The following is a 72,089-nucleotide window of genomic DNA, read 5'->3' on the forward strand; positions in this document are numbered from 1 at the left end:
CATACTTAAAATGGTACCATACAGTTTATTTCATATCCTACAGCTACATCCTCTGTCACAAGGGGATTTAAAAAAACAAAACAAAAAAAACTTGTCTACTTTGCCATGTTTTATAAATTACTTAGTTAACAATCAGGAATTTGTATGTATGTATGTGTATAATGCATATCTATCTATCTATCTATCGATCTATCTATCGATCTATCTATCTATCTATCTATCTATCTATCTATAACTTAAACATACATCAATACATAATCAGTATTTTATTTTATTATGTGGGAACTTTCTTTTTAATTAAACATATGTCTTCACATGTAAATTCACCTATTACCAAAGTGAAGTGTCCAAATATAGCTGTAGTTTCTCTTGTTCATGACTTCTATTGATTACATTTTCAAAGCTTTCCTTCACGGAGATAATTAAATGTACTTGATAGCCCCTTTTTCTGAGTACAACACATTCAATTTATTTAAATATGAAGTAAACAAAATTTGTGTGCTTTTTTTTTAAAGAAATAAGTTATTGCAGGAACCAGTTATGTCTGCAGCCAAGAAGGAACATGATCTCCTAGTAATTAAGAAAGCACCAAAAGAGCACTGCGCATTTGATTCAATAGTTTCACCTACTAACATAACATTTTTCAATACGTAGTCATAAAGATACAATAAATTTAAGAAAGATTACTAGTTCCACTACACAGAAGATAATAGGGATCAGATGGCTAATTACTGCATAGTAAGAAGTCTTCCTATCTTTATCTTGGCTTCAGCTTCTAAAAAATGTGTGGTGGCTTGTTCAATAAGAATTACTATAATTTCTTCATATTATTAAATGGGACATTATTGGCCTGGGCACCGAAATTCTAAAACTATTATTTGTATAGTCAGTTTACTGAATTTTAAATTATATCTCTTATATCCATACAAAGGTTGTACAAATCATCATATACCCAATATTAGTCAAGAATGTGTAAATGTAGTAAAACATTATTTTACTACATTAATTACACAGTATAAATTGTAAAGCCTGTGGATTTTATTCTGCATGATTCACAGAACTTTCCCTGCACGATTAAATTTGTAGTATTTCTTGAAATTCATCTCAGTGAATTTTCCTTGCTTGCATAAATATCTTATATATGTATTTATAAAACTTTACAAAATGTTCATTATTATTATTATTGTTATTATTATTATTATTATATTTTATTTATAAAGCACCAACAATTTAGGCAGCACTTCATACAATACATATATTCAAGCAGTATGACAAGATGAGAATTGACTAAGACAAACTGATACATTAGGTGGAGAGGGCATATATAAGTAGTAGATTAACAATTTGTATGGCATGAAGCAAAAGCTCTTTGTAACACATTCAAGGGTAAGAATATAAAACACACCAAATTGCCTTGATTTATTGACTTGATAAATGGTTAAAAAGATGGTATCTGATAATCAAACATAAAAGTAAAAAACTGAGTATGTTTAAGTACAAGGGTGTGAACACTTTTTTTCTCTCATGTCAGTCCAATTGTTGTAGTTTTGCTATAGTTTTTTATGGTTAACCCCTTAAGGACTGAGGATGTAGGGGATACATAAAAAAAATACTGATCTTTGAGGACCAGGGACGCATCATCTATGCAATGCATTTAGACCTGTGTGTTTTTTTCAAACTTTTGTTTCTAGTACTCTTAGACTTACCTTTTTGTTGCTCCATCTTCTGTCTGGTTTTTTGGCTTCTCTATCCTCTTCTTTATCAGCTGTATCAGTTCTGCCTACATCAAAACATCTCTCTTCAAGCAGAGTATGTTCTGGGAGTGGAGAATCAGCTGGCGGATTGGTTTTCCAAATATTGGAGGGATGCCAGCGATTGGAGACTAAACATACAAGTATTCCAACAACTACACAGACAAAGAGGTCCACTGACTCTCTTTGCATCTCAGATGAATTACCAGATTCCGTAATTCTTCAGTTGGCTTCCAGATCGGGAAGCACTGGCAACAGATGCGTTTCTCTAAGTGTGGCCGAGGTCAGGAGCTTATGCATTTCTTCCCTTCAGCACGATTCCCAGAGTCAGTCAACACCTCCTCACTTTGCAGGTGACCTTGATCTTGGTGACTCCGAATTTTATTTTAAACCTTTAACTTCTGCAGTTTTACCTCTGGTTCAAAGGGGCAGCAGTATGCTTGAGACATCAAGTAACTGCCTAGAGATAAGATGACATTTTTTCCTTTTGAACATCACTACAGATAATAACGCTAACAGCAAAATTTATACATCCTCAGCCTTATACTAAAAAATCTAAAAATAAAGAAATAAATTAAACTACCTTCTATATAAACTGGTTGTGGCACACAGGTCTGTGTCTCCCCAGATGCAGAATTGGCCATATAACACACCACACTGGAATTGTTAAATCTATTGCTTTATACTCTCTCACTAGCCATAGCTACAAGCAAACATCAGGAAAAACATGATTCTGCAAAAGGGTAGAGCTTCTGGGCAAGCCCTCTCCCTTGATTGTAGGAATGGTGAAGAGGCTCTGCCCTTTAGTGGAAGTTCACCAGGAGCCAATGTCCAGTTGTCCATGAAGAAATTAATGAAGAAAACAGACTTTTTGGAGCAGCTGATAAAGAAAAAAGAAAGAAACAAAAGGAAGAAGACAGAAGAACAATAAGCGAAGCTGCATGGGGAGGAGGCAAGGACATAGAAGCGGGTGGCGGAGTAGTTACGGAGATATTCAGAGAGAGCGTGAATAAAAGTGTTTCGGTCTACTTGCATACGTCTAATAGACAGACAGAGGTAGAGGAACAGACTATATTTTTCTCTTGTTTCTTATTACATTACACAATATGTTTCTTACAAGACAATATTATTGTTTTCCAACTGCAAAATACTTGTCAGAAGCCATAGTCTGATTTACATTCAGCATATGGACACAACACTAAAAACAGCATTAATAGCCGTAAGGGATTCTTACATGCCATGTTGTGTTTTTTCTTTGTGTTTATTTTTCTTATTTTTTATTTTTATCCTTTTGCATTTGTCAGTTCTATTAACAATATAATATAGCTGTATAGCTGACAGATTGCACACTTCAGGCAAGTTTCCGATTTTTTTGCTGTATATACCCAGATGGTATATTTCAAATGACTCTTTGAGATCCATTTTGTTACAATCCTTGCATGACACTGTTGGTTTTGGTAAATTTTGAACACAATAAATATTATGAATAGCAATATGTTTTCTGATGTTAAAGTGTCAGGTTCATAACAAGTTCAAATTTTTAAACAGTATTTCATATTTTGTTTTCCCTTATCATCATGCAATATAAATATAAGGTTTAAAGCATAAACAAACATGAACCAAATTTCTTCTCTACAATTTTTTTCCCAGTGTTTTAGGATCTCATTGAAGGATACCATTCATAGTACATTATGAAAGTGGACACTTCAAATGTTTAACTCACCTACAGATACAGAAAGCATCCATAATCATGAATAATGGCATATTCTGAAACATAAAAACATAGAATTTCACAATAGATAAAAACCATTCTATCCATCCAGTCTGCTCATTTTTTGTGATGTAAAAATTAGTTTTTGGTCTTGTTTTAGATTCAGGCTATCTCTATACCTACCTGGGGCGTAACTAGAAACCTCAGGGCCCCGGTGCAAGAATCTGTTAAGGGCCCCCCCCACCACCAACCCAATCTACCCCCTCTCCCTCCCTTCTCACTATCTACCCTCTTCCTACCCCCCTTATCACTATCTACCCTCTCCCTACCCCCCTTATCACTATCTACCCTCTCCCTACCCCCCTTCTCACTATCTACCCTCTCCTATCCCCCTTCTCACTATATACCCTCTCCCTACCCCCCTTCTCACTATCTACCCTCTCCCTACCCCCTTCTCACTATCTACCCTCTCCCTACTCCCCTTTGTAGGTCACTTACCATGCAGTCCTGTGGTGTCTTGCTGCTCTTCTGCGGTGCGTACGGCTTCGCTGGTGAACGTATGATGTCATATGCCGGAGCTCAGCGTGAAGCACCGGCACCCGAGACAGACGCCATCACTGCAGTCAGGGCAGCGCTGAGGCAGGCGACGGCAGGGAGCAGAGGAGACAGAAGGGTGCCGAGCGGTTGCTGAAAATGACCGCTCGGCACCCCTTGGGCCCCCCTGACTGGCAGAACTCCAGGGCCCGGTCGCAGTCTCGACCAATGCGACCCCAGTAGTTCCACCACTGATACCTACCCCATGCATGTTTACATTCCCTCACTATGTTATCCTCTATAATTTTTTTGGGTGGGAGACTGTTCCATTTATCTACCTCAGCAAAGTTAAGCGCTTTCATTTTCACACGACTGTATCTTGATGTTAGTTTATGTGAAAACGAATTAGGAGCAGGCAACGGCCCCAGTTCAGTGCTTGCCCCGGTTAACAGAGTATCTATAGCTACCCCTCTATCGGTTGTGTCTGTCCTATTCCTTAATTTACCATTCATTGAATGGTAAATCACTGGGTCTCTATCAGAGATTAAACTCATATTTGGAACTGAGAGAATGTGGATTTATGAGTGTATCTACATAACGATGCAATAATATTGCAGTCTATAATTTCAAATAAAAAAAGATTGCAATGCAATCTGAGTGAATCATAGGAAAAGGTAATTATTATGTTAATATGTTTTATGGTTTATGTAGATGTGTGCCGTTCACCATGTGGAATAAGTCATTGTGAAGTAGTACCATTGACAGCTCAGCAAGCATTTGCACATATAGTGCCCTCCACAAATATTAGCACGTTTAGTAAATATGAACAAAAATCAATATCAAACAATTGTAGGGGACTGGGATGGCCATGATAGGACCTTGATTTTATGGTCAATAAACCATTTTTGTGTTGATTTTAAAGTATGTTTCGAATCATTGCCTTGCTGAAAGATCCAACCACGGCCCATTTTAAGCTTTCTGGCAGAGGCAGTCTTTTGATATTTGATAGAGTCCATGATGCTATGTATTCTAAGAAAATGTCCAGGCCCTCTGGCAGAAAACAGTCCCAAAACATTAAAGAGTGGGCATAAGGTACTTTTCCATATGGTTACCTCTCCAAAACCACCTTTTTGCTCCATTTTGGTTTCGTCTGAATGTAGAACCCAAACTGAAGACAGTAGAGTTTGTTTTCGGATGAGAGTAGAGGCTTTTTTTTAAACTCATCTACAAAACTTGTGGTGACATTGGATTGTTGTGTTGGAGGCTTTCTGACCTCAAGACAAAACCCTCTCCCTACCCCCCTTCTCACTATCTACCCTCTCCTATCCCCCTTCTCACTATCTACCCTCCCCCTACCCCCCTTCTCACTATCTACCCTCTCCCTACCCTCTCCCTACCCCCTTCTCACTTTCTACCCTCTCCCTACTCCCCTTTGTAGGTCACTTACAGTGCAGTCCTGTGGTGTCTTGCTGCTCTTCTGCGGTGCGTACGGCTTCGCTGCTGAACGTATGATGTCATATGCCGGAGCTCAACGTGAAGCGCCGGCACCCGAGACAGACGCCATCACTGCAGTCAGGGCAGCGCTGAGGCAGGCGACGGCAGGGAGCAGAGGAGACAGAAGGGTGCCGAGCGGTTGCTGAAAATGACCGCTCGGCACCCCTTGGGCCCCCCTGACTGAACTCCAGGGCCCGGTCGCAGTCTCGACCAATGCGACCCCAGTAGTATTCTAAAGAGGATACAATACTATGCTTTAATATTTTGTACAACCTGGAAATATTACTTTGGGGGCAAAAATGTGGAGTTTTATTAGCACAAATATCCATAAACAAGCTTAGGTCATTGTTCTTAAGTCTCTTAGCCACTGACACACCTTATGAGCACTAAAGCACAAGCAAGCTGTTTGATGGCAAACATGACACAGACATTCTGTTTGGGTTTACTGACTAGCTGTTTGAGGTCAAAGATGGCACAGACAGACAAGCCTGTTTGGGATCAAAGATGGAACTGGCATGCTGTTTCTGGCAAATATGGCACAGACACACTGTTTGGGGGCAACGACAAGCTGTTTATAGGGGCACTGAAGCTTTTTATTACTCAATATTACAGACATACAGTAACACAAACAGACAAACACAGTCACATACACACATAGTCACAACACAATGAGCTTCTTACCTGGCACTGGCTGCACCTTACATTGAGCTCCAGGTGAAGGCGGGGGTCAGCCGATCAGGAGAGTCTACTTAACTCTCAGCCAACCATGAGAATTAAGAAGTCTTTTCTGATTGGCTAGGACCTCTCTTATACCAAAGTATGGCCGCAGAAGCCTTTTTTTGGAAAAAAATGGAAGAAGACTGTCTCCCTGAGCGGGCCAGCCCAAGGACAGCTGGGCTCCTTACAACTGTAATGGTTGTACCCCCTAATAGGGGCCCTGTATCTAGTTATCAGTCTTTGAAAGCCTCCTACAGAGCCCATAGTTATCAGGCTGTTTATGTTTCTTATTATGCTTTCTTTTTCTTTTTTTATAAATATGGAGTTCTACTTGGGAGGTGTTACTATGTTCTTAAGCCATTTGTGCTATTCAAATGTGAATTCAACTTTCAAAGAAAGAAATAATTTTTTTTAAAGAATTACCTGATTAATCTTTCCCTGCAGGATACATAAAATGAAATTAAAGACAATAGTAGAGTATAAAATAGTTATAAAGCAGAAATGTTGTGGGATACAGGACAGTTAATGGTGTATTGAAAAAAAATGGATTGAGATTACCATTCCAGGGAGGTTGATTGAAATTTCAGAAGATAATTGAAAACTGAATTAACTATGGAAATTCAAGGATATTAAAATAACGGTCAAGAATAGAGCGATCAAACACAGAGCACCTAATGTAATATGCATTGAAAAATGAGGTCTACTAAACAGATTATTCTCTTCTCTCAATTAATCTGTCAGAGAAAATATGGTAAGCATGCTCAGCTTCATAATATCTTTCATAGCACTTACTTACATTTTCAAGGCAGTTTTGTTACACAATGCATGTCACATGATTTTAACGGATATATTATTTCTAGGACCTTTCATCTTGTATGTATAAATACATACATACAGTACATAACCGCTTTAGTGTTTTCTGCAAAAAATGTAATGCTAATAATAAATCTCAAAGAATTTATTGTAACTAACTTCTATATTTCCGAAAATACTTTGCCACTGATTTATCACTGTTTTTCAGGGGCATAATGAGAAACCACAAGGTGAAGGCTTTTACTATGGAAAACAACTAAGACTATATATTGAAATGGATGCTGTTTCCAAGTTAATAAAGTTGTATTGGCATTTATACGCAGACCAAAAGGCTTTGTTACCCTGCTTGGCATTAGTCCCTCCCTAGGGAGCCTTGTGACAGATGAATGCTGGATCTTAGTTAAGATGCTTATGACTTCCTCAAATTAGCCTTTAGGCCTCCCTAGTTAAGTAGAACAACTTCCCTTGTTGTAGAACAACAACCTTATACTCTCACACATGCTAACACCATGCACTAGCACACTCTCTCATGCATACATACATACATATATATATATATGTATATATATATATATATATATATATATATATATATATATTTATACTGACTCAAAGACTTGGCCTGGTGTGTGTTTGGGTGTCGGTGTGGCAGAGCCTGTCCTGGTGTGTGTGTGTTTGGGTGGTGGTGTTGCAGAGCTTGTCTTGGTGTGTGTGTTTGGGTGTCGGCATGGCAGAACCTGTCCTGGTTTGTGTATTTGGTCATGTTTCCTGGCACTTTTCTTACTGTAGGAATACATTGAACTATTTCATTTTCACTAATCCAGAGATAAAATGCCCTCCTGAATTTGTAGTCACTTCAGAGGACAAAACTTTGTAGGCCCAGAAATCAGTGAGTAGAAATGTAAAGGTATTGTGTAATTTATTCTATTTCAATCTGCATATCGTATTAAAAGGATTAGGGGCAGCAAATTGTGGCTTCAGGCATTCCGTGTATGATGACTTTTTTTTAGTGTACTGATGTACTCCCAATCATATCACATTACATCAATATGCGGATCAGGAAAAGATGGACATGGATTGTAGGCATATTCGGTGGCGCAATGGGCCACTTGACTTGCCCCCCCAGGCCTTAGGTTGCCAGTCCTCCCCTGCTTGGTACAATATAAAATATATGCAATATTTTAAAAACACCATTTGAATAAAATAACTTAATGTAGTAAATAACTGCTTTCATGTGAATGAGGAGTGTCATGTTATTATTTACGGTCTGTTATGGGTGCTATTATTGTTTACTGTAGATTACTACAAACTCTCCAGTGCGTAGTTTGATAAAGTACCATGTAGTTTTAATCAAGGGGTCAAGAAACAAGCTACATTAATTATGTGTGACACAGTTTAACATTCATTTTCTTATTGGTCCATTTAATCATATAAGGTTCTTAACTACTTTCAATATGCAAGTGACTAATGCACACAAAACATTAAACCATTAACCTAAACCATTACAGGAACAGTGATGTGTATTTTTCTATATTTCATAATTTGATAAATACATTTATTCCCAAATAAGTACCTTTTTTGAGGTACCATTAAATACCACATAACCCCTTTACATTTCTTCCTATTTGTCATTGTTAGCACCCTAGCCAGTTGTGTATGTGTCCTTCTAGTAAGAGTCTGTGCATCTCTGATTTAAATATTTTATGCCCTACCTGAAACTTTCTTGTGTGCTTCAGCTGCAGATGCAGTTCCACATAGAGCCATGTGAGGGTCAAGAGTAACAGGGTATTTAGGCAGAAATTACAGTCTTACTGGAGTCTCTCTGAGCCTCTTTTTATAGGTTTGTTATGAATATAGCACACATCTTTAAAAACTGCTTTATTACATACAGCTGAATGGAAACACACCTATACTATAGACGTGCCCATATACATATACAAGGAATTTGATTTCTATATATATGTATACATACACCGTATGACCAAAAGACACCTGACCATCATACTTATATAAGCTTGTTGGGCATCTCACTCCAAAACCATGTGCATTAATATAACAATCTCAACTCTTCAAGGAAAACTTTTCACAAAATATTTTGACGTGTTTCTGTGGGAATTTGTGCCCATTCAGTCAAAAGGGCATTTGTGAAGTCAGGCACTATCAGGCCAAGATCAATCAAGATGCAATCAATGAGGTTAAGCTCAGTATGCAGGTCACTGTAATTCCTCCACATCAGACTTGCCAAACCATGTCTTGCACCTTGCTTTGTGCATAGGGACACAGTCATGCTGGAGTATACATTTGGAAGCATAGTCTCTTGGCATTTGCCAAACCCGCTCTGTGAGCACGTGTGGTCTACTGCTTAGCGGCTGAGCTGTTGTTACTCCTAGACATTTCCATTGTATAAAATTAGCATTTTAGTTTAAGATAGTTAGTTGTATAGATAAAAAAAGAACAGACCAATTGGCTGACAAGTAAGGGCTAACTATAAAACACCACCCAAAGTCTTATCTAAGTAGCATAGAATACACCTTAGAGTAACTACTCTTTTCAACAACTTGGTCAGTCACATTTAACATTCTACCAATGTGTAATCTTTACCCTATGGTTTCATATTCTTACAAAGTATACAAATCATACCCTCAGTCTCTACAACTCATATACATAATCCTTTAATTCAAAATGCAGCACGGCCACAGTTTCAACAAAAGACCCTATGCAGTATGTACATTGCCCTATGCTAAATATTTTCCTAAATAACTAAATGTAAAGCCTATAGTTTTGCATTCTGTGGATCTGTACCCTTTAATCCTGTGAGGTTGTATGTTGGTTTAAGCCTGGATTGGCCATGTGACAAACTAGGCAAATAATACAACAAACTAAAATTCAAAAGGTTCAAATAAACCAGTTAAAAAAAGAATCAATTAAATAATTAATTTAAATAAATGCATTAAATAAAATACAAAAGCAAACCTAAGCCATCCATGCTAAGATGATGTCTTGATTTTTCATGTAACAAAACAGCTAAACTGATAGTTTCTAAGCCCCGGTGAAATGACTGGCTAAAAATTACCTTAGATATGAATCAATTAATTATGCCTAGCTATGGCTTTAATAAGCAGACAAATGGGTCATGTAGTTGATTGCATTAGAGGATTACACTTGAGAATAGATTCTGGCCATTGCCCCAGAATACACTAATATAACAGGTGTTGTTACTGCCTGCTAATTAGCAAATTAAATAATGAGAGAAGACAATTTTACTGATGACATATACATTTTTTATTTGTGGCACAATCATTACTAAAACTGAAAGTATGAGATGTATTTAGACTGTGTTTGCAAGTGATTTTAGGAAGAAGAAGAAGTGATTACATATACATGGTATGCACATTTTTTGGACACATTAAAATAATAACATTTATTGGCAAAAGCTTCTTACTTTTATATATTTTCTTCTATTAGCTGCAACCACTTGTTTGACACAAGTTGCCATTGAATTCACAAGATTTTGGCACACATTCTTTCTTTTTCTTCATCAAAGAACCTTAACAAATTAAACATTAACTTACCTTTCACAAACAGTTTATTTTTCAAGTTTAGTTATTATTAAGGCTAGACTTACTAGACTTTTTTGTGCATGGTTCAAGGTGTAGTGTTTCATCTACATTAGGGAATTTCTGTAATTGTGGAAGAAGTCTCTCAGCCTTTTAATGTATTGATCAAAGTGCATCATTTTCTTAATTGGTACAAGACTTTTAGGCTCATAGGGAAAAGAAACCCAAAACAGTTTTTGGTTGGATGTTTTGCAGTCTGCAGAAGATACCCAAATCTTAAAGGCTAAACTAGACTTGTCTTATATATATATATTTCATCATTCATTTATAGACATCATTTTTCTGCATCAGGGTTGCGTGAGTAGCAAAGCAGCTATATCGCGGAGATCTATTGAAAGTTATCATTTTGATGCCCAAGATCAGCATAGTTTCTCCTGTAGAGGAATCAATAATAACTCCATCCATCTGTGAGATCCCAATTGAGGTTTTTGTTTGTTTGTTTTTTAGGATTATTTGGCTATTTCTCAATTGTTTGTGCTGTTTTTCTTTTTTATACTCACTTTCCATTGAGCTTTGGTAAAAGCTGGCCTGATTTATCATGGGCTTGACTGGTCCTTGATCTGTCTATCCTAGCAATATCGCTAAAAATTCCAGAAGTTACAAGAATGTTTAACCAGAAACGTAATGTAAATTACATTTCCAGGAGAACAAAACGAAGGCATACATATTATTGTCATTTAGCAATATAATTTGTCACTGAACATTGTATGGTTGGTTGAAGGGGAAGTAGTAACACCTCCTGTTCCACTGTACATGTGGTGGGTAATTGTGAGATCCCTTTTGTTAATAGGAGGAATTCCAAGGATCAGCCTGCTGACACTTTTTGTTTTCAAAATGCAACTGTAATAATGGTCGCAGGCAGCTAGATTAAGATATTTTAACCATTTACGGATCCCTGTAGAAGGTGGCAATTGTAATATACAACCCTAATAATGCCACAATTTACAGCTTGTAGTTGGCATTCTAAGCCAAGTTTGCCACCAACATAGGGCATACAAAACTAGAGTTAAAAGGATGACGCAAGGCATTTCATCATTGTAACAAGTGTTAACAGAGGCTTAATTATAATACTATTAAATAGTATCACATTAACAAATAATGGATTCTTATTGATGCTTTAACAAAAGATTCCCCATCATACATTTTGCAAAGTATATTTCATAATACTTGACTAATTTGAATACTTCATATAAATATTTTTCCAGTTTACAAGTGGTTAAAGCATTATGGAAAATTGCTTTATTGATTTACAGTTTCTTATTTAGAGGTGATGAGACTAAATCCATATTGTGAATAACAGTGTCACTAAACCTAAGCATATCAGCCTGTTCACATCGCTTTCATTAATGGACACTTTATCAATGCATATTTTCTTAAGTTCATATTTTAGAATTTTTGATAGCGTAATCATTGTATTAAAAATTGAGCAGCTTACATAGATTTATTGACCATGTGACATTTGTGTGAAGGCCACTGTCAGATTCATTAGTAAAGCAGTGGCCCATACAAATGTAGACAGCTTTATAAAATAGATTAAGATCTGAGCCTTTTAAACAATATTTTAAACAATATATAACATTAATGTATTATGCAATATATTATGTAAAAGTAGATATACGGTAATATAGCTTTAATTCAGACTAGAGACATATACTAGTAAAATACAAAGCTAAATAATACATTTGGTAGGTTCCCCAAATAATTTCAGATATACTGAATAGACAATGCATAGATAATAATAATAATGCAGAAATTGTTGTTATTTTTGCCTTGTTTTTATTTGAAAGGAAAAGGGGAGAACTGAAATTATCAGAACCAACATACCTGTTTTATGTATATGGTTATATTGTAATCATCTATGGCCAAGTGTGCCCTGGACCAGTATGAGCAGGAGGAGAACATGACCTTACAGGTCAAAAAACTAAAGAAAGGTGAAGGGTTGGTCCAAACACAAATTATCCCTGTGTGAGGTAGTACCTTACACAGATAGAAGCATACCTCATATCACGGTCATTTTGGATTTGGAGCTACAACCTAACATCTCCACCCTTTTTCCATAACAGTTTTGTTTGTTGTGCTTGTCTGTTTGGCTTGTGTGTTCAGCATATGGTGTCTGTCTTCAGGAATGACAATGTTAAGTATGTCTGAGGTGGGGGCAACCTAGCTCGGAGGCGGTTTCTAGGTCAACTATGAAGTGCAAGTATCCACAAATGTTAAAAAAGTTTAATTTAGAGTGTGTCCATCCTACTATTTTGGGATTCTGGTTGTGGCAAGAAAGATTTAGCAAAATGCTACCAAAATAGACAAGGGTCCTTTTCTTTGTAGTCAGTTTAGCTATGTATTAAGTATTAATAATTAATTGTCACCTAAAGGGTTAAAACATTATTTTGATTAAAATAATGTTTTAAGGCAATAAATGAATTGTCGGGTTTCTTTACGTGCGCATGCAACTTTACATTTTTCGAGTTTCAGATCAGGTTAGGCAAGGGCATGCAAGGCTAGGCAAGGGAACTTGTAGGTCCTCACCTGAAACATGGAAAAGTACATCTTCTCTATACAAAATAAAATTAAATAGAAATGGGAGGTCCATTGATCCAATGCAAACACATTTTTTGCAGTTTACTACAAAAAAATATACAAAAGTAGCGGAGCACACAACCTACAAACCATAAAATGATTAAAAATGCAGATTCCCAGGTTGCTGTTAGAATAATAATGACCAATAAGTACACAAAACAAAGCAACATACCCAAAGAATACCATTGAAAAAACACCTAGCTAAGGCATAAATATTGGGGATTCCATCACACAATATTGCCATATATTGCTTAGCCTGCCACTATGTCAAAGTAGTTGGTTTTGTGTACCTATTGGTCATTATTATTCTAGCAGCAACCTGTGCACTCCTCTAATTTTGTCTATTTTTGTGCTTTGCATATTGTGACCAAACCTTAGTGTTCAGCAGCCCCTCTTGTCATACAGGTTCGTCATTAATGGTGTCCAGAGAAGGCTTTAAATTGAATCTATTTTGGGTTTAAATGCAAAGCAGTCCCACTGATCAGCTTTTTAGAATTACTAATTTGTTTTGTGTACTTGGAGTTTAAAGACTCGAGGTGTGTAATAAAATGTATATAGGGCCAAATACAAACTTCAAATAATTGGAACACATATAAATGTATGTGCGTCAAAAATAGGCAGAGTCACTTAGATGCAAACAAAGGTGAAACATTTAATACAAACAAAAATAGACGAATATAAAAAGTAGGTAACAAAAATACGAAACAAGTCTTACAAAACCTTGGAGAGGAATTTAGTTCATGACATCTGTCCTATGCATTCCTGAGGATGGAGGGAGGGAGGGAGTGTTGGGACGTGAAGAGTCCGTGGATGGCAAGTACATCTTCTCTCGACCTCTCTTCCCATGCCTCCCCATGTCTTACAAAAGCCTAGCTTATATGTGCCTTGGATAGTGATGTCAGTCTATTGGTCTTCACCTAATTGGGTAAACATGCTCACTAAGATCTTTACACGTCGAAATCCTATTTTAGGTAGTCACTGTACGTATATTGTAATGCCCTTTTAGAGTTACAACTATACCATGCATTAGCAAGTTACTATCCTATCTATAGAACGCCTGTTCAGCAAATCCTTCATTCCATATCTTAAGGTCAAGGAAACCTTGAAGCCTATCATTGAAACATATTAATATATCTTAATAATCATTTATTTATGAACAATGATTACATATCTTTGACTATTGCCTATACCAATAATTATATATGGTCCATTTCATATTACTAGGGTTAAAAGAGATGTTAAATGTGTTAGAATCTTTTACAATTCCCCCTGATGATAGGATAATATCCTTATCATATCTTTTCAAATATACACATTTACTCACCATTCGTATCACATTCGTATCACATTTATACTACAATCACATCACACTTTAACTGGGACCATATGATAATCATTAGCATGAGACACCCTTTTCTCTACATTTGTTATGGAATGAGAGGATTGTGCTCTTTTTATCATTTCCCTTAATATTCCATCTCCCTTATCTACTTCATACTTAACTTGTTGATATATCTTACCTATTCTACACATAAGAAAACTTTGATAAACAATACATAATAAAACAAGTATAGCTATAATAACAATTGGATTTAACAATATATTACCAGCTGCGGATTTTACCGAAGATTGTGACCACATATTTACTGATTTTTTAAAATTTGACCACCAATTAACTCCAGACTTATCATTCCATTGATGTTGAATTTGTTCTAATTCACCTTGTTTATGTTGGAAAACAATTTCTGCATCTTTCAATTGTTGCTTTAACATGGCCAATAATCCCTTATCTTTCTTTATTTCCTCTGTCCATGTTTTCCAAGGAAAATGGTCTATCTGTGTCAGATTAAATTGCTGAGGTAGTGTTTTTAAACGCTCTGTGCCTATAGTGGAGACATTAAACTTTTTCCCATCTATCTCCAACTTTTTCAAATCACCTTCTATGCAATTTAATCCTCTGTGAAGAGTTTCATTATGCATACAATTTGAAAAGAATGCTCTGACCAATGACTCCTCCTTCATTACTTGAAAACAAACTTTCCCTATCTTTACTTGAGTCATTAATTCATGCACAGATGTAACACTTTCAATCCTGGCTTCACATAATGAATGATTGTGAAAACAAGAATGATAGACAACCTTTTCTTGTCCTGGAAGACATATTACTTTGGAAACAAAATGAAGACAAGCTGAAACATCTAATTGTTCCAGATTTTCCCCATCAAATACAAAATCTGTATACCTTAAATTATAATGAATCAATTGTGTGTCACTGACTGGAATTCCTAAAACTGTTACTGGTACCACTACTTGTTCAACTCCTGCCACTGGGATTAAAGATGTCCCTATACAAAAATCCTGATCACAACCCATCCATTTATTAATCCACAAATCAATATGACCCAGACCAAAACTATATTTGTCAGGTAAGCTTTTCAACAAACCCAAAGGTATAATACCACTCTGTAAAGCCTGTGCAATCATCTTTAGATTAGTGGAATATTCTATCTGTATTTCCAGGCATGCCCTTGACACTTGATTCTCCTCTTGACTCTCTATTAAGTCTAAAGTGGCATCCTGTAAGTGAGATACAGACGACCCAATCACAGTAGCAGAACTTAGAACCATTTTTTCCAATAACTGATTTAACCCTTTTTGTACTTTTGCTCCCTGACTTCCAACATAACTCACGGATCCCAAATCGGATTTAAGAGTATTTATATCCATAGTATTAAGTAAGCTTCCTACCGAACCAACACCCCCCAAGATTCCCTCAATAATACCTCGTCTACTTCTTGCCATTCTCAATGGATTTTGTCCAAACCATTGAGCAAGACCTTTTTCCATGTTAGTAAGGTGTGACAAACATTGAGGAAACCAAGTGGATATTTTCCAATCAGTCATGTTAAAAGTCCAAACTAGGGTTACAAACGATCCATTCCTCAACAATGGCTTAGATTGAAAGTAATTAACCTGAAAAGGATTGGATGGTTTGAGTCTAGTACCAGTACACAAATTGTCTTCAGGGGACCAAACACTGACATTTGCTCTGTCACAGTGTTTGTAATCTCCTTTCAGTAATACACAACATTCATATATCCCAGAGTCTTTACGAGTTGGACTATCTAATCTAAGCATAAAATGTATACCATTCCAATGTACATCCCCCATTTGACCCTTATGAAGTATACGAGTTGGATTATTTGTAAAACTTCCTAAAGATGTTTTCCCTTTTGACCAAACGAGTGATGCTTCCTGGGGTAATAGTAACCTTGTCCCACATTGTAGTTCTATAGGTTTCAATTCCTCTTGGCTTTTCACACTATGGGGATTAACTCTAACTTCAGGTGCTATAGAATTAGTTACCGTAAATACAAAAGATACTTTGACCATAGCTATCTCTCTTTCCACCTGAAAGTTCCAAACCCTAGTCCAATCATCATCCCCTGCTGATATAGAAAGCAGTGAAGGATCCAAGATTTTACCATAAGACTGAGTTTTATGCCAAATCTCTGTCTTTGATCTCCCCATTTTCCCTGATGTTAACATTTCATTGGTAACATCACCTGTCCATTGTGCATGTTCTTCTCCCTTAATTGTTATAAACCACCACATGGACTCAGTAGGATGACATTCCCAAACACCTGTCTGATTATTATGGGTATAATTCCCCTGTGACTGTGTGAATTTGGCTTTTGGTCCTACTGTTGCATGAACCGTGATCTCTGAGGTATGCTCAAAAAATATAGTCAAACAAGGTTGATCTCTGGAGCCATAACCGAATCTAATTTGTCCAACAATGTCTCTTGATGTATCAATGTCTGATGTCAGGAGTCGATCCACTCGAACTTCTCTTATCTTATGCAATAACAATATCTTCTGTGGTAAATCCTTTGTCTGATCATCAATTTCAATTGGCTTTTGGTACTGTTCAAACAACACAGCTATCAAAAAACTATGCTATCTTGATGTCACGATTCTTGTATTGCTGTTTCTCTGGAGGTTCTCATTTCATTAGTTAACTGCTTTGTTTCTCCATTTTCTTGCAGAACTGTGTTCCTGCAAGAACAGAATTTAGTTAGAAACATATAATTTACACTGGTCAACATGTACCCACAGCTTCTGCTGCCTACGGGTATTTTTCACAGTCTTTTCTGTTTTTGAACAAGGATCTTGATCCATTGTGTCGATTATTTCAAACGGTCCTTCTCAATTGCTTTCCCAAGGTCCCGCCTTCCTAAAAGTCTTAATCATTACTGATGCTCCTCTCACAAATTTAGAAGAGTGAGGCGGTACCATACGCTGCATTCTAGATGCTGCATGGGGAAGAATTGTTTTTAAATTCTCTTGAAGTACCTGTAACCACTTAGTTCTTGCAATGGCATCTTTCTGTGGAGTAGACAAAAATTGTTCATAAGGAAAGATCAATGGCATTTTCCTTCCTGTCATTAATTCAAAAGGTGTATACTGGGTAGTTGAGGAGCTCGTTCCCCTAATACTCGTCAATACTAGAGGTACTGCATCAACCCAACTATTTCCTTTATCAAGTAACATTTTTGCAATTCTAGACTTAATCGTTCTGTTCATTCTTTCTACAATACCTGCGGACTGAGGATGGTATGGGACATGGAATTGTTGACGTACCCCCAGGATTGCGCAAACAGCCTGCATGACTTTGCCAGTAAAATGGCTCCTTCTGTCAGAAGCAATCATCCTTGGGATTCCCCAAGTACAACATGATTCCTTAATGCTTTTGCCGTAGACAAAGCATCATCATTCCTGACAGGCTACAATTCTACCCACTTATAAAATACATTTACCACAACCAATGCATACCTGAGACCTTGGTTACCTGAAGTAGGAGACCTATGTAGTCAATCTGCAGTATAGACCACGAACCATCTGCAGGTGCAATTCTTAGAAGTGGAGACTTTTGTCCTTTAGGCCTGGGGTTTACTTGAGCACAAATGAGACATGACTGAACAACATTTTGTACAGAGTCCACCTTTTTGTCCCAATAAAACTTATCTTTGAAGTTTTCCAGCAACTTTTGCTGACCCACATGACCTAATCTTTACATCTTATAGCGGGTGAATTCCGTCTGCAAGTGTTTAGGCACAACTGAAATCACTCCATTTTCACAAACAAAAGGAGGTGTTATTTTATTCTTACATTCCACAATGAACGGATCTTTCATCTGTTCATCACTAAATGAAGGTAAATTTGCTTCCTTACTCTTTACTGGTAGTACTTCCAACGGTTCTAGTTCCATCACTATCTCTTCTGTCAAAGCTGCTTCCTTTACTAGAGAATCTGCTTTCTCATTTCTCAAAGCTAAATCACTAGTCCCTCTGCTATGGCCTGGTACCTTGACAATAGCATATCGGTTAGGATTTTTAGAAGCAAGCTCAAAAATAGTCTGCAATGTATCAACATGATTTAAGATTTTGTTAGATGAATCCACAAAACCTCGTTTTTTCCACACAGGTAAGTAGTCTGTTAGTGATCATACGACATATGAACTATTGTTATAGATTACCAAAGGATCATTGCTTTCTTTCTCGTTAATTTCCAATACTGTTTTAACAGCTTCAACTTCTGCTCTCTGGGCAAAAAAATGTCCTGGTAGTCTATGCTGAATAGCTCTACCTTTCTTTGGAAACCAAATGGCATATCCGGTATAATACTGTCCTTTCAAGCAAAATCTAGAACCATCTACAAATACAGGTTCATCAGTTTCCTCTACTTCTTTTCTAAAAAGAGATGGATAATCCCCCTGAAATATCTCAACACATGTGATTTGGATTTATCAAAACTCCCAAGTACTGAACCTCTTGTTTCAGTAATTGGACCTTCCTTGGATTTAATTTCAATCCTGACTCATACAACAGATCAAACAATTCTGCTAACAAGATGAGGTGTTCCTCTCTACTCTCTGTTGCCAACAAGATATCATCAACATACTGTAGAATACAACCTTGCCTTGAGAATTTTGATAATACTTTTGCCAATGCCTGATGAAACAGACTAGGTGACATGTGCGCCCCTTGTGGTAATCTGCAAAATACATATTGCTCATTCAGAAAAGTAAAAGCAAATTTGTATTAACAACTCCTCTCTATCTGAATACTGAAAAAACCATTACTGATATCCAGTACCGAGAAAAACTTCGCTTTAGCATTCAATCAAGACATGAAGTCAGGGGTATCTGCTACAATTGGTGCCACATTTGGGGTACATTTATTAAACATACGCAGATCTAGAAGCATTCTATAAGAATTATCTGGTTTCTTAACTGCCCATAACGGATAGTTTGTCACCGAATTTGATTTGCGTATGACGCCTTGTTGAAGTAGTTCTTCAATAATTTTGGACAAAGGCTCAATTGAATCTGGAGGCAATCGGTACTGTTTCTGAGCTATGGGATCTGTTCCTTCCACTTTGACAACAACATCTTTCATCGTCCCTACCTCATTCTTAGATTGAGCCCATAACGAGGGATGTTTCTGCACAATTTCTACAAGAGTCAAGTCATTACAATCCATTTGTGGCCATACATGATTTGGGGATACCTCCTCAATTAAATTGATGACGGCCACTACACTGTAGTCACTTGGATCAATTACTACAGGCCCTTTAAGGTTATTACTTCTCCAAATCACTTGATTCCCTAAGTCAATGACCCAGCCTCGTTCTCTCATTACATCAGCCCCTAAGATATTTTCTGAGCTAGGACAATGCCAGATATCAATTTCAGTACACAAATAGCCAGGAATCTCAAACAAAACACCAGTAACCAAAGTTGCTGAAGTATTACATTTTCCACTAAAACCTACAATTGTGCAAACAGGTGAGTTAGATGTTATAGGCAAAGCTTGATTAGTCACACTTAATTAAGCTTCTGTATCAACCTTTGGTTAGTAGTATCAATTTATTCAGAATTAGTAGGATTAGTTTGTGGCTTGTGACAGTCATTCTGAGTTAATTCTAGCCGTTTGTCTGTCCATATCTCTCTCCAAGTTCTCTAATTGCTGAGCTAAAACAAAACAGTCGGGACAGCTGTTAAAGTCGTCAGTACTGTCATCAGGGTTAGATTCTGGTACAACTTTGTTAATCATGCAAATACTTTGTCTAGGTTGTAAATCCTCCACAATCAAGTCATTAAACGTTTTAAACATGCTTAGGACATTTTGCAGTTTCTTCTTAAGTTTATCAATACATAACAATTTCTTATCTATCTTCATATTTTCTAGCTCACATTGTTTGTACATACTAGCCCATAACTGTGCATTAGTAGGACAATTATCAAATTGAAAAGTTATTTTACTTTTGTTAGCATATGTTTTTATAAAATCCATGACTTACCCTTCTTAATGAACTCTCCTTGAGTGGCTGTTGTATCACGCTGTATGGCTTTCTTGCGTCTGCCGTCAATAGCGTCTCTTAGCACTTGTTTTTCCAATAAAATCTGGAAGTCTGTATCCTCAAAGGTTCTTTTCTTAATTATCTCCCGACAGTTTGCAAAAAGTGTACAGATATATCTGCCCTTCCCCCTGAGCAAGCTGGAGGGCAAAGGTCAGGAAGAAATACGCAGGGCTGGCACGCGAGATATGTAATAAAATGTATATAGGGCCAAATACAAACTTCAAATAATTGGAACACATATAAATGTATGTGCGTCAAAAATAGGCAGAGTCACTTAGATGCAAACAAAGGTGAAACATTTAATACAAACAAAAATAGACGAATATAAAAAGTAGGTAACAAAAATACGAAACAAGTCTTACAAAACCTTGGAGAGGAATTTAGTTCATGACATCTGTCCTATGCATTCCTGAGGATGGAGGGAGGGAGGGAGTGTTGGGACGTGAAGAGTCCGTGGATGGCAAGTACATCTTCGACCTCTCTTCCCATGCCTCCCCATGTCTTACAAAAGCCTAGCTTATATGTGCCTTGGATAGTGATGTCAGTCTATTGGTCTTCACCTAATTGGGTAAACATGCTCACTAAGATCTTTACACGTCGAAATCCTATTTTAGGTAGTCACTGTACGTATATTGTAATGCCCTTTTAGAGTTACAACTATACCATGCATTAGCAAGTTACTATCCTATCTATAGAACGCCTGTTCAGCAAATCCTTCATTCCATATCTTAAGGTCAAGGAAACCTTGAAGCCTATCATTGAAACATATTAATATATCTTAATAATCATTTATTTATGAACAATGATTACATATCTTTGACTATTGCCTATACCAATAATTATATATGGTCCATTTCATATTACTAGGGTTAAAAGAGATGTTAAATGTGTTAGAATCTTTTACAAGGTGAAAATCTCTGCACAGTTTTGGGGTAAAGAATTTACAAAGACAGGGCTAATTCAAGTTTTAGTTATCTTGGCAGTTAGAAAAAAGATCTTTCAAAGCTCTATGTTGGACACTGTTTCTACAAAAGTAGTTTCAGTTAAAGTAACAACAATTAGCTGCACCTCAATTGATATGTATGATACTGGGAACAGTAAAGGCTTAATATCTTTAAAGGTCTCAGAGTCAGCTCACCTTGAGATATTGTATTGTTGACTATAATGACATAATGATTTTTTTTTAGTACACCAATATTTCTGCCTGACATTTTCAAACCACTGATTTGTACACAAAAGTTAGGGTGATCAACAAGCCAAGTGTAAGAATGTGAAATGTCACACATACAAACAATGACATTCAGAAGTTTTGTTGACATATGAAGCTTATCAGCATGAAAATTAGAAAATTCGGGAGTTTGAGAGCCAGGGTTTTGTGGATTATCACTGTATGGGCCCTCAAAAGGGTAAGTGAACATATTGGACCTCATCCCCACTACCAGGAGAATTTAGATAGGTGTAGGAGATTGTTTTTTATTTTTTGTTTTTAAATAAGATTACTTCTTCCATTCCACAGGACATGGATAGAGGGAGGTAGGGGCATAGGATGGGTTCTTGCCCTCCAAAGCGTAAGGGTTTGGTATAATTTAAGGTTAAGGCACACAGAGCCTTGTACTTAATATAAAAAAGGTCTAACATGCTGAAATAATGTATAGCGTAACCATAGCTAACTAGAAATGATATTATATGTTATTTATATGGCACTCATACAGCATATGAACATGTATAGATAGTACACTTAAACATATGTAATGGTGTTTACGTACCCATTAGTAATAGAAACAGCTCTGATGCAATTCCAATATTTAAAAATGGCTGAACCTTATGTATTTGTGTTACTGCTGTGAAAGTAGTACCAATTTTAATTTGTATAATTAGAATTTTTTTTTGCTTGGAGCATGTCCCTAAGTTTCTACTCTTTGTCATTGGTTTTAAACTTCCAATGTCAATGGTGGTACATCTGGTCAGACTGTGGATCGGGTAATCAAGGTTTTAAAGATTTTATTAGGGTCACAGCTTAGTAATAAACAACAAAAAATAGATAATTATATATTTTTAGAAACAGGCCAAAAGTAAATGTGCATTTCAGGAGATGTTCCATTTTTAAGTACCTTGAAGAGATGCCAATCACCTTATATCCCACACACATATTACACTTTTTAAAATTAGACATTTTAAGCACATTATAAAAAACTGGATTTCATACCAAATGTCCTTTTCAACTTATTAAGGACTTTTCTTAGAGAAACAGTGGGTATGTGTATAAATCACTTTATCTTAATTACAAATGCCCCTTTTTCAATTTCTTTGAAACTATGTTTGAAGTTAATTCCCTAATTCACTATGCGTAAGCCACTAAACAATTCTGCAGCACAAATTATTTTCTGTCACCAAAGTCCTGGTCTGGTTTCAAAGTAATTACACTTATGTCAAAGCTCTAATTTTGCATTGTAACTACTGATGAAATTTCCCCAATACCTACACGCGGAGGACACACAGATGGTCTGATTGAGGCGGTTGGCAAATATTCACTTCTCTCTAGTTCAACAAATTACATCTCTCCAGAATCTTTAATAGTACAGCTCATCTGCCCAGTAGCTTTAATCTATAAATCATTTACAATGTTGTTTGTAGAGCCAATTGTGTTAAATTACCAAAAAAGTGTGTGCAAGTAATAGAATCCATCCCAGAGAATTTTAAATCCCAAAACAGCAAATCATTGCAGAATTTTACAGTTGAACTTTGATATTCATCATTGTAGAATTGCTGCTAGAGACATCACAACTGACATGGTCCTCGAGGTAAATTGCAGACCAAGGAGCAGCTATACCGATTCAGAAAGTGATTTAGAGTTGGCAAGGGGACAATTTTCCTACAGTAGCACATATCAACACACTGCTCTAGATACGATATATTACCAGTCATATTATCTGTAAATATATTTAACTGGCTGAGAATCTCTGATTTGTAGTTCAAATAAGGAAATAATATCCATTCTCATATCTATTGAGCTAAGATAAGCAGTCCAATTGCCAGTTAAAGAGGCGACTGTTAAGATGAAACAATCAGGTGTGTATATATGATGAGAAATACAGTGTAGAAAAACTTGAACTAAAAACCTAAACACAAAAGGAAGTGCTATGTCTGATGCAGAGATTATGGGTAACTATGATATAGCTTGAACATTTTTCTTATAAAAAAAGAAAAGTCTTTGCAGGACACTGAGGCTCTGCAACTGGTACATTAAATTAATTGATGCTAAAGAAATTAGATGAGTAATCGATCAGCATGCATAACAGGAGTTGAACTCCGACTTATTGCACTTAAGTTAATAAATGCAAATAGTAAGACATTGTTCAAAGGAATATGATGGTGGAAACATTATACCAATGCTGTTGCCATAATTTTTTTTGATCATGAGTTTGGGACTCCTACAACATTTCCCATGGGGAACAGTTTGTGGGGGATTTTTTTCTTTATTCCTTTAATCTACCACCCAAGTCAAAGAGAGCATCTGCATTGATGTTTAATCAGTGGACATGTGCACGGAGAGAAATTTTATTTGGACAGGTTTTTCATTTAATTTTTAGCCTTATTTCTTTTCAGACAAAAAAATTGTTTCCTGACCTTTAGATGCGGACTAAATTAAGAGGGTATCTTTAATTTTAAAGTGAAATTCGGTGCACTTTGCCTCTTTCTTATGTCTCCCTTCATCTTCCCCTATTTGTTCCTTCTATCTTTTGTTCCTTTCTTTCGCTTTCTTCTTTCACTCCCTCTTTCTTCCCCTGCCCTCCCATCTATAATTTGCTTACCTACATTCTTTTATTTATTTTACTCACCTTAACATTCATCTCCTTAACTTAATCACTTGGAACCTGGCCCAGGTTTTCTATAGTCAATTACTGCATGTTACAATTTATGACTCAAATAACATGTAACAACTGTTAATTGACTGTTGGATGATATCCCAGAAATTATGGGCAAGATTCCAAGTGATTAATTTAAGGGTGTGGTTGTAATGGTACCAAAGTGGACAAATACATAAATGGACAATGAATAGTTAGAGGAAGAAGTTTGTGCCTAGTCTCCTGCTTTTCCTAAATGCTGTTCTGAGCACTGGAATATGACAAGAAAAAAAAGTAAGTCCCACATACATAAATTGTGTGCCATTTAAATGGATCATCAAACAGTGGCAGTGTTTTGGAAATACCAGAATAGTTTAGTACTGGTTTTATTCTAACTACTCATCCTGAGCTGACAGGGCAATCTTGCTTATAACACACAAAAAAATAAATGAATGGCAAGGAATTATCATGTAAATCAGGGATCCTTGCCTTGGAAATGGCAATTTTTAACAACTATTATTTCTATGGACAGGGTATAATTAATAAATTGTTTGATATGCTTGGAGAAATCCATGCAACATATTAGCTTAACATTGAGGTCATAATTACAAACTTGTAAAGCGCTATTTTAGCAAAATGAGATTCTTTGGTATCATAAAGAACATAAATTAAAGATATACCCTTTAAAACTGAATGAGCGTGGATGTTGCTGTGTGAAATCCCTTCTGTGCTAAATCACTTAAGTTAAGCCATAAGCAAAAAATATTGCAACTGCACTCAATACCTGAGAGAGCAGCTGTGGCAGAGATCAGCCAGTTTTAAATTAAGTTGAAATGGGATTGTTTTCCTTCCCAGCTGCAATATACTAGCAGTGTGAGTCAGTTTCATGGAGAGCTCGATCTAACTTTTACAAAAAAAGAAAGGAAGAACATTTTGGTTGAGGACCATATATACCATATATATCCTGAATAACAGGTCATACGGCAAAACTTTTTCCTATCTGTTCTTTTTTTTCAAATATTTTAGGTAACAAAACTGCATCTTACTAGCAGTCAGATCAGGTTTTAAATTCTAAACAACACTAGTGTTCCATTTAAAAAAAGTGACAATTTGTTTTTGCATGTTATAGTATTAAATAATCATAGTTAATGATTTACTAAATATTTGCTCCACAATTGATTTTCTTACTTTACTGTAATTAATTGTTCACTATGCAAATTATTCATAAAAATAATCATATTACTGCTGACATGTAACATGTAAACTGCTTGACTCATTAATATAAACTTGCAGAAGGCAGAAGGATTTTATTTAGTGACATTTGCTCATCACGGAATTGTAAAGCAGGTTTATCCTTTGTTAGTGCAAGAGAGTCAGGGAGTTCAGCAGTATATCAGACACACAGTGTACCCAGTGAATGAAGGCAGATGCAGTGTTTTAACCATTAATGTTAGACAGTACTTTCCAACCTCATGTTTTTTTAGCGGAGTTAGGCTACCTAACATTAATGTATCCTCAATCGTAACAGTCTTGTTAGTGGGACCAATCGTAGATACATCTATTTAATACCGGAAGGGGTCTTGTCTCTATTTACCAGCTTTATTTTCCCCAATGCCGGTTATTTAGGAAAATTAATTTATTTTAGTTGGAACTAATAAACTTTTGTAATTTAAATTGTTCTTTCCTGACAAGATGAATTAATTTATTAAAAATGCCACATGTGAATTCTTCAAAGCATAGACCCAATACATTGTAAATAATTTATAGTGTTCTTAAAGAATAACAAGGTCTATAGTGTGTTTGGATCACAATTGAATCTTTAATAACTGCCCGAGCTACCCTTTGCTCTGTGCCGAAGCACTGTGCAGAGTTGCTTGGGTTCACCCCTATTAGGATGAGGTTTTATAGGCGAACAAGTCATTGACATGGACAGGTGCCATGACTTTTAATACTTAATCCTGCTGCTTTTTCACCAAAACTTCCACTGAACATACTCTATGGCCAATGGCTAAAAATGGTTAATTCCAGTGTTTTTCAGTGGATTACACATATAAATCCCACTTTCTCTCATGTGTATTGGGTTTTTGGTGTTTAAAACCGACATACTACCTGAAGGTGTTTTACTATAAATAATGACATACTTATTAATAAAAAGTTTATACACAAGAATGTCATTGAAATAAATGTTGATCTATTCTGTACATGTTGTTCTGCCACAAAAACTGTACTATTGTCAGCAAAATATAATTTTTTTTAGAATATCTACACTCTTGCTTTCTAAAAAATTAGCAACAACCTGTGCATGGTTAAATATCTCATTGAGAACACAGCAAGACATAATGTTTCAACTTTTTCTAAAGTTTCTACTGCTGACCTTTTCATTCCTTTACCATTAAGCTTCATGAATGATTGCAGCAATCAAGACTTCAATTTTCAATTAATATGCAGTCAGTGAAACTAAATAATTACGTATAACATAAAGAATAATCAGGCTGTCAAAATCCAAATTAGTCCCAGTCATAAATGCCAGTCTGCAGAAGAATAATTGAATACAAAAACAATCATAGAAGGGACATTGTGACTGGTAGTATCTAAATAGAGAAAGGCCATCTGTAAGCAGACAATTGTGAGGATTTATGAATATTACTGAATACATTTTTGGTTAGTTGAATTTTCCACTTACACGGGCAAAAAAAAAAGAAAAATATGTTTGTACATGTAGACATGTGTTGGGAAAAACATCCAGAATCCTTTGTTAGAGTAGTATAATTGTTGCGGGTTATGACACCCTTTTATCTACCAAGACTGTTATAGATAGGGTATGTCTTGTTGTTCTGTCTACTATGTGTCCGCATTTTACTTATTACTATTATTATTATTAATATTATTATCTTTTATTTATAAAGCACCAACCAATTATGCAGTGTTGTACAATTACATTGGGGCAGGTAACACATACATAACAAATATACATTAACACATACAGCTACATTAGGAGTTCAGAACCACCTTGGTTGGTGTATTCTGCTGTTTCCCTGTGCAAGTTGCTGTGACTGTATCTTCGTCTGACCCGGCTTGCTGACTTCGCTTCTGTTTTCTGATTCGGCTCCTGTTCTCTGATCGTTGGTATTGACTCGGCTTGTTTAACTACTCTTCTGGATTTGATTTGGCTTCCTGCTTTACTGGTTACCAGACCTTATTCTCGGTTCCAGCTCTCCTGGCTACTCCTGGTTCCTGTTTGCCTGGCTCACTCCGCCATCTGGGGTCCTCCTCATCTAATCGTTACAGCTATATGGTTAGGCTTGTTTTGGATGGATTTTTAGAAAGAAAGTGGTTGACATATTATCAACCCTTACCCTAGTGATTCATGGATAGGTATAAGAAGGTCTGGGTTAGGCCAGTATAATGTTTTTTTAGGGAGTTGAGTTTGCTGGAGCTCACATATTGTGAGCCAAGAGAGTGCGTTGAATTACCTCTCCCTCCCTATCAAACCCATATATATATATGCACAAGTTGGGGTTCTGAAGCTTGAGGTCAGGTTCAGTTTTGACATGAATATTCTTAAGGGAAACATTGAAATTGTATTTATTAGACTTGTGCACATGGACCAAAAAGGACAAATTTTTGGTTCCATATTTGGTCCATTAGTTTACGGACTACAAATTTCATTTCCTGCCCTTTTGGTTCGGATGAAGATTGGAGGGATTTTTTTTTAATTGGAAACGAACGTCACTGTCACTCACTCACATTCTCTTTCACACTCTCAATGTCTCCCTATCTTCTCTGGGCCTCCACATGCTCTGCTTCTTGTTTATCATTTATTTTTTTTCTTACTGTTCTCCACATCTTATTTCTCCTCCGGTGATCTGCTCCACTGCATTTCCCTGGCCTCCTAAAGCACTTCCGCATCAGGCCGGAGCCTCGGTATGCATCACTAAGTAATGGTTAACCGAATATGACTTTCAGTTTTGAAGAACTATGTGACAGTGTGCTGTTATGTTAGTAAAGCACAGCATGCTGTTATGTTAATAAAGCCCTGTGGTGTTACACAATCAGAAACTTAAGCCTGGCTTCTGTTTGTTATTTATCATTCCTTATGCGATACAAGGAGTTTAATTTTGCTTGGTTCATGAATTTTGTGTTAATTCAAGAAAGCATAATCTAACTCTACTTTTTTACTTCCTCCTAAAAGACATATGCAGAATGTATGAACACTGAGAAAGTAGGGACAGAGAGGAGGAAAAATGACTGATTAATTTGTGTCCCAAAGAGGCATTGTCCCTTCGGCATTTCAGAAATATGTAAAAAGGGCACATGACAAAAGCTCTACCCAATTATGTTTCAGGCGACACATTTTTATTATTTTATTCTTTAGCATTTTTATTTATATTTTGTGCACATGGATTTCAATTCAAAAAGCCATCTGAAATTCAGACATTTTGTTTTCTCTAAAAAACAAGAAAATTGCAAAAATTGTTCTCTCACCATTTAGCAATTCAAATCCCACAAATCTGAAAAACGGCCGCTAACTGCTCAAAGCCAAGTATACATATAGTGAGTGTATCTCTTAAATGCAGAACAGCATACACTGATTTAAAGTCCATACATCTGTGAGTCTAATAAGATCAAAGCAAACCTTGGAATTTCCAATGAGATAAAAATAACTGCCAAATTTCAGGTTCAATTCAAATTTAGGCTTGCTAACCAAAATTTGGTTTGTAAAACTAGTGTACTTATTTTAGTGGAGTAGTGATATTTTTCTGACATAATGTCCAGAACTTTATCAAACCTCTATTGTTTAACCATATTAAAGGCAAAATTAAAATTATGCTTCAAACATAAGTATGTTTAAGAAGGTAATCAATGTATTGCGGATATATATATGTTAAATTCTATTTTATATATACCGTATTTGCTCGATGCTCTGAAAAATACCCCTCTTCTTATAATCGGGGTCGTCTTATAATCAGACCTCAAATAGGTCTGACTATGAGACGACTAAGATCCAGATCCCCCGCAGCTGCACTGGTAAGTTTGGGGGGGGGGGTGTTAAATGGGGGGCATAAGGCATTTCTGGAGGCAGAGTGTTCTATGAAATGCCTTTTAACCCCCTTAATGCCACTCTGCCTCCAGAAATGCCTTTTTAACTCTCTATACGCCACTCTGCTTCCTGAAATGCCTTAAACCTCCCTATATGCCACTCTGCCCCATAATATGTCTTTTAACCCCCTTAATGCCAGAGTGGCATATAGGGGTATAAGGCAATTCTGGAGGCAGAGTGGCACATATGGGGTTAAAAGGCATATCATGGGGCACAGTGGCATATAGGGGGTATAAGGAATTTCTGGGGCAGATGTGCATAACTGGGGGGGCAGGTTGGAAAATAGAAGGAAATAAAACCAAAATATTTTTCTCAATCATAGCTTTTATAAAAAAAAAATAGTTTAGATTAATTAACATTTACTGGTAAAACTTTTTTCCTATAGGGTCGTCTTATATTCAGGCTTTTTCTTTTTTTCTTAAATTAATATTCGGATTTGGGGGTCGTCTTATAATCAGGGTCGTCTTATAATCGAGCAAATACGGTATATATTTACAGTGAAGAAGTAGAAGTAGAACAACAGGACAAGGAAACAGGAAAACAGAAGCAGTCGGTAGAGAATGTAGGAAGACATTGAGAGAGAGTGTGGAAGAGAGTCAGAGAGTGTGAGAGAGTGATCGATGGTTAGTGACAACAAATTTTGTTTCTAAATAGAAAAGGCAGGAAAGGAAATTAGTTTTCCAAATCATGTTTGGCCTTTTGCACAAGTCTACTGCAAATTGCTGTTTAAAAGAATGGATATAGTCCAGAAGGTCACAGGAAAGGAACAGATAATTGCATACAGAGAGTTCCAGCATAGCTGCTGGTAGATCTTGTCAGTAAGATTCACTTACTCTACAATACTGAGGTGGTTAATACTAACAGCCATAATGATGTTGTATTCATGATAATTTATTCCATATTTTTTATTTATTCCATATCTCCTCTCATAACCAATGGCTGATTGCTGTGTAGTCTAGTCTGCTGCACCCCCAGTATGAAAGGGTGTCAGGGTTATACTTCAGTCCATATTAAAGGCCTGCAGACAGCTCACAGGACTTGAACCTGGGACCTCAAATTTCCAGGCAAGTTCTCTGTTCTGCCTGCCACTTTTCTGGCTTTGCTGCTTATGCATTGTATTGTAGTTAAATACACGCTCTGCTATTTTGGTATCTGCACTCAGGGTACTTCCAACTGCAGCCACTAGGTGCTGACCACCTGCACCTGGTACCTGTTTAGAAGATTATTTAAATATGCTTCAAGCCCAGATTCCTTGCTCAGTTATACTTTGGCTGTTGAGGTTGTGTTGTGGCCTGTTATAAGAGATCTGACTTCTTGCCTGTGTACCTTAATTCAAATCTGTGCTGCCTGGCCCTGAATCTGGACTGTCCAACTATGCTTCTGGTTATCCTTCTCTACTGTGCTGCTGGACCTTGCTTTATGCCTACCCACACTGTGCTTGCTTTGCAACTGTGTGCCTTCCCTGCAACAGGACTTCACTATTAGACTGTGTTCATGTGTGGAAACCTGACAAAGGTTCACTTTCACTAAACTGTGCGACTTCACTAAACCCAACTTGCATTTGTGCAAATAAAATGTACAATCTCATTCAGCTAAACGTGGGGATTGAAGTCATAGTAGCAGCAGGGAAGCAATGGCAGAGGTTAGGAGTGAACTGCTCCCTTGGGATGCACCCACATGAAGCTATTATAAGACATATATCTAGCTACCTAGTTGCCTAAAATAACAAGTATCCACAATGTGACTCTTTCCTTTCTGTGCTCCTATTATGAATCTCCTAAGTAGTTCTTTTTAGTAAATGTATGTAAACAGTTGTGAATGCTGGGTATTATGTGTGAGGTCTATCAAAAAATTTGACTGACCCCTCCAGCAGTAACAAGAGGTGTAGGGTATTGTTACACAAGTAGTGCAAGCTGTAATTAAATATGGCCAAGAACATTATTGCTTGCTATTTAAAATAAGATGTTGTGAAGGTGTAGTACACTGTTGCCCAATACTGTATACTGATAAATAATTATTGGGTATAATTCTTATTTTTTGTTAATGCTGAGGGAATCTTATAAAAATAAAAAATACAATAAATTGTGAAAGTTTATGGATATTTTAAGAAGACCTTTTCTATGTAATACCAATACCTTTATTTTATAATTGAAATTGCTGCATTGCAGATACATAAAGAATGAATTTGGTGTCATTGCAGGTCAATCATCTTTTATTGATCTCAAGGCGCTCTTTTCCATTTCATGAACATTATAAGACTTCAATAAAGGATGCAGTATGTAAATTGATATATGTACAATAATTTTACTTTCTATGCTAATAAAATCACAATTATTGCCAGAAAAAAATTGTTTTAGCTCCAGACACAAGAACAGAGGGCAAAATGGTACTTAAATCATTTAATAATATAATAATTTTTATTTGTGATACCGCTATACAAATCTGGGGGCAGCCACTTAAAAAGATATAATATTCAATGGCAATGCTATCAAAATGTTATTTAGAAATATGCACATAGTTTGAGGAAATTTGTCTCTAACAGCTTTGGTGTTAAAGTCATAAATGAATATATCACTCAAATGTACTCAATAGCTTTTTTTTTCAAAAAACTACTCCTGTTGTAAGATGTGCCTGAGGTTGTTGTCTTCCAGCTGATATAGAGAACCTATTAACAAGTCACTAAATGACAGAAGCATCATACACATATCTCTTTACATCACCTGTAGACATGTCATTACTAGACTTGTGCATTCGTCTTCGGGCGAACATGGAAACGAACACGAAGAGTGTGTTTTCGTGTTCGTTCCGAAGACACGCCGAAGAGAAGACGGCGGCGGTAAAACGTAGGCGAAGACGAAGACACACACCACGAAGATCTTCGTGATTGTGTTCGTCTTCGTCTACCATTCCCCCCCCTCTTCTAACTTACCTTGTCTTCGCGACAGTTCCCGGAAGTGGAAATCCGCAAGTTCGCCGTCATGGGTTACAGGGCAGTGCGAATGAGCTTATTGGTCGCCTACAGGGACCTCCTCTGGCATCAACCAATTGGTTGATGCCAGAGGAAGACCCTGCAGGTGACCAATAGGGCGAACCTATGGATTTCCGCTCCCGTTAACCCCTTCGATGCTGCGTTATCTAACACAGCATCGAAGGGGTTAACGGGAGCGGAAATCCATAGGTTAAGGGGCCGTGCAAGTGAGCCTATTGGTCGCTTACACGGCCCCTTAACCCTTAAAAAAACAAAGTTAACCCCTAACTAATTGAACAGGGAGGGAGACCAGTGGGATCTGCCGGGTAAGTTGCAGCATTGAGGTTTTAAAACTCCAATGCTGCAACTTACCATGCCGATGCCACTGATCTCCCTCCCTGTTCAATTAGTTAAATGTCCGTACGAGCGACTTTATTGGTCGCTCGTACGGACATTTAACCCGGCACATACTAACTAATTGAACAGGGAGGGAGACCAGTGGCATCGGCAGGGTAAGTTGCAGCATTGGGGTTTTAAAACCCCAATGCTGCAACTTACCCTGCCGATGCCACTGATCTCCCTCCCTGTTCAATTAGTTAAATGTCCGTACGAGCGACTTTATTGGTCGCTCGTACGGACATTTAACCCGGCACATACTAACTAATTGAACAGGGAGGGAGACTAGAGGCATCGGCAGGGTAAGTTGCAGCGTTGGGGTTTTAAAATCCCAATGCTGCAACTTACCCTGCCGATGCCACCGATCTCCCTCCCTGTTCAATTAGTTAAATGTCCGTACGAGCGACTTTATTGGTCTCTCGTACGGACATTTAACCCGGCACATACTAACAATACCCTGCCGATGCCACTGGTCTCCCTCCCTGTTCAATTAGTTAAAGACCAGTGGCATCTGCAGGGCAAGTTGCAGCATTGGGGTTTTAAAACCTCAATGCTGCAACTTACCCTGCCGATGCCACTGGTCTCCCTCCCTGTTCGATTAGTTAAATGTCCGTACGAGCGACTTTATTGTTCGCTCGTATGGACATTTAATTAATTAAACAGGGAGGGAGACCAGTGGGATGTGCCGGGTAAGTTGCAGCATTGGGGTTTTAAAACCCCAATGCTGCAACTTACCCTGCAGATGCCACTGGTCTCCCTCCCTGTTCAATTAGTTAAAGACCAGTGGCATCTGCAGGGCAAGTTGCAGCATTGGGGTTTTAAAACCTCAATGCTGCAACTTACCCTGCCGATGCCACTGGTCTCCCTCCTTGTTCAATTAGTTAAATGTCCGTACGAGTGACTTTATTGGTCGCTCGTACGGACATTTAACCCGGCACAGACTAACTAATTGAACAGAGAGGGAGACCAGTGGCATCGGCAGGGTAAATTGCAGCATTGGTGTTTTAAAACCCCAAAGCTGCAACTTACCCTGCCGATGCCACTGGTCTCCCTCCCTGTTCAATTAGTTAAATGTCCGTACGAGCGACTTTATTGTTCGCTCGTACGGACATTTAATTAATTAAACAGGGAGGGAGACCAGTGGGATGTGCCTGGAACTTACTGCTGCAACTTACTCTGCAGATGCCACTGGTCTCCCTCCCTGTTCAATTAGTTAAAGACCAGTGGCATCTGCAGGGCAAGTTGCAGCATTGGGGTTTTAAAACCTCAATGCTGCAACTTACCCTGCCGATGCCACTGGTCTCCCTCCCTGTTCCATTAGTTACATGTCCATACGAGCGACTTTATTGTTCGCTCGTACGGACATTTAATTAATTGAACAGGGAGGGAGACCAGTGGGATGTGCCGGGTAAGTTGCAGCATTGGGGTTTTAAAAGTCTGCACGAGCGACCAACAGAGTGGCTCGTGCAGACTTTTAAAACCCCAATGCAGCAACTTACCCGGCACATCCCACTGGTCTCCCTGTTCTATCAGTTAAATGTCCGTACAAACGACTTTATTGGTCGCTCGTACGGACATTTAACTGATAGAACAGGGAGACCAGTGGGATGTGCCGGGTAAGTTACAGCACCAGGAGCCTAAAAGTCTGTACGAGCGACCAACAGAGTCGCTCGTACAGACTTTTAAAATCCCAATGCTGCAACTTACCCGGCAGATCCCACTGGTCTCCCTGTTCTATCAGTTAATAAATGATAGAACAGGGAGACCAGCGGGATCTGCCGGAAAATTACGGCACCAGGAGTTTAACAGTCTGTACGAGCGACCCTATTGGTCGCCAGCAGGGGGCTCGTCTGCCATCAACCAATGGCAGACGAGCCCCCTGCTGACGACCAATAGAGTTGCTCATACGGACATTTAAACTCCTGGCGCCAGAGCGGCTTTAACCCCGTTTTAACCCCTTAACCGGGGAAAACGAAGAAAATCCGAGCACGAAGAATGTCCGCGAATATTCGCCCGAAGAGAAGACAGGACCAGGCGAATATTCGCGGAATACGAAGGTTTTTTTTTTGCCGAAGACGAGCACGAAGACGAACACGAAGAGGCCCCTGGTGCCAAAGTCTAGTCATTACCACATCGCTTAAATGAAGAATGTGGTGAATAATGCTATATGCCAATTTAGGACAGAGAAATGTATGACAACCATTCAGGTTATTATACCAGGTTATTATATTGCCTGTTGAAATGGACTCTGGAGAGAAAAAAAAACAACAATAGTTAACCATTAACATATTATTGCATATCCTTGCTAGGAAATGGCTGTCTGAACCCAAAGCTCCTTGTGTAGATCTAGTTATAATAAGTTTTTTTGTCTACCCCACAATGGGCTGAAGAAGTTCTCTGGTAATCAGGAGACCCAGACCCAAGCCCTGGGTCCACAGACACAATAATTTCAAGAGTACGGCTATGTGCCCTGGGGAGTCACATAGGTTACTTATATAGTGGGGCTAGTCTTGGTTAGGAGTATTAAGAATCTTAAATAATTTGCTTAGAATTATGGGTTGAATGCAACCTTATGATCAGGTCAAAGGTGTATTAACCTCAGCCAGTCCTGCATCTCTATGCTACGCTGAATACTGTAACTAAAGAAAAACTTCTCGTTCAGTATTTTTAAAGCCCCCATCATACTATATTAATCTATTCATATATGAAACTATTTAAAATCAAAATTCATGTTTACAATGAAATATTTTCAATATTCCATCATGTTTAGTGCATTTTAATGGAAGGAAAATCACTATTTTTTCAGACTAAATTATGAATTGGGTGCTTGATGTGCCATTTACTAATTTATAGTTCTGCAACCATTAGTATAATGATAAATGGGAAGTATTTTGCAGTTAGTGTGTTGCTTTTATTCATTTGTATTAATAATACTTAATGTGTTGGTGGCACAATTTAATTGACACTTTGCACATTTATATGCAGAAGGAAGACATTTTGCTTGACGATATGTGCAACTAAAATACCAGACACTACAAACTAAAATTATAAAAAGGTCACAAAAAGCATTAGCTCATAAATACTAATTAGAGCCATTCTACCGATTGCTTAATAGCATTTACTAATGCATAATTGAATAGTAGGGATTAAAAAACAGACTCTGTGGATACATTTAATAATTTATCCTTGATACACTGGTGATTATTTCTGATAATTCCATCTAACAGGCACAATTAGATGTGCTTCCCATCTACGCTTTCCTCTGTTCCACTCCTTTGTGGACAGAGAGATACTCAGCTGATGAATATACATGTAGCACATTATCAAAAGAATCATTTTAAATAAATACACAAATCTAATATCCAATTCTACCTCACGGTATTTAATATATATATTGAACAAGGACATTTTTGCTGAAGGAAACTTTTTAAAATGCATAGTAAATGCAGCGAGAGGCTAAACTAGAATTTATTAAATATAATATGGTGTGCGACAGATTGCAGAAGACATAGACAAACTGAGATGTGACATGGTTTTACACAGCAGGTCAGGTAGCTGTCACAGTGCAGGTGGACCCTGGAATGACAAGAGTCACATCTGCCAGTTGGCTGAATGTCAAGGGGCTCCTGTCTACCCATTCCACACCACCTTATCTTCTGTTCTTTCTATTCCATTATTATTCATAGATTCTTGGATAGACATGTTTTAACCCAAGACTGCACATGCCTTCATGGACAGGCAAGGGTTTACAGTTTTGGGGATACAGGGATGACACTTCCACTATCATGCATATAATTTATTAACAAAATCAAAATACATGTATAATGGTGAGCAATGAAAGAAGAATGTAAACGATTATGCTTAAATGAAGGGATTTAAGCATAATCTGTTACATTCTTCTTTTATGGGAGATACAGTGTATCTGATAGGGATAGAACTACAAGCACAATACTTTATCTCTTAGTTGTAACATGTTCAATTTTCCACAGAATATATTGAATGAAAAGAAAAGTACACACTAAAAAAGCAACACATATGTATTACGGACCTATCTTATGTTATACCATTGGGAAACATAACTACTGGCATGTTTCCAGCTCTCCTATTTTAAAGAAACCTTTAGGCTAGGTTTCCACTTGGGTTTTTGTCCTGCGTTTTTTTTCTTGATGAAAAACGCCAAGAAAACTGCCACTGCATTTTCCTGCGTTTTGGCGTTTTTTTCTGGAGTTTTTTCTGGCGTTTTAGCCTTTCTGTGGAAATTGCTTTTTTTGACCTTAGGCAGTTTTTTCCAGCCATTACAAGTTAGCAGTTTCACCCAGCTAAAAGGGATTAGGATAAATGGCAAGTATCTGCCCCCGATGTCATTTACTTGGTAGACCCCTTTGTCTCTTTTCTGTGGTTTGTAAGGCATGCTTTATTCCGAATGTCTGCTCCTCTAGGAAGATTGGCCCCAAATGATGGTGCAAATTGTTTGCTGTTGCTTTTGGCACGCAGGATCCAGTTGATGCGTCGGGTATGTTTGTTTGTAATGGCATGTTTGTTCCAAATGGTGTAACATTCAATATGAACCAGTCCAGGACTTTGTTTTGTGTGAAACTGTTTGTTTTCAGCCTATTTCTCGTAGGACACACAGATACTGGGTCCATCCTCTGCATTGTAACTGTGGAAAAAACGCCATAAAAAACGCCAAGGCAATAAACCCACATGGCTTTTTCATGGCGTTTTTTCTCTCCCATAGTCTTCTATTGGAGAAAAACGCCAAGATTTCCTTGAAAAAACGCCAGAGTGTGAACATGCTGCGATTTTGAAAAACTGCCACAGAGCCCAAAAAAGCAGAAAAACGCCAAAGAGGACTGAAAAAACGCCAGACAGAAAAACGCCAAGTGGAAATGGCATTTTGCGATTTCCTATTGAAAAACAGCTAACATCTGGCTGCTGCGTTTTTCCACTAAAAAAACGCCAGGTGGCGCTATTGGCGTTTTTATGGGCGTTTTTAGCATAAAAAAACCAAGTGGAAACCTAGCCTTATTAGATTCTACACCAGCCCAATTACTTACCTTACTCTCTTCTCACCCTGGCATATAAACAAATGGACTACTTCACCTACCATGACTTAACCCACTTTCTTTCCTCTCTCTGCTTAGGCTAGGTTTCCACTTGGTTTTTTTTAGCTAAAAACGCCCATAAAAACGCCAATAGCGCCACCTGGCGTTTTTTTTGTGAAAAAACGCAGCAGCCAGATGTTAGCTGTTCTTCAATAGGAAATCGCAGAATGCCATATCCACTTGGCGTTTTTTTGTTTGGCGTTTTTTCAGTCCTCTTTGGCGTTTTTCTGCTTTTTTGGGCTCTGTGGCAGTTTTTCAAAATTGCAGCATGTTGACACTCTGGCGTTTTTTGCAAGGAAATCTTGGCGTTTTTCTCCAATAGAAGTCTATGGGAGAGAAAAAACGCCATGAAAAAGCCATGTGGGTTTTTTGCCTTGGCGTTTTTTATGGCGTTTTCTCCACAGTTACAATGCAGAGGATGGACCCAGTATCTGTGTGTCCTACGAGAAATAGGCTGGAAACAAACAGTTTCACACAAAACAAAGTTCATATTGAATTCTACACCATTTGGAACAAACATGCCATTACAAACAAACATACGCGACGCATCAACTGGATCCTGTGTGCCAAAAGCAACAGCAAACAATTTGCACCATCATTTGGGGCCAATCTTCCTAGAGGAGCAGACATTCGGAATAAAGCAGGCCTTACAAACCACAGAAAAGTGACAAAAGGGTCCGCTGGGGCGTTTAAGTAGAACTCTACCAAGTAAATGACATCAGGGGGCAGATACTTGCCATTTATCCTAATCCCTTTTTAGCTGGGTGAAACTTCTAACTTGTAAAGGCTGGAAAAACTGCCTAAGGTCAAAAAAAGCAATTTCCACAGAAAGGCTAAAACGCCAGAAAAAACTCCAGAAAAAAACGCCAAAACGCAGGAAAATGCAGTGGCAGTTTTCTTGGCGTTTTTCATCAAGAAAAAAAACGCAGGACAAAAACCCAAGTGGAAACCTAGCTTTACAGAGACACTTTACTTTGTGTTAACAAGCCTCACCAAAATCACTAACAATCTCCTCACCAAACAAAAGGTCACTTCTACGTATTAATTATTCTGCAGTTCTTGACACTCTTAACCACCCCTTCTCCCGCAAACCCTTCATTCTCATGATGCCTGTGACATCCATAATCTTTGACTGTATCATTATGCATCTTAATCTCTGGCATTTGTTCCTCTCCATGGGACTTAGTTCTGGAGCTCTATCTACAAAAAAAAATGGCAGTATAATCAATGAGAAGAAAAAAAAAAATATAGTCTAGTATTCTTAAAACTCTATGCACTCACGTTTTAGTTGGGGAGCTATGACCACTTCAAATAAATCCCCCTAGGTCTCCTTTACACACTACCAGGAAATCCAGCAGGCTCGGGAATATAAAAACAGCGGCAAATAAGCAAGTAGTCTAACATATAAAAATTTTAATCAATGTAAAATCTTATGCTTAATCTTAGAAAGAAAGTCCATTCCAAAGGTTGTTTAGAGTATGCTACTGATAAAACTGTGACTGAATGGGTGTACTGTATTTGCTTTTGTGTGTATAGTAGACATGTAGGGGTTGATATTGCATATATACATTTAATATACATTATATGTAAAAACGAACATGATTCTAAAAAGACCCTAGTTGGAATTGGGTATAAACAACAGTACACAAAAGCAGAAACAATATAACCACCCCTTTTTTCAATTAAGGTAATCATACCTTGACTCTTCACCAAGCTGTCATATTTAAATGCTAATGTGTTCAGTTTCACTCATGTCAGATAGTGATTTAAAAGAGAGGCAAAGATGAGATATAAAAGGGTTTTTTTTTTTTCATTTAACTGGCATACACAACATTTTTGATGTGCTTTTTATTCGGTGTCTCTGGTTTCAAGGTGCTTTATAGCTTCTAATTTACTGTTTAGAACAGCATAATAAGATTAACTAGCTAGTTATCTTTCTCTTTGTTTCATTGCCTATATTTATTAAGATGATTAGCCTGGAGCACTAGAGCTAGCTATAAGTAGCTTCTTTTCTTCTGTTTACAAGATAAAGATGACATCCTTCAAATCTAATAAGAAATATTTGAGCTAATTTAGTGATTTCATTAATAAGATGCTAAAGGGAGAGATTTAACTGTGCCAGTGGTAGCTTTTTTTTTTTTTTTTGCATGCGTCACTGTAAAATGCTTTATTGAAATAAGCCAACATGTAAAATATTGTTCTCATATAAAATTTTGATACTAAACCTAATTACACAAAAAATGTAGTAAAATATAAATCTCCTTAAGAACTACTTTGATTATGTCAGCTATTAGATCATCATGGACTGTTTTATTAGGTAAAGATTGAGAATCATAAATTCAGTGTTCCCTGAAATGTCGATTAGCGCTGGATCAAGTGTAATATTTTTCTAGAATCTACACCCTTCCAAAAGTGACCTTATGTGTGTATCTGCGAGTTTAGTGAGAGGTGACCACACGTGTCAGGCACCCCTAATGTATTGTACTTTGGACTAGTTCAAGGTTGTCTGGCTATATACTGATACCAGACAGTTCTACTTCTTGTCCCTTACAAAACTCATCTTATATGTATAGCATATATGTGGTCCCATCAAAAGCAAATAAGGAAGCTCTTCAAAGTAAGGACCATAAAGCTTTGGAATGGAAGTGGTAACTGCAAGTACTATGGAGGCTTTTGGCAAAAAAGGATATTCAGGAGAATTCCTTCTTTTGGATCAATGGACTTTATATCTGGTAGGGGCTGAACCAAATTGACTTAATAAACATCCAGTGAGTTTGAATATAGTTCACCTTTAACCGTTGCAATACAATTGCTTTGATTGATGACTGGCCCAAAACATTGTTAATTGAAGACTCAAATTCCCAAAGTCAACAAATAGTGCACTAGGTCAGCATAGGAACATCTAAAAGACTAAACTAAGACAAAGTAAATTGCATAGGCCTTGTCATGGCAATTTTCTACAGTGGAAGAAATTGAAAGATATTAATCAATCTAGTTATCTACGCACTAGCTAATTAAAAGAAATAGAATACACTTATTGCCTCTTTGCATTTGCTGATGAACAAGTCAGTCTGTTGATCTTAGGAAGTGCAGTCAAAGCAATAGCATCCACAATAGCCTACATGCTGATCAGTATAGTTTGAGTAATGGGTTTGCGGAAAGGGAACTTCAAAATTCAATGATGGAGAATGCTTTGAGGAGTGGAACTTTTGCAATAATGATGAAGTCTGAAAGAGTAATTATAACCAACAGACATGTGCAAATGGGCCAAAATGATTTGGGCTAATTTTTCGGTTCATTTTTGTCCAATTATGTACCATATAGGAGTCTCTCTCTCTCTCTCTCTATATATATAATATACTGGTTTTGTGTTTTGCCCATTTAAGTCTTTCAAGATCTTCGTGATTATATATACAATCTGTGAGACATATGTTTTGGGAAGTATACACAGTATCTCACAAAAGTACGCCCTTACATTTTTGTAAATATTTTATTATATCGTTTTATGTGACAACAGTAGTAAGTGTACAGCCTGTGTACATTTGCTGTCCCCTCAAAATAACTCAACACACAGCCATTAATGTCTAAACCCCTAAGTGGAAAAGATGGGCCCAAAGTGACAATATTTTGTGTGGCCACCATTATTTTCCAGCACTGCCTTAACCCTCTTGGGCATGGAGTTCAGCAGAGCTTCACAGGTTGCCACTGGGGTCCTCTTCTACTCCTGGTGGATGTTAGAGACCTTGCCCTCCCCCACCTTGAATTTGAGGATGCCCCACAGATGCTCAATAGGGTTTAGGTCTGGAGACATGCTTGGCCAGTCCATCACCTTTACCCTCAGCTTCTTTAGCAAGGCAGTGGTCGTCTTGGAGGTGTGTTTGGGGTTATCATGTTGGAATACTGCCCTGCGGCCCAGTCTCCGAAGGGAGGGGATCATGCTCTGCTTCAGTATGTCACAGTATATGTTGGCATTCATGGTTCCCTCAATGAACTGTAGCTCCCCAGTGCTGGCAGCACTCATGCAGGCCCAGACCATGACACTCCCACCACCATGCTTGACTATAGGCAACTGTGGAGTCTACCCCCATTGATTCAGCAGCAGTTATCACACTTCATCTATACCCACAAAAAATTCGTTCCTTGCTTATTCAGCTCGGCTAAAAACATTTGGAGCATTTTTTAATTTGGGAACAAACTGTATTGCCCAGTGGCCCCATTCACTTTCACTCTCTCATTCTCCTTCACTCTCTCTCATGCTTTCTAAATGTTTCCCTGCCTTCTCTGTCAACCACTTCCACTGTTTATTGCCATGAGTTCAATATCAGGGATCGGGGAGAGAACATCACTGAATGTGCCATCATATTGTCCTGAGTTCAAGTTAGGGCAAAATGATAGAGCTTTCGATTACAGTCTCTTCCCTGATTTTGCTTCTTGGGAGGTCTGGCCTCGTTTCGGTGGCTTAGCAGTAATCACCAAATGTACCAAAATTCTGTGATTTGCAATGCATACGAATCTGAGTGCACAAGTCTCATAACCAATCTGAATATCAAGAACCCCCAAAATACTGTCTCCTGTCACAGTCACACACTGTGCCACCTCTTACCCTTACTAAATATCACTTCTTTATAATTGCCTCCCATATACAGCAAAAAATACAGTGGGAGGGTCAGTTGTCAGACTTAAATTCCCAGGGACTTCCCAACCTTCGTCAGTCTGGCCCTGATGCCAGAACAGGAAAGAGCCTTTCCCAAACTGGTAGGCATTTGCTATAGGTGGCATTCTTCTGGCATTCTCCAAACCCAGATTCCTCCATTCATCTTCTAGATAAAGTGCAATTCATCAGTACAGAGAACACGTTTCCACTATTACAGAATCCTGTGATGATGTGCTTTACACCACTCCAGCTGACAATTGGCATTGCAGATAGTGGTCTTGGAATTGTATGATGCTGCCTGGCCATGAAAAACCTAAGCTGACTAATTAGGAGGAGTGTCCACATACGTTTGTCGTGTATATTATGTTGGTAGGGAAAACCTAGCAAAATTATAAAAATATATATTTCTAAAATAGACATAACACTATGAACAAATACGGTTTGATGTTTTTAAGACAGGAAAAAGGAGCAGACTAGATGGGGTGGATGGGGTGAAGATGGGGTCTTATCTGGTGTCAAATTCTATATTTCTAAATTTCTATGTTTGTTTAACGCCTTCAGTCCCAGGGGTTTTTAGTACCTCAAGTCCCGGAGCAATTGTGCCATTTTTGTGGTATGTCGGTTCACTTACAAACATGTAAGACAGCCTCTCTAATAGAACATCTAGCTAAATGTAAGCGGTTATTAAGGGTTAGCAACCCTAACCTATGGCCTTAGTCATTAACTAGAAAAATCACTACACTTTTCTGACAACAAATAAGGGACACGTGTTGGTTCTTGCCAAGGTTTGCAGAACAGGACCACCTGATATAAGCATAATAATATAATAAGCTCAATAGACTCTGATAAGACAGATATAACAAAAATGTGATATTGCCAAAAGGGTGCCATCCAAACCGCCAAGCCATTGGTATCTGCCACTTCTGTCAAAATCTTTCTCCTTGACAGTTACCCCACTTGCAACCATTTTAGTTCTCCCCTGTACATATCACATAGCTACATTTAACATTAGTATGCAAATTAATTGATCCCAGACTTGCTTTCATTTTAGGGACAATAGCAAATTAATGATTGTGTTGTTTCCAAAAATTGTAAGCCGCTTGGGCCAGGTTCATAGACTATCTTGAAACAAGACATTTGGAGAGAAAAAAATATCAGGAGCTAAAGGATGGTAAAGGATTTAGTGCCTGGGGCACTGCTCAAACTCAGCAAGCACTTATTCCATCAGAAAATCATAGCCTATCTAATCAGATCAAAGTAAATCTTCGCATATCCAATGCATTAATTACCAAATTAAGTTCAATTAAGTTAAATAAGTCGTATGAATGAAGAGATTCTCACTTTAGTTGTAGTTGAGCTTCTTATGAAAAAACAAAGTCCGATTAGTTACACCAGTAATTACACAGTTTGTTACATTATAATTATAACATAATTATACTAATTACTAAGGTTTGTCTTGTGCAGGCATAGACTGAATATAATTTAATTTACTAAATATGTACCTGCGTTGAAAGGGTTACATTTTTAAACACTCTACGATGTATAATAATATATTTTTTCCCTTTATATAGTTTCTGTCAGTTTAGTATCATTAGTTAAACTAATCCCTTTCTTTAAAGGGAAATGTTTTCTGCAAATGTAACAATTTTAATTTAATTGGTGGATGCCCGTTGTCCAAGTACAAATGTACCTGTCTGGGTGTCATGCCAGCAGTTTTATATGTTTTATTGGTAAAAACCTTTCACACCTCTTAACACTAGCTGAGTTGGCTCACATAATCCAGCCTCCTTGTTTCACTTAGACAAACTTGTTCAGCTTCCGGCATCATATTGTTGCAAGTTTTCTTTCCTCTTTTTGCACACTGGGTTTGTGTCAGTGAATAAAAGCATTATTTTATAAAATCACTCCCACCACCCCATATCCTATAGCATAACATAGTTTAACCACTTCAGGAACAAATAAAAAGAAAAACCTAATTTGTTCAAAGTTTTACATCTATATAAATTATACGCAGCTAGTCGCAAATGGGAAAAAAACCAAAAATATATTTAACTTGCCCTGATTTAGAAACTTCCCAATATGGCTATATGATTTTAATTTATTGTGACTTTTCAGAAAAAAACTTTTGTGACTATTTAGAAATTTATTTTTTTAGTTTAACAGATGGGTCATTTGACCCGTAGGACCATTTTGTTTGCAACATACCTGGTACACCATCAGAAATGAAGCGGTTAAGTTAGTTAGTAAAGTACAATAAAATACCCTCTAGATTGTCTTACCTATCCACAGGTAGGAGGGGATGAGATCTGTCCAAAACACTTTTTAAAATAAAAAATGTCAGACAACAACTAAAATGTACAGTATAATGGTAAAAATATTGTAAAAAGAGCAAGAGATACATTGCTTCCTCCTATGACATAATAGAAGCGTATTACTAGGTTCCAACTCACAATTGCAACTTGTCAGTAAATAAATCCACTAGTTTTTTGTTTTTAAATCCCACCAACTCTCCTGTAGACTAAAATCTAACCACACAAATGTCTGCGCACCCAAATAATAAGTGAGTGAATTATATGTACAACACAAAAATAATATGTATAAAGGTACCCTTCCAGCGAGAGTTCCCACATAAAATATCCAAAAGGTTCATATAAAAGAAAATAAAAGGGAAAAAATGTATGGCGTAGTATGTCAAAATAGGTCTCATATTAACCAAATCGGACCCTTACACTTTAAAGGGCATAGATATGCCCATATGTAAAGTGTGATGATCTCCTTTGAAATGTCTTTATCCCACACAAGTGCTTGTAGATAAAGAAGGTAGGCAGAGAAGGGGAGTAGATAAAAACGGCAATTTTTAATGTATGAAAGAAAGGCAAACTTGTTGTCCTCCATTTCGGATGTGCAGAGTCCGTAATTGTGAATCCTCCTCCCGATGTCGTCAACACGCACTACGCGTTTCGCTTATGGCTTCATCTGGTGCATGTTTGTGACAATCTGCCTACTGTTTTATATACTATCACACCTAGTCCAAATAAAAAAATCTCCCTCCATCATAGGTGCCAATGCATCTAATGGTACTCGTGGACAAGGTGCACTCGACAGAAGTGATTCCCGGTCAAGGTCCAGCGCCCTTTTTTTGAGGAGTTTATGAGGATACCCCCGTTCTCGAAAATGCTTTCTAAAACAGTCAGCTTGGATTTTAAAGTCGCCCATAGTAGTGCAGTTGCGTCTTATTCTCAAATACTGTCCTATAGGGATACCTTTCATCAGTCCAAAGTGAGGGTGTGGTGCGGCCGTCCAATCAACGATTCGTGCAGGTTATTTATGGGGAGGAATTTTTTATTTGGACTAGGTGGGATACAGACCTGCGGTATATGGAGGAGGAGTTTTACATTTAAACTGCCATTGACAGCCAGTTTGCAGCTTACAGTCTGCTACAGTTTGGTTACAGTTTATTACATTGTACTTTTTTAATAACAATAACATTACGTTTGGCAGGATTTCAGTTCTGTTGTATGGGTGTCATTTTTTTAGACAAGAATGTATTTAGTTTGTCAATTGTCCCACTCCACATAAAAAACAGGTCATCAATATACCATTTGTAGGCCACCAGATTTTCCCCCGAGCTTCTGATCCATATACAAATAGGTTTCTTCCCAAGCTGACATAAATAAATTGGTATAGGTGGGGGCAAATTTGGTGCCCATAGCTGTCCCTTTAGTTTGGAGGTAAAAATTATCCTGGAACCAAAAATAATTATGTTCCTGATCTTGTCAATAATAAAATCTATTTGTTCTTGTTAAAATTGAGGCTCTTTCTCCAAAATCTTTCGAACTGCTTTTGCATCCTTTAGTGTGATCTATAATTGAAAAATAGTGACAAGCTCCATCTGTTACATATTAAATAGGCAGCCTAGATATATCTTAGATAAGAATTTAGTGCATAAGCATACAGCTATTACTATGTCTGTAAAATATCTATCTCTGTAAATAACTGAACACACCAAGGTCAATAGATCCTACTTAAAATGAAGATAAGGAGTCACAAAGTCTGTGTTTCATTAGGAAGAGTTATTGAAATGCAATAGCCATAAAACAATGTATTGACTTTAAGGGCAACTAACATACATGGTAGGGCCAGGAATTCTGGCATTGGGGGAAAAGTCAATGTGGAGTGTGTTAGGACTTGCTTTTGGAGTAAAAGGTCTAATATCTGAATTTATAGTGAAACTTTTACTTGCATATGAAATTAAGCTGTGGGATAAGAGATAGAACACAAGGATTTACATGGATAGATGAAGTTTAGTACAAAACATACAGAGCACAGGGTTATTTTCTTTACTAAATGCTTAACTGTAATAGGGTTAAATAAATTCAATTCAAAGGCACCCAGCAAAGAAATATTTTAGTCTTGTTTTCTAGATTTATTTCTTTTTTTTAAGATTTCTTATCTGCAAAGTATTTCAGCATAATGATATAGACTGCTGTTTGATGAAGTGTCAGATACATCTAACATATTCACTTGGCCCTACACAAAAAGGTAAAAAACAGGAATCATGTTAGGAATACATTAAATATAGTACTCTCATCTTAAATGTTTTTCACAATAAAATACAAATTAGGTTACATTTGTAATTTTCTCCTGAAAATATTATCATACCTTCTAGGAAAGTACATGGTCCACTGCTTTGGCTTTGTGGCCCACCTCCCCTTGTTCTCAATAAATCAACTGTAATAAGACAAACTTTTAGAGTAATCATAAAGGAGCATAGTGACTGGGTCAAGCAGTGTCGGGGGTTGGTTACAAATACAAATAAAATGTTATCATTTTATGTAATGGGGCCTTAAGTACTTAAGGACTACAAAAAATTATAGCCACTTATCTTACTCATTCTCAAGCAAACTTTAAGCCTTTATGACATTTTTTGGCTTTACGTTATATTATTATCATCATTATATTTTGGACATGCACATTTTTTATTATTTTATTATCATTTTATAAAAGCATATTATGCTATAATCGGAATATTCTGCCTTTATTCTTAATTTATATATTATGTTAAAAAACAGCATACATTGCAATTGTATTCCAATTTCCCTTTTGGAAATAAAGAAAAGATAATAGTATATCATACAGTTTCATCTCAGCAATATATTTATCTATGGTGCTGCCCTAGGTTTGACTTAGATAAATAATGTGCAGGCAGTATTGTAGCATCCCCGGCTAGCCAACGCCTGTTGCCAATGGCTTGCTGTCATTGAGTGCAGTAAAAGGCAGTGTCTCCTACTATAATGAGAACTTCACAGAATAAATGAGCAAATGCTTGCGCACCTCTTAGGAAACTAATGGGTCGCGAAATAGTACCAGTATCATCCAAATAAAAATGTAAGCTTTATTGTCACATCATAAAAGCATCACAGCATGAGGAAAATATACTCTCACGTGTTTCACCTTAGCAAGCTTAATTATAGACAAACGAAATGGGGAAAAAAAACATGCCAATTTTAATGATCTTTATTTCAAACAGAAGTCAGGTATATACCTTACTTCCATGGGTGCTATAACACACAAACTACTACACAATTACCCTTTGGCGAGGCAATATGTAATTCATTATATAATCAAAGCAAGGCATTCATTATAATTCATATAAACTTTAAAAAAAACTTACACAATTAATAAAATTGTATAACAATTTGTGTAAAAAGCAAGCTTTTATAGGCACTTATTTTATGGAACCTTTCTTGTCCAGAACCTTCTTCTCAATTTTAATGACAATCCACGTACATGTACGGAGTCACGATGCAATGTGTTAGTGACAATGCCCATACATGTACGTCGTAGCGTTGTTTATCGGCGGCATCGGCGGTTAAACACACCCCTGAGCCAGATACATCTGGTGAGGGGCATTCCAGGATGCCTTTTCACAACCTCCCAATCGCCGTGAAACAATTGTGTGTGGGTGCACAAAATGAGAAAGAAGCCTTTGTCCCAAAATGTACTATGAGAAAGAAACAGTCATTAAGGGGTTAAGATACAAATATTGTTCTCAATAATGTTTCTGATTTTCTCAAAAAACATACTATAATCAATTACAAATAATAACAATGCATATTTCTCACTACGTCCACTGTAGGCTTCCTGTAGTCTCCCTACTCTGGATACGGTTGAACCATTATCCAAAAGGCTATTCTAATCGCTATATTTGACCTTAATATATGCTGTATTGATAACTCTTCATGGCTATGCCTTCTGCAAAAATCTGGACCTCAAATCTTTAGCTTGTCTTTCAAAATCCAACATTGATAAGCAATTTCCCTAAAATGTAGGAATTCACCCAATTAAATATAATTTACTACCTATCTTGGATGACAGCTAGAGTAATGCAATAATGTAGTCCCTGCCGATGGTTTCCTATAACCCGTAGTGCATATTCTGTTACACATAGAACTGGATAGGTTTACATCTAAAAATGATGCTATTGTGACATTCATCATAAAATGATAACATTCATCATAAATTCTAAATTAAGATCATTATGATTTAAAATGGTGAAATAATGTGATTAAGAGCCCTTTAAGATTAGTAACAGGTCATCTATAAAACGACCAAACCAAACAATAGATGACCTGAATGGATTAGAATTACCAAAAACATGAGACCACTCCTACCAACCCAAAAAAGTCTGACATAAGAAAAAAATTTCATGGAGAAAACAAATCACCTAAAAAAATTAATACGATGAAACCAAATAGATTCCAAAAGTTAAATAAATTCTAGAGAGTAGCTACTAAAATTATATAAAAAGAATTTGACTGCCTCAGTGCCATGTTTGGTAGCAATAGATGAATATAAAAAATATCACATCCAAATGAACCCAAATGTAGTCTGACTGCCAAACATTATCATCAATTTGGCTCAAAAGTTGTTTTGTATCCTGTGTATAGCTTTTAAGTGGTTGTAGTTGATAATCAACAAATTGTGACAGGCCTTTACCAAGAGAGCCAATACCTGCCACAATCGGGTGGCCTGGAGGCTTTGTAAGATGCTTGTGAGTTTTGCGGAGAAGGTGAAGGACAGGAACAATAGGGTATTCAACAAAATTATATTCCATCTCCCGCTAATTGCAGCGCAAGGTGGTCTGACATAGGACAACTTTCCAGCTGCCCCCCAGGACTCACCAATGCATCCCCATATGCTGGTGCTTCACCTCTTAGAGATGCAAGCAAGCTGTGGAAGCTGTGCATAGTATAAATATCAGCAAAAGGTACGATAGGGGGCGCTCGTGTATTCCGTTCCGTGTAAATGAAATGAAAAAATACAAAAGAAAAATAGAAATAAATAGTGCAGGTGTACAAAAATATGATGTGCCCTGCGTATTGCAGATTTTACACTCACAGTGTTTATGTGGATCAATGCGTCAAACAGGTGTACTCTCAGGGTCCACGTATGGGGTATGTCACCGAGAAAGAGACAAAAGAGGAACCAATAGTGTATATAGTATATATCACTAGAGGCGCAACAAGTGGAGTAATACTTACACTAACACCAGTGTCAAGGTGCCCGTAGTAGTTGGTGACGTTTGGTCACATGCGTATCCTCCTCTGTTTGGTGGATCCGATAGTAAATATTGGTGGGTGTGTGGTGTATCAAACAGCCACTGTCCACATAGAGATGTATGGTAAAAAATATATTTATTCCAAGGTAACAGTAAGCTGGATCTATACCAGATGCAGCTTAAAAAATAAACAACTAAAATGAATAAAATCAATAAAAACAATAAAAAGGCACTGGTACAAATAAAAAATGATATGATAAGTCCAAAAAAAGTCACTCAACGCGTTTCGCCATAACAGGCTTCATCAGGAGTATTTTCTACTCGTGTGAGCTGGTCCTTTTAAACTGTTCGGCGCCATCTGCTGTCTGTGTTTGGAGTCTGACGTCAGGACGGTGTTTGCTTCCGGGTTTCTTCCTTCGTTTACATGTAGAGGTCGCTGTTCTCCCTCAGAGGTTGTATTGTGCCATAGGATAAGAGGTAAATAAAGAGACAGTGTTTGTGTAATGATAATAATGTGTTTTCTCTTTGCAGGTCGCAGAATGAGGAACAACAACCCCAGACCGGAGGAGAACTGACGAACCGAAGGTGGAGGGATCACGGCAGCGTCGGCGTGTGAAGCGGGCTCACCGGGCGGGGGGGGCGGTGGCGTGCCGTCAGGAAACAAAAAAGGGGACCGATACGGCCATCAATGTGCCGATCGGCGCGTTAACGGGGGGGACAGACAATGGGAAATAAACAAATGAGAGTGTAGGTCATAGGAAACAACGATCGGCACACACGGGGGGGGTGGTGGTGGGGAGACAGACAACGAAAAACAAACAGATGCAGGTATAAGTAATAGTAAAACAATGATCGGTATACACGGGGGGGGGTAAAGGGTGGAGAATGAAAACAGCGCAAGATGCAAAAGGAACTAAATACATATAGACATCCAAGACAAGCATAGGTATGAAGTATTTGTTAAGGATGATGATATGATACTAAATGAGATCTCCTGCAGTTGTAAGTGTATAAAATATATGCAATGAATGTAATGAAATGAATTAAAAAATGGAATGGCATGCAATAAACTGCTTTAAACCAAATACTATTAGTATTTTTTCATTTCATTTACACGGAACGGAATACACGAGCGCCCCCTATCGTACCTTTTGCTGAAATTCTTCAACACCCGGAGAGTGTTGTATAAGGGCTGCAGCTGTGATTCCACACCAAACAGGAAAGTTATTATAGCTTACCACTTTTTCTGTTCACTGTTCCACTCCTCCTACTGGTCTTCTCACTTTTTACACATACCATAGTATAAATATGCCAGATGGGAGATCTCACATGTAACCGGCCCTATGAACATGAACGCATTAAGAGAATGATTGCCTAATAATTGTGCAAAGGAGGGGATGCCACTCCTAGACTTCTGCTCTAGGCCTGGCCAGTTAGTAGACTCCAACAGTTAATTGAACTCAAGCAAACATTGCACAGGAGGGTAAGGCCCTTATGTACCCTGACACTTATTGAATGCCTATGTGAACAAACATATCAGGATGTAGCTAAGCTGTGATAAACAGTTTTCATAAGACTTTTGGAAAAGAAAAAGCAGGGGAAATTAATGGGAAATTACATATTTAATAATATTTTCTTTGAATTCATGTTGACAGTCATAGTGTTAAAGGACTTTAGACCGTCACACTGTAATTGTTTTTCTGGTGTCATAAGAACCAATGACACTGAATATTGCATTTTAATCACAACTATGGCAAAAAACTTGAACTCCCACTGTCTCTTTTTGTTGCTGTGGGGGATGTATACTTAATGAAAGCAATTTCATGCAGCAATTGAAAACAGCGGGGGATTAAGACAATTTTAATTGCTAAAACTATTCTTACTGGTTTTAGGCTATGTTTCATTGAGATCTTTGCATAATCAACATGCATTTTTAAGAAAGTAGTAATTGTTAAGCTGGCAATGGTCACAGCAGAAATAACTTTGATTATAAATGTGTACTATAGAATATTTGCATAACACAATATACTTTATCCAAGCCTTACTGTACAGGTATATATATTCACTGATTGTTATATAAGATTGTTATCCTGTCATGGTTACAACATGCGATATGTCTTTATAGCCCATACATTGTCTTTTAAAAAGAATGTTAAATTATGTATAAAGAGTTCTAATGGGATTTTTTTTCCGTTTCTGAAAATGTAATCATCACTGTTAGACTCTATAACAGAGCACTTTGAAATTAAACTTTAAAGTTGAATTAGTATAATTTTAAGTGTGTTTGCATCCCTTGTCAGACATAAAACTCACACTAATTTGTAATGTAACCATTTATTGCTGTTATATGATTTCTTTAACATATGCTCTACGATTCAACATAAAACTTGTGCAAATTAGTTAACATTCGTCACACGGTGCTCATGAAATCATTTTATCTACTGTATCTTGTACCTTGTTAAATAAAATATGCTATTTATTGAAAGTGTGCCTTTATTCCCAAATAATTAATACTAGACTATTTAAGCATTATGTCCGCTAAGTCTTGTATCCTTTTTAACAAGTCTACATTTAAAACTAATGTATTAAATGAGGAAGTCTTGGTAGTGATATTTTTAAATCTATTAATGTATTCATTTAAATTAATAAAAAGCTAGACCAGCTTTGAAATACCCTAAAAGTCATAATAAATGCACTCAAAGATTTTAAGCACAGTTAGGCAGGTGTTAGGCAGGTGTGAAAAATGCTGTAAAGTTATTTTAAAAATTTTAATTTATCCATGACCAAAGATCAGTTGAAACCACAGCTTCTAAGACTTCACAAATATGTTTATTTACAGAAGCAGTACACAAAAAGGTGATGGAGCTTGAGTGCTTTAGGCTCTGTGCTCTTGAAAACATGGAGGCGAATGAGACCTTGCCCTTCTAAGCATGAGTTTCTATACATCTTTTATGTTACAGTTAGGGTATAGGCTCTAACATACAGTATCTCACAAAAGTGAGTACACCCCTCACATTTTTGTAAATATTTTATTATATATTTTAATGTGAAAAACACAGAAGAACTGACACTCTACAATGTAAAGTAGTGAGTGTACAGCCTGTATAACAGTGTAAATTTGGTTTTCCCATCAAAATAACTCAACACACAACCATTAATGTCTAAACCTTGGCAACAAAAGTGAGATACTGTATATGGACAATATTTAACTACTCCTAATTCTATTGGACCATTCATTTAATACACTTCTTCCAAGGAAGACCCTCTAATTGTTATGGTTAAACGTGTGGCGACGTTTCAACCCGCTCAGAGGTTTTTAAGGCTTGATAAAAACCCCTGAGCGGGTTAAGGGTTGGGATTTGGTCCTGCTTGTGCAATAAGGAGTCTTTATAGTTGGTGCAGTCTACCCTATTTGCCTGCTGTATTGTTTACATCCCCTCTCACGGTTACGTCAAGTGACTGAAAACTAGACTTGGGCACCAGGGGGCTCTTCGTGTTCGTCTTCGTGCTCGTCTTCGGCAAAAAAAAAACTTCGTATTCCGCGAATATTCGCCTGGTCCTGTCTTCTCTTCGGGCGAATATTCGCGGACATTCTTCGTGCTCGGGTTTTCTTCGTTTTCCCCGGTTAAGGGGTTAAAACGGGGTTAAAGCCGCTCTGGCGCCAGGAGTTTAAATGTCCGTATGAGCAACTCTATTGGTCGTCAGCAGGGGGCTCGTCTGCCATTGGTTGATGGCAGACGAGCCCCCTGCTGGCGACCAATAGGGTCGCTCGTACAGACTGTTATACTCCTGGTGCCGTAATTGTCCGGCAGATCCCGCTGGTCTCCCTGTTCTATAATTTATTAACTGATAGAACAGGGAGACCAGTGGGATCTGCCGGGTAAGTTACAGCATTGGGGTTTTAAAAGTCTGCACGAGCGACTCTGTTGGTCGCTCGTGCAGACTTTTAAAACCCCAATGCTACAACTTACCCGGCACATCCCACTGGTCTCCCTCCCTGTTCAATTAATTAAATGTCCGTACGAGCGAACAATAAAGTCGCTCGTACGGACATTTAACTCTGTACAGGGAGGGAGACCAGTGGCATCGGCAGGGTAAGTTGCAGCATTGGGGTTTTAAAACCCCAATGCTGCAACTTGCCCTGCCGATGCCACTGGTCTTTAACTAATTGAACAGGGAGGGAGACCGATGCCACTGGTCTCCCTCCCTGTTCAATTAGTTAGTCCGTGCCGGGTTAAATGTCCGTACGAGCGACCAATAAAGTCGCTCGTACGGACATTTAACTCTGTACAGGGAGGGAGACCAGTGGCATCGGCAGGGTAAGTTGCAGCATTGGGGTTTTAAAACCCCAATGCTGCAACTTGCCCTGCCGATGCCACTGGTCTTTAACTAATTGAACAGGGAGGGAGACCGATGCCACTGGTCTCCCTCCCTGTTCAATTAGTTAGTCCGTGCCGGGTTAAATGTCCGTACGAGCGACCAATAAAGTCGCTCGTACGGACATTTAACTCTGTACAGGGAGGGAGACCAGTGGCATCGGCAGGGTAAGTTGCAGCATTGGGGTTTTAAAACCCCAATGCTGCAACTTGCCCTGCCGATGCCACTGGACTTTAACTAATTGAACAGGGAGGGAGACCGATGCCACTGGTCTCCCTCCCTGTTCAATTAGTTAGGGGTTAACTTTTTTTTAAAGGGTTAAGGGGCCGTGCAAGTGAGCCTATTGGTCGCTTGCACGGCCCTTTAACCTATGGATTTCTGCTCCCGTTAACCCCTTCGATGCTGTGTTAACGCAGCATCGAAGGGGTTAACGGGAGCGGAAATCCATAGGTTCGCTGTCAGGGGCTACAAAGACCGTGCGAGTGAGCCTATTGGTCACCTGCAGGGTCTTTCTCTGGCATCAACCAATTGGTTGATGCCAGAGGAGGTCCCTGTAGGCGACCAATAGGCTCATTCGCACTGCCCTGTAACCCGTGACGGCGAACCTGCGGATTTCCACTTCCGGGAACTGCCGCGATGCCGCGAAGCCGCGAAGACAAGACAAGGTAAGATGAAGGGGGGGAATGGTAGACGAAGACGAAGACAATCACGAAGATCTTCGTGGTGTGTGTCTTCGTCTTCGCCTACGTTTTACCGCTGCCGTCTTCTCTTCGGCGTGTCTTCGGAACGAACACGAAAACGCACTCTTCGTGTTCGTTTCCATGTTCGCCCGAAGACGAATGCACAAGTCTACTGAAAACACTTGTTCCTAGCACTCATGTTTCACTCAGGCATAATATGTTTATATGTGTTGGTAAGAGTGAAAGCCTGCATTTCTTACATTTCCCCTGTTTATTGTTATATACCATAAATATGTGTCCTGTCCATTCACACACCGTTTGAATTACATTCAATGAGTACATGAAGATATGTGCACGAGAACATTTATAAAGAGGATCTATGGAAGACTGATGTATGTTTCCCTTAATAAAATACCTCTGTTTTATGCCTTCTTGCACACCTGCATATGTTCCTCTTATTTCACATAATATAAATATTTGAAAAATAAGACATATTAATGATATACTTAAAACTATAACAAATTGGTGTAACAAAACATTTGTGACAGCGGAACAGATGACTCCGCCAAAAAGTCTGAGGATTAGCAAACTTTATCCACCAGGAGTTACCCGAAACTATTGACCTTTCATGCTCTATTTCTTTTGATTTACCTTGTTCATGTTGAAATACAATTTGTGATTTGTTTATCTGTTTTCTAAGGTATTTAACAATCCTTTATCTTTCCTAATCTCATCTGCCCACTTTTGCCATGTAAATGACAAACTGAACTGTAATGGCAAAAACTTCTATTTATATTGATTGCTACTGGATCTCCTTCAGTACAATATAAACCTTTCTATAAGAACACTTATCAGAAAAAATAACAATTGTGTACTACTGACAGGTATTCCTAATGCTCTTTTAGGAATTAACCCCTTCAATCCCAGGGGTTTTTGGTACCTCAATTTTGCTATTTTTGCGCTGTCGGTTCAGCGATTATTCCCTTTTCCTGTGAATAGTGTACCCATGTAAACTATATATTGCTTTTTCAAGGAGAGATAGAGCTTTCTTTTGATACCATAGTTGGATGATTAGCGGAAAATTTAGAATGAGAAAGTTAGTAAAAACTAGTGAAAATTAGAAAAAAAACACCACATTTTTTAAAAATTTTTCCCTCTGAATCCTCACAAAATTAGGTGATGGAAAAGTGATCCCCTCCAAGTTTATCAATTCAGGTGTCCTGATTTCAGAAATACCTAATTTATATAGATTTTCCATACTTTCCCAGCACTTATAGGGAACATACTAGAAGGTGTACATTTTTGTAGAATTGTTATGCTTTTTTTTGCCTTTTCGTTTTGCAGCATGGGAGGAGGATGAGAGACATGGTTTCTCACTCTTCTCCCCGCGATCCCCCTGCACCGATCACACGGTGATCTCTATGCAGGTCCACACAAATGTGCATAGAGAGTGCAGCATCTGTGCCTCATCCCGGAAGGGAATGCCCGATTGCGTGATCGGGCAGTTTAAAATGTAACAGCTTTCCGGGTTTCATTGACATATGTACTTATCCTCTAGTGACCCTCCCCCCACTTAGATTGTGTAACTAACTGCCTTGCATCTGTCTGTGGCTGGACATCTGTATGATTCCTAAAACACAATTTCTCCAAAACTGATAACTAAAACTCAATCCCTCCAATGCTAACTTTCCCTCAACAATTTTCCTAAATGTAAATGGTGCAACCATTTCCCTGTCCCCTTCATGCCCACTGCCTTGACTCTCAATCACCGCCCTCATCATGTCTGTCCCAAACAATTGCTGTCTCCATCTAAAAAACATTTCTCGAGGGCTAGTGAAATCTAGTACAGCAGATGAAAGGCATATTATGCTTACTTCTCTTTACAATTAAAAGATATCCGGCAGTGCCATCAGTTCCGCAGTGGCAGAACACAAGGACCCTGGTACATCCATTTACTAAAGGGAGAAGTCTGGTTAGAACCGGTCTTCATGAAAACCTGCAGCCAAAAAAGCAATACCTCTAACTTGGAAATTATGCCAAGCAACTATTTACAAAAACACAGAAACTAGGGTGCAGGAAAATGGTAGCAGATGCTCTGGATGGATGTAAAATTTTAAAATATTTGGCTGTAGCAAAATGCAGTTTTCCCCCCCAAAGGTCTGGAGAGCAGACCCCCAAAAAGTACAGGCTAAAACTTATCCATCATGCAATGCCATCAGGGGGGCATCTGAGTGGCCCCAACTTTATTCTGTAGCATGACAAAGAACCCAAACATACAGTCATAGTCATTAGGAACTATCTTCAGTGTGAAGAAGAACAAGGAGTCTTGGGAAGTGGAAGCATTTAGGAACTACAGCCATGAAGTGGAAAACCACATACATTTCCAGAGTGGGGTCACTGAGTGCTGATACGCAAAAGTCACCAGCATTCTGCTGATTCCATAACTGAAGATTTCCAAACTTCCACTGGCATTAATAGCAGCACAAAAACTGTTTGTGAAATGGATTTCCATGGCCGAGCAGCTGCATGCAAGCCTCACATCTGGAGCAGTAGAAACAGGTTCTGTGGAGTAACAAATCACACTTCTCTGTTTGGCAGTCTGATGGACATGTCTAGGTTTGTCAGATGCCATGGGAACATTACCTACCTGACTGCATTGTGCCAACTGTAGAGTTTAATAGATAGGATAATGGTATGTGGCAGAGCCAGACCCCTTACTTCCAGTATAGGGAAATCTTAATGCTTAAGCATACTAAGACATTTTGGACAACACTATGCTTCCAACTTTATGGGAACAGTATAGGGAAGGCCCTTTTCTATTCCAGCATGACTGTGTCCCAGTGCACAAAGCAAGGTCCATAAAGACATGGTTGGATGAGTATGATGTGAAAGAACTTGACTGTTTTGCATAGATACCGGACCTCAACCACATCTAACACCTTGGTTATGAACTGGAATGGAGGTTGTGAGCTGGGCCTTCTTGTCCAAACTTTGTGCCTGACCTCCTAAAACTTTCTGACTGACCACCTAAATGTATGGAAGCTATTATAGTTTTAAAAGGGGGACCAAATACATATTAATGTCTATATATTTAGAATGTGATGTCAAAAAAGTTGCTGTTGTTCATATAGTGTGGTAATCAGCTGATTTAATGTCGAACTAAGTCCTCACATACTAGCACGCACAAAATCACTTCATAATCATTAAAATGAAGGTTTATGCGAGGGCATAAAACTTTAAATGTTACATATTTCAGGGGAGGCTGAAACTTACAAAATCCCCTACCACCCGGCAATTCACAATAGAAAAGTAAAAGCTAAATACATTTGAAAAAAACCAAAATAATAACTTCACAGATTATATATGTATTCCCTGCAGCCAGCAGCCATCTGGCTAAAAATAATTTCATTATTGACAGCATTTTTTTGTGTTGTGTTTAATTATTATTTTTAGATCAGAACTGATGATCAATGGCATTGCAGATCATTGCTGGATCTACCATGATAACAGATTTTTACCCTTTGAGTGCCAAAGGTGTTTGGATGAGCCTCATACGTCTGTGGCGTTCCAGCTGACATCGGGGGCATTCTCGCTGACGGCAACGGGAAACACCCCATTTAAAGGGGAAAACGGGCGGGACCATGGTGTGTCAAGACCCTGCTCCCGTGACCCGGAGGATTCGGGTCTTGACCCGGAGAACCGGAGGAGCAGCGCTTATCCGGCAATCTCCGGGTCAAACCTGGAGAATTCCCAGGTATGGCCATAAAAGGGGTAGGATAGGATTTGTTTAAATTAATTTTATTTTCTTTAAGTTACCTTTATTTACCTGAAAATATACATAAGGTAAAGGTATAAATCATCAAGCCTTACTACATTACCATTCTGATTACAACTTGGTTTAGACACACTTTTCCTAATTTTTAGAATTCCGTTTTAGTAGATGGTAAAACAAATCCGCTGGGAAATATGGAAGTGTGGAAATAAGGGTTTAGACAATTAGAGCTCTAACCTAATCATTGTAAAGTCGGCAATGTGTTCATTTCTTGCAGGTAAATGCTTAAAAAAATATGTATAAACAGGAACATCAAAAAATGTTATTACATCTATGTTCTTTCCAATATTTTCAGAAAGTTGTATTAAGAATAGTGTAGCTCCTGGTTTTAGGACTTCAGAAAAGACATTGCTACAGAATATTTTAATAGAATTATCTTGTTGAACAAATCCCACAAAGTTTTAATGTCCTGTCATTTTTCTTCTAGGTGCCTACGGATGCTATTCAGAATTTTAAAGACACACATTTACATAAGAATACCTATCTTGATGGCGTTCATGCCATCATCTGAATATTTCTGTGGAAATAAATCAGAATAAAATACTTCTACAGACTACCAAGCAAATATTAGTGTGTTTTCAACAGAATGAGAATCCAGACACTTATATGATTCATTTGAACAGGAAACTAAAATAAATCCATTTCACATTTTAGTCTATAATCTAAAATAATAATAAAAAAACAGTTTGTGACTATATGCAAATATATTCAGCTGGAGGATTTTATAATAATGTTGCTGTCCTACTCACTGAATATGTTGAAATAATTAATTAAATAAATAAGAGGGAAATGGAAGTATAATTAATAAATGATCACGATCATGATCAAAATGATAGATGCTATTCCCTTTCCCCCTTTTAGCCTTATTTCTTCTTATGTAAATAGTAGTTTTGGGGGCCTCACATTCTCTTTAAAGCTTGGTGTGTGGGAGCTTGAGTTTCTAGGAAGCACTAGGAAGCTGTTTGGGAATAAAGATGGCAAAGAAGAAAAGGAGGATCTTAACCCCTTCGTGACAAAGGCTCATTTTACTTTTTGTACCCTTCGTGACAATGGCCGTTTTAAAATTTCTGCGCTGCTCGTGTTTAGCTGTAATTTTCTTCTTTCCCGTTTACTGAACCCACACACATTAGATATTGTTTTTTTCAGGACAAGAAGGGCTTTCTTTAGATGACATTGTTTTGATTGTATCATATTATTTACTATTAAAAAAAGTATAAAATATGGTGAAACATTTAGAAAAAAATGACTGTTTCTAACTTTTAGTTGAAAAATCTTTTACTCATTTATAAAAGGTAATAAAAAAACCTGCTAAATAGATTCTACTATTTGTCCTGAGTTTAGAAATACCCAATGTTTTTATGGGTTTTTTTGCTTTTTTCTACACGTTATGGAGCAATAAGTACAGGTAGCGTTTTGCTATTTCAAAGTCATTTTTTCCAAATCTGGTAATTCTTCCCCCCATGTGCCATTTTGGGTATCTTTGAACCCGGTCAATGCAATTTACCCCATCAAGTCATATATTTTTGAAAACTAGACAACCAAGGGTATTCCAAATGCTAGTATTTTAAGCCTTTCCAAGCACTTATTCTACCATCAGCCTTTGTCAAACTTTATGGTAGTAATTTTTTTTGCATTTGTTTTTTCACACACATTTAACTTCAGGTATGAATAAACAGGTTCTGGTATATGTCACTATCATAAAACCCCCCAAAATGTGTTTAGCAACATCTAATGAGTACAGCGATACCTCACATGAATGATTTTGCCTGGCTGTTTGGGGGCAAAAGGGCCACATTTGGGGCATGCACATTTTTCAATGTTGAACTTTGGCATTTGGGGATCCACTGCCCATGCCCTATTTGGTACATCTTTGAGCCGTGCCATTTCAGTGTGCCCAATAAAGCCATATATTTTTGAAAACTAGACACCCCAGGGTATTTCAAATGCTAGTATTTTAACTCTTTCCATGCACCATATCTACCACCAGTCTTTGTCAAACTTTGTGGTAGTCATTTTTTTGCATTTGTTTTGTCACACATTTTAATTCAGGTATGAATTAAAAAGTTCTCGTATATGTCACTATCTCAAAACACCCCAATATGTGTTCAGCAACATCTCCTGAGCGCAGTGATACCCCACATGAATGATTTTGCCTGGCTGTTTGGGGGCAAAAGGGCAACATTTGGGGCATGTACATTTTTCAATGTTGAACTTTGGCATTTGGGGATCCACTGTCCATGCCCTATTTTGTACATCTTTGAGCCGGGCCATTTCAGTGTGCCCAACAAAACCATATATTTTTGAAAACTAGACACCACAGGGTATTTTAAATGCTGGTATTTTAACTCTTTGCATGCACACATTTTACCACCAGCATTTTTTTACAGTTTGCAGTAGTATTTTTGTGTGTGTATTTTTCCCACACACACCTACTTTATGTATGAATTTACAGCTCCTGGTATATGCCGCTGTCACATGGCATATGTGACACCCCATGGGCATTTAGTATGCCAGTATTTTAACTCTTTCCATGCGAGAATTGTTTTAAGCTAATATGCTAATTTTAGGACTTGCTCACAAAAATATATTTTTTATATATATATTTTATTTTTTTTGCCTTTTTTAAATTTTTTTTAACATTTTTTTTCAACTTGAAGGTTCCCCTGATAGTGACATCAGTGGGAAATTATTTTTACATTTTACTGTTTTTTTACTATTTTTTTCTAATTATTATTAATTTTATTTTATTTTTAATTTATTTTTACTAATCACACTGTGATTAGAAAGCTGAGCTCCATTGATCGTTGATCGCCTCCTAAACGCTTTTAAAACGGGCGTCCGCCGCCATACAAAGTATGGCGGATGTTGACGCCCCGGGGAGGGGCCAGAGATGGCCCCTTTGTGCCGATCATGGCGTTGCTGAATGCCTCGAGGTCGAGGCATTACAGCAACGCCGTTTCGGTGCAGAAAGCGAAAATAGATCGCTTTCTGCACCCGTTTAAAGACGTTCCGGTCCTGGCACGTCAATTGTCGTTAACGACTTGATTTTCGGTGACGTGCCCGGACCGGCAATTGTCATCAAGGGGTTAAAGAGGAAGGGTGCAGTTTATCGAGAAACGGCTGGCAGCCTAGGCAGGAAGGGGTATGGCCAAAGAATATTAGAGGTGGAAGAGTTTAATTAGTCCTAGTGTGGCACAAAACCTAAATACACCACTGGGTATGAGGGAGACCAGGTAAGAAAGGGTTGCAATAGTCAAGGCGGAAGATAATGAGAGCATGCCTTAGTGGCAGTTTGTGTGTATGTAAGGGACAAATGTGGGTAATGGTTTAAAGACAAGGCGGCAAATTTTTGAGGCAGACTGGATGTGGGGAGTGAACGAGAGCTTAGATTCAGGAGTGACACAAAGGCAGTGAGTGTAAGGGGATGTGGAGATTAGAGCCCTGCGCGGGACTGCTTTTTGAATCCTGCTCCCGCAATGTGGGTGTTCCGCTCCCGCCACATTTGTGGCCAATCACGCCGGCCTCCTTACCTGATTTCCCGCGCAGTCCCGCAAGGTTGCCCTCGAGTTGTTCCCTCACAGCGTCTCTTCTTTTGCTCCGCCCAGGAACAAGGCGGAGTCACATGAAGTGACGTCACATCACGTGACTCCGCCTTGTTCATGGGCGGAGCAAGATAGGAGACACTGTAATGGAGCAGCGAGAAGGCATCCATGCGGGACTGCGCAGGATTACCGGGACCTGCAGGTACAGTGCCTGACTGCCCGCTCCCGCCCGCAGCCCCAGAAAGAACGCCCGCAAGTTTTTTGGCGGGACCCGCGGGACCCGTCTCCCAATGCAGTCCTCTAGTGGAGATGATTGCACCATTGACATTTAGAGAAACAGTCGATAGATGCAAGGGAAGATAACGTTTGTAATATACTTGTGTTTCCCTTGGGTTATTATCACCTTGAAAATGCTGCAGTTTAGCAGAATTTAATAAAAGGCTTTTTTTCCCTACTTTTTACGGATTGGTGGTTTATGCAACACCTGCAACAACAACCTGGATCCTGCAAAATATATTGAGTATTATCAGCGTGTGCCCTGTTACTTAAGTTTTACTGCGTGTCACCAGATACATTTGTATTGTTATTGATACGCCTTCTCTAGTTTTGGCATTACCTGCTTAGCGGTGTGCGTTCTCTTGTTATATTTTAAGATACTTTTCACTGGGCTTTGAGCAGCTTTTACTACAATTGACAAATATTTATATACACACATGACACGTACCTCCTGCCCCGAAGAAGGAAGAGACCCCCTCCGCTACAATCAAAGCATGATGAGTGAGACCCCTTCCACCTTTCTGCACCAGCCACTGCCGAGAAGTAGTTTCTCCTCCACTCTCACACGCCCCCAGGTGGTTCCTCAGCGACATCTTCTATTTATAACCACCAATCACGAGCACCACTCATATGTCTATTTCCCAAAGACAACCTCTGGATATGACGCTGAGCATGTGAACTCAACTTCTTTTGTCGAAAATGGTGAGGCCTGTTCTGAGTGGAACCTGTCCTGTGAAACCGCTGTATGGTCTTGCCCACCGTGCTGCAGCTCAGTTTCAGGGTCTTGGCAATCTTCTTATAGCCTAGACCATCTTTATGTAGAGCAACAATTCTTTTTATAGATCATCAGAGAGTTATTTGCCATGAGGTGCCATGTTGAACTTCCAGTGACCAGTATGAGAGAGTGTGAGAGCGATAACACCAAATTTAACACACCTGCTCCCCATTCACACCCAAGTAACACTAACGAGTAATATGACACCGGGGAGGGGAAATGGCTAATTTGGCCCAATTTGGACATTTCCACTTAGGGGTTTACTCACTTTTGCTGCCAAGGTTTATACATTAATGGCTGTGTGTTGAGTTATTTTGAGGGGACAGCAAATTTACACTTTTATACAGGATGTACACTCACTACTTTACATTGTAGCAGAGTTTCATTTCTTCAGTGTTGTCACATGAAAAGTTATAATAAAATATTTACAAAAATGTGAGGGGTGCACTCACTATTGTGTATATATATTATTATTATTGAATTTTTCTGTCCAATTTTGGTGTGCTACTTACTTTTAATAAAAGTGTAGTTAACACACCAAAATTGGACAATAAAAATCAACAACAATATTATATTATATTATATATACATAATTGCTAACAGCAATCACACTCCTATCATGCCCAGGCAGCCAGTACATGCTGGAACCTGGGCATGATAGGAATGTGATTACAGCCCCCCTATGCCATGCTATCCCTCCCACTTACACATCCATGCTATCGCACACACACTCATTTACAAACATTCAGCATAAACTACAGCATAACACCCATCACTCTCACACACTTACTAATCCACTCTCACTGAATGTTTTCCTACCTTTCCTCTGTCACTGTCACTTTTCCTCCTCGTCCTGGCTCTTCTTCTTCTGTGTCCTGTCCTTCCGGTGCAGTCAGGCAGCAGGATCGGAGGTCTGCATTAACAGACCTCCTACTCCCTTGATTGTCTTTTAGCCAGTTAGAGGGAGATCCTTGATCTTCCCAACCGAGCCTGCTCCTCTAGCTGTGGACATTACTGTCCATCTCTGGAGCGGTGCTGACGTGGTAGCACCCCCTGAAACCCCTCCAACACTTTCTGGGGTTTGGCAATTATTACAGTACGTTCAGTACTATTCTAAGATTGCAGCACCCTTGATGGCACTAAGAAAGGTTCCAATACACAAACCTGAAGCCATACAAGCTTTCATACGCCTCAAGGACAAATTCATGACAGCACCGGTGCAGAGCCATCCTGATCCGCAGTTACCTTCTGTCCTAGAAGTGGATGGGAACGGGACAGGATCTGTCACAAAGAGCATCCTACTGCTGAGAGGCAATAAAGAGGGCAATAAAGAACTGTTAGAAGAGTGGTATCATCTGCTTGAGGAAGATTCGGTTCCTACTCTAATCCTGACAGATTACAAGAACATTGAATCAGCCAAGTGTTTTAACCGTCACCAGGCTAGATTGGATCTTTTCCTGTCCTGTTTCCCTTTTGTTTTGACCGAGCGTCAAAACTAAACTTAAAACGTTAAGGCAGACGCAACTTTCTTGCATACATACTATACCTGAGGAAGAGGAGACTCTTGAGACAGAACCCATTATCCCTGGTACCAGGTTTATAGGAACAGTTATACCCTGGTTGTCAAACGCCTCTCCTAGACTGCATTACAGGGATTCAGATACAATAACCTTAATCCTTAGCTCCTTGCAGACTGTTCGTGCCTATGAACCTAAGAATTGAAGTCCTACATATGTCCCATGGCTCCAAAACAGCGGGACACCCGGGTGTTATGCACACTAAAGACCTCTCAGATGTCTCTCGAATATTTTGGTGGTCTGACTCGAGGAGGTAAACCACAGCATATGTAATGGCTTGTTTGACGTGTGCTGCCAACAAGGCATCCGGGAGATGACCTGCTGGTTTGCTGTAACCTCTTCCTCATCCTTCAGCCCCATGGACTCATCTAGCTTTGGCCTTGCCTATTTCCAAATGACATACAGTGACCCTCATGGTTATAGGCCACTTCACCAAAATGGCTCACATAATACCACTAAAGAAACTTCCAAACACCTTTTTTTTAGCCGAAGTCTTCATCGCGGAGGTGGTTCATTTACATGGGTTAACCACCGAAGTTGTCTCAGATAGAGGGATACAATTTGTGGCACGTTTCTGGCGGGAGTTTGCTAAGGCTTTTTCTCTGCCTTTCACCCCCAGGCCAATGGGGAGTCCGAGATAGCCAACCAGCATCTCAGACAATACTTACGATTGTTTATAAACAAACATCGGGGTGACTGGATTGACCTACAACCATTCACTGATTTCGCTCACAACAACTCTGGAATCTATACATGTCCTTCTATGGCCTATACTGTCTTTAGCACTTTCCTGGTATTCTTCCCACCTCCTATGTTCCAGCCTTGGTAGAATGACTTAATATTTTTTGCTCCACCTGGGGTCCGGTCCAGACAGCACTAGTACAGGCCTCACAATGTTACCATTGTAATGCTAATAAGAAACCTGACCTAACTACACCTTGTTACCTGGCAGGTATCAACCAGGTACCTGAAGCTCAAGGTTCCTTCCATGAAACTGGCTCCACATTTCATTGGACCATTTCCTGTATTCCACTGCTTACATAGATCTATGGATCACATAGTGATTTTGTTTTTCAAATGGCAATTTCCATTACGTTTAAGTTTTGCAACTAGCATCAACAAAAGCCAGGGTCATACTTTAAGTGAGGTTGAAATATATTTGTCCCAACTCGTATTTAGTTCTGGACAATTGTATAACAGATTTTCTAGAACTATAGATGAAAAGTCATGGTAAAAATTCTTCATACTCTCACCAGTTGTTCTTAGGTTGCTTGGTACCCTCAAGTAAAACAGTTTATACCCCAAATGTTGTTTACAAAGATTTTTGATATGTAATAATTATCCCATCCACTGTAACTGTTGTAACGTAGGCTTTATTGTCTAGTAGTTCATAAGACATGTTCTTCAACGACCATACTCCCACCATCAGCCTCATATTCCTCCCACCATCATTTTCATCCTTTATCATTATTACCCCGTATGGGACCAAAATAATTCCCCTCCATTTCCATAACCAGAATTATTTCACCTATATACCTTCCTCCAGCATTCCTTGATTCGTATATTTGTTTGTGTTAATCCCCTTACCTCCCTGTCCCCGACCTTTTAGTCTGTCAGTCTGTGCAGCACCAGATATGATATCATATACAGTGCCAGTGACTGGCACATATAATAAGATGGCCCCAAGTGAGACAGGCTGCCAAGAAATTTCTCTATAGGCCAGTCTGACCTCTGGGCCTATAGAATGTGTGGCCCCATGGCAACTGCCCAGTGTGCCCATGAGCTAAGACAGCACTGATTACTGCTAATTTATGGAAACCACTGTTTCAGTCAAAAGTAAATACTCTTTCCTAGGACATAGAAGTTAAGGGGCGTAATATGGCTCTCAGCAGACCCATTAGATAAAATGTCAGATCTAATGTTCAGAACGCATTGCTACAATCCAACCTTATTTTTACACTAAATGTTATCCAATGTACCTATTAAAAGACCATTGACATTTAGATATGTTACAAAGACCATATTTTTGCAGATAATACAAAGGTCTGCAACAGGGTAGACATTTTGAGCGGAACAACTGAAATGGTGAATCACTTAAGTAAATTAGAAGAATGGTCGAGAGTGTGGCAGCTGCAGTTTCATATTAATAAATGTAAAATAATGCACTTGGGGCATAAAAATACTAAAACAGAATATAGCACTGTACTGTCAGCAACAACGGAAGAGAGGTGATTGATTATGCCACTTTACAGATCTCTGGTGAGGCCTCACCTAGACTCCATCTCCAGAAGGATATTGACACATTGGAGAGAGCTCAGAGGAGAGCTACAAAAATAGTAAGTGGTTTGCAGGACAGAAATTATCAGTTAAGGTTAAAGGATTTTTATATGTATAGCTTGAAAGAGAGAGAGGGGATGCAAAAGAAACATTTTAACAAAGTAAAGGAGCAAGCTTATTTGAAAGGAGGATGTATGTTAGAACAAGAGATAATGGTGTAAAACTTGAAGGCCAGAGGCTTAGATGTAACGTAAGGAAGTTCTACTTTACTCGGAGGGTAGTAGAATAAGGGAACAGTCTGCCAGCAGCAGTGGTGCAGGCTAATGGAGTCGGGGAATTTAAACAAGCATGGGAAAGGCATAATGCTTTATAGAAAGATATGGGTTTAAATCCCTTACATCTGGAAATGGGCAGACTAGATGGGCCGAATTGTTCTTATCTGACGTAAAAATTTTGTGTTGCAACTTAATATGTGGAGTAACGACGTGGACGATCTTTGTTGATGGATTATGGGAAGTGAAGAAAAACTTGCCTTGGTGCAGGCAGTCTTTTTAAAAATAACAATACAACTCATTTATCTCATGTTGAGGTTAATATATAAACAGGGCCGGCCGAAGACTTAACGCCGCCTGGGGCGAAGTTTAAAATGCCGCCTGACGCCGGGGGGGGCGGCATTATCTACCCCCCCCACCACCGATACTTACCCTTAAACAGTCCTGCGGCGAGTCTCCCTGTGCTGCCACGGTGCCGGCTTGTAATGCTGAGCGCCGGAAATTCACGTCACTTCCGGCGCTCTGCATTACAAGCCGGCACAGAGACCGAACAGGGAAACTCGCCGCAGAGGAGAGAGAGAGGGGCGCCGAGCGGGTAAGCGAAAACCACTCGGTGCCCCTCTCTCTCTCCTCCGCTTCAAAAAAGTGCCGCCCCTTCTGAAGTGCCGCCTGGGGCAATTGCCCCAGTCGGCTCCATTGTAGGGCCGGCCCTGTATATAAATAAATATCATCATACTACTTTACCAGCAGGAAATACTTTTCTAATACGAGCACACTGATTTTATTCAAAAGGCTTTATAATATACCTGAAGCCATAAAAACTAAGAGACATAATCTACCAAACCAATCCTCTGACATATAGTGTTTTTAAAGCAAGTGGTTTTAAGAACCCATTCAGCATGGTCCAAAGCATATTACAGCTCACATTGAGCTGCAAATCATCCCCTTTAAAGAGTATTTAATAACCTTTTAAATGTCAGGTCCTTAAGATCTTTATCCCTTGGGTTCCCTGTGGCATTTATCTTGTACATTATTATTACTTATTTGTTAGAGCGTTTGCACATATGGAGGCACCAACATACTTTATGTTTCCAGGCTGTGATGTTGAGTCTGACATTTTACAATTTCTCTGCAATTAGTACAGCAAAGAGAAGCATGGAAGTCATAGTAGTCAAGCATATTTTAGAGTTAAAAAATTTAATTTTAACAGAAATACTTAATCATATGCCTCCACAAACTAACATGAAACCCGCCTATTTATTTTGTTTTGTGAATGATTAATGGTTCCTAGCATTTCTGAAATTCAGTTTTGCACTAAGGAGTCTAACATTTGATCAGAACGTATTAGAAGTTGGGATCTCACATATTGTGCACAAAAGGGGTAATAATGTTGCCATTCTGTATGTTTTATATCATAAATATCCAATAATTAAAGTGTGTTTAGAACTCCATAGTTGCCAACTGTCCCATTTTGACCAGGAAATTCCTAGGACTTTGTCCTAATACTTTCATTGTCCAGGACATGTCCCGGAAAATCTGAAGTTCCTGGTATTAAGTGCTGGGTTCTGAGATCTCCCAAAAGTAAGGGAGCTCCACAGGACTTGAATTAAAAAGCAGATGGAGAAAGGTAAAAGATAGGAAGAAGGGGGGATAGATTGTAGTGAGAAATGGGGGTAGATCATTGTGAGAAAGGGGGTAGATCATAATGAGAAATGGGGGTAGAAAATGAGAAGCATCTTCTGCATCTACCTAAATTAAAACTACTTGTCTGCAAGCACATTTATGTTTTCATCTTCAGCTAATATTTATAGAAGTCCATCGCATATCATAATATATATTAATGGACTTATACTTTTGGATTCCTACAAATTTCAAATGTACAGAATCTTGGGAAATTCTGAGATTCATACGAACCATGAAAAGCAAAAAGCTCTGAATTTTCATCTGAAATTCATGGGCCCTTTCACTCACACACTTGCTCTGTAATACTCTCAATTACATTCTCTCTCTCTCTCTCTCTCTCTCTCAGGCGCTCTAAATATTTCCCTTCCCTATCTTCTCTGTCGACCACTTCCCCATCATCTTGTTCTTTAGCTTTTCTCTTCTATCTTATGTATTTCATTTTGTCTTTTTTCTTCTCTCTTCCATCTTCCACCAAATAGCGGCGTGTCCAATGACGTCCTCTCCCCCCGACCGTGAGAGAGTGCCCCCCCCGATTTTCGTCTGAACCAAATGAACAGGAAACATAATTCATAACGCGAAAACATTTGTGCCGACAGCTAATGTTTGGCTGAATATGTGCCATGCAATAGGACAATGCACACCTGCAAACATATAACAGAATGGCTGAGAAAAGAAACCAGACCTCAACCAGATTGAGATGGTGTGGATAAACAAATCTCAATGATCTAAAGCAATGATTTAAAGAAGAGTGGGCCAAAATTCTTCCATTACGATGTGAGAGACCAATAAAGTCATACAGAATACGATTACTTCACGTTATTGCTGCTAAAGGTGGTTCTACAAGCTATTGAATGACAAGGTAAACTTAGTTTTTCACACATGGCTTCTCAATTTTGGTTTTATTTTTTATTGACTAAATCGTGACACAGTGTAATATGTCATCTGTTGTTCATCTGAGGTTCATTTACCTAATTATTAGACCTGCTAAGGAACAGATGATTGTTAATATGTCTTGATATGTAAAACCATAAAATTCAAAGAGGGTGTACTTTTTTCACAAAACTGTATATAGTTATTGTCTGTTTACCTCTCTGGGCCAGGATAATGAAATAAGGGAAGAAATAAATCAAAAAGCCAATAGGGGAATACATGTTTTTTGCAGACTTTAAAGCATTAAAGTAATCATTTTATGTTTAGTATTTACACCTGAAGTATACGCCATATAGCAGAGTCCATGGTGTCAGATTTAATACTATAGGAAATTGCATTATATTTACTCTTGCTCTATGATGGTAGATTTATCACATGAGAAAAACTAAAGCAAGCATTATTGAGGATTCAATGAAATGTACTTTGTATATTGACTTTCTAGAAACCTTCCGTTTCAGGATGCCCCAGAGATGCTCAATAGGGTTTAGGTCTGGAGACATGCCTTGCCAGTTTATCACCTTTACCCTCAGCTTCTTCAGCAAGGCAGTGGTCTTCTTGGAGGTGTGTTTGGGGTCGTTATCATGTTGGAATATTGCCCTGTGGCCCGGTCTCCGAAGGGAGGGGATCAAGCTCTGCTTCAGTATTTCACAGTACATGGTGGCATTAATGGTTCCCTCAATGAACTGTAGCTCTCCAGTGCCGGCAGCACTCATGCAGGCCCAGACCATGACACTCCCACCACCATGCTTGACTGTAGGCAAGACACACTTGTCTTTGTACTCCTCACCTGGTTGCCGCCACATACGCTTGACACCATCTGAACCAAATAAGTTTATCTTGGTCTCATCGGACCACAGGACATGGTTCCAGTAATCCATGTCCTTGGTCTGCTTATCTTCAGCAAACTGCAGGCTTTCTTGTGCATCATCTTTAGAAGAGGCTTACTTCTGGGAAGACAGCCATGCAGACCAATTTGATGCAGTGTGCTGCGAATGGTCTGAGCACTGACAGGCTGACCCCCTACCCCTTAAACCCCTGCAGCAATTCTGGCAGCATTCATATTTCCCAAAGACAACCTGTGGATATGACGCTGAGCACCTGAACTAAACTTCTTTGGTCGAAAATGGCGAGGCCTGTTCTGAGTGGAACCTGTCCTGTGAAACAGCTGTATGGTCTTGCCCACCATGCTGCAGCTCACTTTCAGGGTCTTGGCAATCTTCTTTTAGCCTAGGCCATATTTATGTAGAGCAACAATTCTTTTTATAGGGAGGGGAAATGGCTAATTGGGCCCAATTTAGACATTTCCACTTAAGGGTGTACTCACTTTTTGTTGCCAAGGTTTAGACATTAATGGCTGTGTGTTGAGTTATTTTTAAGGGAGCAGCAAATGTACGCTGTTATACAGGCTGTACACTCACTTCTTTACATTGTAGCAGAGTGTCATTTCTTCAGTGTTGTCACATTAAAAGATATAATAATATATTCACAAAAATGTGAGAGGTGTACTCACTTTTGTGAGATACTGTAGGAATATCTGTGTATGTTCTTATATGCAAGTTGTGATGTTCATGTTAACAATGCCAGTGTCATAAATTTAAA

The sequence above is a fragment of the Sceloporus occidentalis genome, unplaced genomic scaffold, assembly GCF_023333645.1.
Source record: "Sceloporus occidentalis isolate IW3139 unplaced genomic scaffold, rSceOcc1.0.p SCAF_25, whole genome shotgun sequence".
Lineage (NCBI taxonomy): Eukaryota > Metazoa > Chordata > Lepidosauria > Squamata > Phrynosomatidae > Sceloporus > Sceloporus occidentalis.